This window comes from Anolis carolinensis, chromosome 4 (genome assembly GCF_035594765.1).
Source record: "Anolis carolinensis isolate JA03-04 chromosome 4, rAnoCar3.1.pri, whole genome shotgun sequence".
NCBI classification, from domain to species: Eukaryota; Metazoa; Chordata; class Lepidosauria; order Squamata; family Dactyloidae; genus Anolis; species Anolis carolinensis.
Genome location: NC_085844.1, coordinates 182,254,901 through 182,318,684, shown reverse-complemented (window position 1 = coordinate 182,318,684; position 63,784 = coordinate 182,254,901). Strand labels below are relative to the sequence as shown.

At 40.1% G+C, this 63,784-nt stretch overlaps 1 protein-coding gene across 1 annotated transcript; it reads right to left on the bottom strand.

The window, feature by feature from the left end:
* Nucleotides 1-3,659: 3,659 nt before the first annotated feature.
* dmbx1 (diencephalon/mesencephalon homeobox 1) lies at nucleotides 3,660-39,780 on the bottom strand. Its single transcript, XM_003220222.4, has 5 exons — nucleotides 39,527-39,780; nucleotides 15,885-16,051; nucleotides 13,788-13,966; nucleotides 11,719-12,073; nucleotides 3,660-10,302 (listed from the first exon to the last, which is right to left on the bottom strand). The coding sequence occupies exons 2-5, from the start codon at nucleotides 16,036-16,038 to the stop codon at nucleotides 9,902-9,904; spliced, it is 1,089 nt and encodes a 362-aa protein (XP_003220270.1). The 5' UTR covers nucleotides 16,039-16,051; nucleotides 39,527-39,780; the 3' UTR covers nucleotides 3,660-9,901.
* Between the last annotated feature and the right edge of the window lie 24,004 nt (nucleotides 39,781-63,784).

Here is a 63,784-nt window from a genome sequence, read left to right as displayed (position 1 = left end):
TTGGGCCTTCTCAGTACCTTCATTGTTTGTTCCATTGAAAATTATAGGGTTTGCTATTATCCACATATAATTCCCATGGATATGGGATAGATCTATCAACTATCTGTTGGTCTATTCGTTAATTCCTCTATCTGTCTAACTGTGTATCCATTTATCTCGCTCTCTACAACTTTTAGTAAAACTACTAGACACATTCCAACATCTCCCCTGTGCTTTAAAAAGTAGCCTTTGAAAGCCTTTGCACACTTCATCCTAATAACCTTGAACTGGATAGAAAATGGACAAAACTTTGAAAGGCAGCTCAAAAAGATCAATTGGGGAACTACTTACTCTCACATTGTGGGCCTGGAAATCCTCACCATCCTTGACATTCCACCACTGAGACTCTTCTCTCATGGCAGCAAATATGTGACAGATCTGAGGAAGCCTTTACTTGAAACCACGCAACAAGAAGAAATGTTCAATTAAACTCAGTGAAACTTCTGAGTTGATCTATCTCAACTATACAGTGAATTAAGGATGAGGTATTGACAAGATGTGTAGCATACAACCTGTGCCTTTTTAGAACCCCAGCAAATATCTATTAGCAGAAATCTTCTGTGAGTGCATTGGGGCAGATGTGAAGAGAAGTATCAAAGTCCTCCCCTTGCCCCTATCCTACCCCTAGCAGGAGCCCAGTAGCAAATCATGCATAGAATAAAGTAAACCTTAATCTACTCAGTGTAATGGGGAAATTGCGGGTTAGTCTACACTGGTTGATAAATCTGGGGGCAGTCAGGAGCTTGCCAAGCTTGCCACAGTGGCAGATTGTCATTCAACTAGTCCAGTTGGGCTGAGACCACATTGCTCCACTGAACTCACCTTCCATGCCATTGTTACCACTCCCAGCCAGCCAAGGAAGCACCTGACTGTTGCAGATGCTCAATACATCAAAACTGGTGCTAAAATGACCTGGAAGGAGATGGAGGCTGATCTCCAAACCTTTCTCCTGGTTGTCTCTGTTGATATCAGAACAGAGTGCCCACATAACCAGGAGCTCATACAAATCTGTTCAAACAGTGTAATCTGTTCCTTTTTCTCTGTTGGGGAAAGGAAAAAGATTGGAGCATCTCCCAACTTTGTTCGAAGCAGGACAAAGCTGGTTTAACTTGAGTTGGTTATAACCAACTGGACATGCAAAATAACCAGGGTGAATCTGGTTATTCAAGATTTTCCCTCAGTCTTACAAGCGAGGTCCTCTTTTATTTTATTTTAATTGTGGCATTACTATGAGATTGATTTTATCTGATTCTTATTTTTGTGACTCATGTCCTTGATAAGAGCTTAATGGCTCTGATGCAAATCAAGGTGAAAAAAATGATGTATCAGGGATGGCAATCAAAAATAAATTTGTGGCATGCTGCCTACTAATAATTTCTAAAGAAATAATGCAACATTTTAGGAATAATGGCATTATTCTGAACTGCACCAACAACTTAGCCATTGTAGGAAAACATCAGCAGTAAATGCATCCTCCTGAGGTTTATGTAGTGCTATGTTTATGTGACTTTACATACCAAGTTAGTCAGGAGAAATTGAATAAAAGCAACTCACGTCTAGGAAATGAGAGAAGATTATGAAAAGCAGATTTAATACAGCACCAGTTTTTTGATGTTTGTGGCACACTTCATCACGTTGCTGAGGATGCCCAATTACACAGTTTCTTGAGTAATTTCAAGCTGAGACTACACTGGAGAGCATTAATGCTGATTCCTCCCCACTCTTTTCCTTACCAGGAATATCTTATGCTTACCTGTATGGGAATCCTCCCATCTGCTTTTAATTCCCAATTTTTTCTTCTCATTTCTCACAATTTGGCTCTAATTAAGGTGGCTTTCACCTCACTCTACCTAATATCTTCTTCCCTGGCCTATATAGCAAGTTCTGATTTTGGGACATATTTTGATGTCTTGCTATTGCATCTGCAACATGCAATGGACATGTACATATGAGGAACACAATTGAAATGTGATATACAATGTGACACATAAAGTACAATATTGCTGTATGTATAGTAATGAATGTATGTTTCTGCTGCTGTCAGTACAAAATATTCATTGACTGTGGTAAATAATTTGCCCCAGGTTCATAGAGAGATTTACATTTGTCTGTGTCACTAATGGGACTCTATCCTTTGTATGATAAAAATTAAAATTTCAGACTGGGTGATGGCAGTAGCATCACTAATGTTGATATCATCCAGTGAAGTAACTCATGGTGTCACCCTCATAGGGTTCTTCCTCTATCAGATCATAATACAGTAAGTTAACATATCAAAAAATGTGACTAAATCAGCGACTATTTTTTAAAAAAACCCACACAAAAGCAGCAGTTCATGCTTATAATGCATGCAGACAAAACCACATGATTTGAAGCATCATTGTAATTGGATACTAATGATAGCTCTGATCAGAGTGCATGAGCATTAGAAGGTTCAAAAAGTAAATTAACATAGAGCTTTAGCCTTGTGGGTATATTGGTGTAGTACATTTCTACTGGGCATATTAAAAATGTTTTGCTGGTTATATCTAACTATAGGGGTGGTTTTTATATAAAGTAATACATTTCTTCTAAAGCACTGCACAAACAAATTCTAGACAACATTTTGGTGTCCTCCCTCCAAAGGTGTCTTCTGGTGCAGTTCACACCCCCTGTGCCCTCCTAGTGACACCAGTGCATGATGGTACTAATGGTGCGTTTCCAGCTGTGGCTGTGCTGAGGAAAAGGGTCAAGGACTTGAATACAATCTCATAGCTATTATGTAATCAAAGATACCAACAACTTACCAGGACAATCACAATAGCTATTGTACCTTTCCATGGTAATCTAATGGCAGAGACGGTCTGCCCTATTCTTCTGGTTAGCTGTGTAAGTGTGGTGTTCCACTGCTCTGTGATTTTTAAAACATTTTAAAGCACCTTTGTAGTTCCAGTGAAATTTAGTATTGTTGTTTAAATCTTTAATTACTGGGAGGGAGAGAGGAGGACAGGTGGTGTCACTTCTGTGTTGGTATCCAGCATAGAATCTGATTGGCCATATTGCATGGGATAAATGCAGGATCTGTGGCTATTGATGAGTTTTCCTGTCAATTACTTTACTTAGATGATCCCTTTTTGTCCAAGTATGATGGCCTTCCAAGTGTAGTGTCCTGGCGGTGGATACGTAGGTGACTGTGGAGCCCTATTTCTGACCCTGTTAGAATGAGAGGGGACGGGATTGTCATGGGGAGGTGGCAGATCAGCAACACTTTGCCCAAAGAGTCATATGATAGGAACCGTCATCAAAGGTGATGGTCCTGAGTCCCCTGATGGATGAGAGGGGCGGGGTAGAAGTGATGTAATAAATAAATGCCAATTTCATGCAATACAGTCCTGACTGTCCTCACCCCATTCCATGTTTCTGATCTGGCTTCTCCTAGATCTGCTGCTTATTAAAAAGCAAATGCCCACAATTGAATAATGTCACATTTCATTTGGCTCTGAATTAAGAGATGATTTCTTCCTGTTTTGATCAGAAAATACCATCCAGCTGCACTTCTGAACACTTTCTCCATTCAAGAAGGCGAACAACCCATTTTTTTCCTGCAGTCTGAACCTTATCCTAATGAACAATATCCAAACCAATTTTCTTGCATTTTTATTATCCGAATATGAAAACAGGCAATATTACATAAAGCAAGACGGACACAAGTTGTATACATAGCATCATGCTGCAGCCTGCTTCAAATGAACACAACTGGATTTCTTTTGTAAACTATCAGAATAAATAAATATTACACAAGTTTGCATTGCCAGGTAGTGAATCCAACAGCACAAAATTGTTACATTACAGCTTTTTTTAAAAAAATCATATGGTACATAGCTTTGATGTTTGACCTTTTCAAAATGCTTTGTTCCTTTATCCTGATATGGCAGACATGCATGTTTTTGGGTAGGAAATGCCTTCATCAAGTGGGCTTAGTGACATAAAATGATTCAACACAGCTGATTTGAATGTTTTTTATTAAACCCTCAAGCTATTTCTAGATTGGTCACACCTTCTCCTTAATAGTAAGCAAGGTTTCAAAAGACAAAGAGGATCTTTACAATTTGATAGTAAGTGCACTGCTCATAAAATATACCCCAAGTTATAACCTCCTCCTACAAAGGGTTTCATTGTCGCCTTTTATAGCCCATGTGGCAGAAACCTTTCTATTAGTCCCAACAAGGTACACTATCATGGTTGGACCTACCATTGGGCAGAATGAAGCACTACATTCTAGTTGATGTAAAAGGGCAGCAGAGTGTTACTTTATCCATTTCTTTGTATAGAGTTTTAGTGCTAGGTTGGGGAAGAGGTGCTTGTGGGATGGTGTCTTTCAGATGCTAAAATAATGTGTCTGGCTTTTGGTATTGTGCGTTTAGACTTGAAGGGTGGGTACCGTATGTTGCTCTGCCTTATGCAACAAAATGTCTTGATCTAGCCCCTTAACTATACTTCCATCACCTCCATTGAAATTGCATGATTACAGGTAACTAACTAAATAGGAGCATTACACTAGTGGTACTCTAAGTGGTGACCACAGACAAGGATATTCAAAAGGCCATGCTCTCCAGGATATGGGTCTGTGGTTGCCACCTATACTGTGAATCTCAATTCCACTGACTAATTTAGACTAATTTAGAAATCTATGAACTTCTTTTCCTGTTTAGTGCCTGTATGCTTTATTTTTTTTAAAAAAAAAACTCTTGGTGTTGGAGGAAATATATTCCCCAGCAAATTATGTTCATGGCTACTTTGATCTCCATAGGAAATGCACTCATCTTAAACATTACAGAATGTCTGCTCAGACTTCTTTTTCACACAGTCAAAACAAGATGGCTCATTTTCAATGAGTTTTGAATCTACTTTTCTGAGTGCATGTTCGGGCTATTTTGTTCTTCAAGCTACAACATGGTATTCGTATGGTTAAAGTCTATTCTTATTACAAATTACACTCTTTGAGAAGAGCATATTGTGGCTTCCCTTTTCAAAACAAAAAAGTGTTGAAAATATTAAGCATCTCTTGGCATGTGTTAATTCCCTGTTAACATTATTTACACCTTCATCCTTGAAAGTTAGATTATATAGCTCTCAAAACAGCAGTCAAGGTAAGTACAGTTGCTTCTATGCAAAGTCACCTCAAAATGAACAACAGATAGGGTGTTTGTTTTTTTTTTGGTAGAAAAATATTTTCCCCACATTAGAAAAAATCTAGCAGGGAGAAGGGTTCTAGTCTAATCTGCTCCTTGATGTCTGGCATTCTACATAAGCAGACTTTTAAAAAATGGGACAGGGAAGAGTGGGGGCTTAGTCTGATGCTCTATGAACATTCTTGTCATCTCACTCTCCCCACTGTAGTTCCAATGTAAAGGTTTTTTTCCTAAACCCAACTGCAGCTAAGGGAGCAATAGTTTGAGGTTTTGCTTGTGTATGTGCTTGGGTTGCCATTTATAAGTTCCTGGATTCTCTTCTTCTCTCCTCAGATCAAGGGAGAGAAGCCACAGAATGAGACAACGGCCTCAAATAATGTGTGTATATCCACTTCCCTCTCTCTAAGTTCTAGATTTGAATGGGATATTCTTTGCTATTGCAACAAATGCTGAACTTCTGAATATCAACAGAGACTGTCCCATGTGATATCACCCTTGTAAATATTTTAAAGGTATCAGATCCCATCTGATCTTGGAAACTTCAAACTAGTCAGATGTAGTTAGTACTTGGGTGGGAGACTGCAAAAAATACCAGGTGCTATAGGCTATATTTCACAGGTAGGAACTGACAAAAATATCTCTGAGTATTCTTCGCTTAAAACACTGTGATGTATATGGGGTTACCATAAGTTGACAGGCAACTAAAAGTCACATACACACACAGAGCATCAATAGCCCCATCCCTTGTGTTATGACAGAATTTAGGATGGCTTAGACCTGGCAACCGTAATTGGTGTCAGTTTGTGGAAGGAAAGTTTCACTTCTTCTGCTCATTCACTGTATTTAACTCCTGAACATTTGAATAAAGTTTTCCACTGTTATAAAGTGTCGTTGTTTTGCATATATATGGCAGTCTCCCAGCTATATATCTGTATGAAAAAAGGAGATTGCAAATGTACACTTGGGTGGGAGTGTGTTCATGTGTGGAAAAGATGTGAGGGTTCTCTCATGAGTGTACAAAAAATGAATCTGTAGAGTGTCTAGTTTGTTACCTTTTGCAAGTGTGGTAGGATGTGGAAAATTTGAACACAGGAGACTTCCCGTATTCCGATTGGAAATCATGGGGACAACATGAAAGCATGCCAGAAAGGTATGCTTTGTGGTATGTGATGGGCAAGTGGGTGGTATGGGCGATGAGGGCACTGGGTAACAGATTTGCCCCACAGTTTGACCCACTGCCTTATGGTCCCCCGTCCCACCACTGTCCCCTGCATCAAGGATCTCAATGTGATGAGGTCCTTAGTCTGACTTGTGTTCCCTTTGATTTTAAATCAACCATCATAACCCTGTCTTGTGTCTTTTCCAAATCCTACCATAATATAGAAATTTCTTTCATGTTATCAAAGTTCTCCTGTTCATGTTCAGTAACTCTGAACTGATGCCGTGATTACTGTAAACTGTCTTTCAGAAGCCTCCTTAAAATAGTGCACTTCTTCGTAATATCCAATCTTAGTACAGCCAGTTTCCATTCTAAGTTCACACTACTTTTTGTTACAAAACTTTAAGATCTAAGATCTGGTAGAGTTCTCAGATACTGAGACTTGAAATCCAAACTGATGTGTTGTGACACTTAAAAACAGAAATATAAGATGACACAGTGGATGAAATAGAAAGCTCATTTTCAGATAACTACCCAAATACATGCAGTTTTTTTTAGGCAATGATATTTCATGAAATTTGAAATAATATTAGCAATAAAATAAGTATATAAATAATTTCGCATGTACTTATTTCATTTGATAGTTAAACCAGCTGCAGAACTTGGCTCTTTTTATAATTAATAAAGCCATTTTGACACATATACTGGGATGTTTGTGTGTAGATGTGTGCGCGCATGAGTACACTCACAAATGTTAGACACTTTCCTCATTTTCAAAGATAGTGACACTGTATTTTAAATTATGCCCTAGCTGTTCATGCCAGAGGGGGTGGGAAAGTAAACAAAAAGAAGCCACACTTGTTTAATTCTTTAGGAATGCCTACTTCAGTGATTGGGATAAATTTTGTTCCTCTATGGACATACAACAACTCTGGGAAGAAGCTACTGAGGATAACTGAGAATATTTTGAAAATAAGTAAATCAGCCTACTATTAAGTGAAGGGATGAAGGTTGTGTGAGTTCATGACTCTGAGTTTTTTTATTTCTTTCTGTGACTCAATGACTGGAAATACACATAATCTAAGTGGCATGATTTTTTAAAAAGAGTCCCAAATGCAAATCAATGTAAAATCCTATCTTTGTATATTTTAGTTTCATCTAAATTATCTAAATGTTTATCGCTATGACCACATTAATTTGAAGGTAGTTGTTTAAATCATCTGGGTTTTTTTTCTATCACAATGTAAATTTAGGAAGCAGTACAAATGGGAATGAGCCCCACTGAATAGAACTGGAGCCCTTTCACTCTACAGAAATTATAACGTTATGATTCTGCTTTAATTGCAGTGGTTCCATCCTATGGGATCCTGGGATTTGAGTGCTCTGACTGATAATTCTTAGTGCCCCTCCTTAAATCACCAGTCTCAGGATGGCATAGGATGTAGCCATGGGAGTTAAAGTGCTTCCAGCCATTGAAGGAATTGTTCCCATCTCTCTTTAAAGTCCAGTAATAATAGGCATAATAATAACTTGAGATTTACTTATTTATTTTACACAAAAAAACAACAACCCTACACATATGCATACCAATTGTTCAGTTGTTAAGATCGTCCCACTATCCAGTCATGGGTATTAAAATAAATCTGGAAAAATCTTGTAATGAAATTGAACTAAGATCTTTCCTCTTGAATTAATGCAGTTAAATATTAGGGGAAAATTTGTGCAAACGCCCAAAGTCTTAAAGATGACATCAGTTATATGGCATTAATCTACATGAAATATGACCTCAAAGTATCTCAAAGTGAAATTGAAGACCACTTTGATCCACTTAATTTAAGTTTTTTAATTACATGTCCAAGTCATAAGCATTCAATTTAATTTGTTCTACTCAGTACCATTAAAGATACAAGTTGAGTATCCCTTATCCAGAATTCCGAAATCCTCCAAAATTGCCCACATGGCTGGTTGATATACTGACATCTTTGCTTTTTATGTTCCAAGTAAACCAACTTTGTTGCACAAAATTATTTAAAATATTGTATAAAATTACCTTTAGACAATTTTATAAGGTGTATACAAAACGGACCAAAACTTGCGGACTAAAAGGTCCCAGGTTCAAATCCCGGGAACGGAATGAGCGCCCACTGTTAGCCCCAGCTCCTGCCACCCTAGCAGTTCGAAAACATGCAAATGTGAGTAGACCAATAGGTACTGCTCCAGCGGGAAGGTAACGGCGCTCCATGCAGTCATGCCAGCCAAATGACCTGGAGATGTCTATGGACAGTGCCGGCTCTTCGTCTTAGAAATGGAGATGAGCACCAACCCCCAGAGTTGGTCACGACTGGACTTAATGTCAGGGGAAACCTTTATCTATACAAAATGTAAATGCATTTTGAGTTTAGACAGGCTTTATTTCCAAAATATTTTGATGTATATGTTTCATATATGCAAATACGGGTATTTCAAAATCTGGGGAAAATCTGAAAACCAAAAGACTTCTAGTCCCAAGTATTTCAGACAAAGGATGCTCAATTTATACTTAGGAGTCCTCATCATTTGAAGGGGGAAAAATATGTGGGTACTACATTTTGTATAGATAAAAGTATAATGGGAAGTAGAATGATAAACATGTTATCCATTATTGTCTCAAATGCTTTAACGCACACACACACAAATCACAAAGAGCAAACTTTGTACATTTCAGTGAACCAAAAGAAAAACTGGATTAAAAAAAATATCTTTGGGATGTGTGAAAAATAAATTCTAGAGCTTTCCTTTCTCCCATACCTTTCATTTGAATAAATGTTTTGAAGATGGATACTTTGCTATCAGAAGATGGGACTAATTACAGAGGAACTGAATGTTAATGGTGTCTTAAAATGTGTGCACAAAGGGTGGTAGAAGAAAATGCCACTGAGACTACAGAATATTTTTATGTTAAACCGAACCTGGATCTTAGACCACATGAGATCAACAGACAAACATATTCGTTTCTTTTCTTTAGTTTTGATTACAGTGTTGGTTATATCTACTATATAAGAATGATTATAAAAGAAATGAAAAGGGAAGTGCTTCACAATTCTGCATAAGGCAACACTGACATTAAAACACAAGTGAAGGAACATCGCCAATATCATATAAACTATGTACATCAGGGCATTCTTTCCTCTTCTCCCCAGAGAAACAAAACAATTAACATTTATCATAGCATCATCGAAAGAATCTTTCCAAATATTACATATTTGACTCACAGTTTTGAAGACAATTTCACATTTAAAATATCTGTCCTTTCAGTAGTATCTTTTTAATAGGTCAGTGGGAACAGGCAGTAGCAATGCCCAGTGCAGAAACCAGAATTACATCAATGTTTCCCCATGAAAGGACACATCCTAATGAGGGAGAACATGGAGAGCTGTGTGTTGCATGTCAAAGACCAGCCCATTCAAGTAGCAAAGACATAGTGTGTTTCCTTGTAGTAAGCTGAGGTCTGGCCTCTTACCATGGTTCTTCTTTTTCTTTGCCTGCCTGAAGCTCAGTTTGGTAAAGTATCCAGCCCCAGAGAGGCAGCGTGTTGCTTGGCACGCAGACGTAGGTTCTCAATACTGGTTGTTTTACTGTTCAGGCTTGGGAGAGAAGAGGAGGCTTGGAGGATAGGGGAAGACCACATCTGCTGGGCATGGGAGAGTGACTGGTAGTAAGACTGACAGTGCAGTGAGCTTAGGGGTGCCATGTTGACATTCATGCCCAAGTATGGCACGGTAGAAGGACTCCCCATTTCAAAGGATGAATAATGGACCAAGTTGTTTGTGGCTGCCATGTGCTGGCGAAACTGCTCTTGCAGGCGGAAGAGGCTGAGGGGTGAGGAGGAATAGGAGTGGCTCTGAGACAGGCTGCTGCTGGAAGATGGCGTGGCTGCGGCACTGATGGGGGAATCTGCATTTTTAAGCACAGCAAAATCAAATCAACTGAAAAACAGTAACACCTTCTCTTTAACAGGAAATACGTTGAGGTTCAAATTTCAAAAGCAGACAAACAAAAACATATGTCCAGGTTGCCGCAAACTCAGGGCACAAACTTCATGGTATATAGTGGGACCAAATTATAGTAATAAAGGCATAAAATAAATACATTAATTTTAAAAGATAGGCTTGAAGGCAAGATTGGAGAGCCATACATGTGGCAAATAGCTATATCACCATAGTTATATCTCCCAATTCTGCCATTCCAAATCCACCTTTTAAACAATGCAGCTTCTGAAACATAACCATTCCCATGTTGTTGGAGAAACATGGGAGGAATCCATGAAAACAGATCCAATTGTTTTCCTGGAACTGGATGCAGAATTTCATTAGCAGGGCTCCCCAAGATGTCTGTAGCAGTGCATCCAGCCACAAGAAAATAACTGCATGCATATTTCAATTGACATGGAAATGGCTGAATTCCAGAGTCATGAAAACGATGACCTATCTGCATTTTAGGATTATCCGGGTACTCACTAGTGAGGTCAACATCATGATCTTTGCTCTACCATTCATTAAGCTAGATTTGGGCCTTCAGCTACAAGCTCCCTTTAAACAGAGGACTGTGTTCATTAAAGTAGGACAGATTAGCACTTTAGCTGTTACCAAGTTGTATACACATTTTACATTCTTTTCTAGCTGTTACCCAGGATAAAATAATATTCCTATACCACTGTTACCTCAAACTATGCAAAATTAGCCTGTTGGCAGTTTAAGCAGTTGTTTTGGTGTCTTCTCTCTCTACCACCCCTTGTTTGCCTGCAGAAGTATTATACATAAGTATGGGTAAGTGTGATGCAGCAATTTGAACATTGGATTATGACTGGAGACCAGGGTTCAAAATGCACTGGGTGACTTTGCGTAAGTCACATTCCTACAGTCTCAGAGGAAAGCAATGGCAGACCTCTTCTGGATAAATCTTGACAAGAAAACCCTTTGATAAAGTTGCCTTGGGGTTGCCATAGGTCAGAAATGACTTGAAGGTACACTTCAACAACAATGATGGAAAGATTGAAAGATGAGAGAGCAAAACCTCATGATTACTTTTCTCCCATCCTAGATGTTTTATTTTCCTTTTTAGACAGTCCACAAGACATGGGCTTTACAAATAGTACAAGATAGAACCTGCTTCATTAACCAAATTCCTCAGGCATTCATTTGTGCATAGTGTGACTAGAGGGAACATGCTTATTTGATCCTTGACTGAGCTAATTTGAAAGGGAGGTCATTTTATGTTGAAAGAAATGTGTTATGTGGAGGATCTGTTTACATCAAAACTCTTGTTGACTAACCCAGAGACAAGCTAAAAGAGCAAGAAGTTCTCCCTCACCTGCTTTTGGGCTTGCCCTCTTGCTATTCAGGGTTTTGCTTTCTGCTCCAGGGCTCTTCTCAGCTTTGTTCTCCTCCACTGATATCTTGAATTCCTCCTCTCTGTCTGTTTGGTCCTCAGCTGCTGACTCGCTGGCTGACTGCTCTGACAGAGTCAGGTTGAGTTCTGTATTTACCTCACTTGGCAAATTCAGAGATTTGTCTTCATCAGGAGTTGGAGTCTGTGCTTCTGAGACGGGGGTCTCTGCTTTGCCCTCACTGTGGCTGGCTTCAGAGTCTTTCTGTTTCTGTAGCTGCTCCTTTTGCAGACTGCGCTGCTTCTTCCGGAACTTAGCTCTTCGGTTTTTAAACCAAACCTTTATTTGGAAAAGGAGGAAGTAAAACAATGTATTTTAGACTGCTTTTTAAAATAAGGATACATTTGAAACTATGATTCAATGACATCTAACATTGGACACAGTAATCATCATGTCTTCATTCATAGAAGCTGTCAATATGGGTGACTAAACTGTTCTGTTAGAGAACCATCCTATGAAAAATTCACGTTTATTTAGCTGAGGCCTTGAAAACACCTTGAATCAAAAACTGGTGCTGTGTTCACTCTTGGACTGAAATCAGGATTGGTCTTCTAATTTGCACACCAATTACTTTTAGAGCAATGTTTCTAAGAACTATGCAAAAGTCTCGGTATGAATACCCAGAGGACCATCACTTGTTCACATTTCATGAAGAACAATCACAATAATAAAGCAATGACAAAATTGGGCTGCAAAGTAATCCCCTTGTGTACCTGCAATGTACTTCACATCATTAAGAAAAACATTTTAAAGGGAAGTTTGAATAAGAATTTTAAAGACTTACAGTGAACAAAACATGTAGCAACAACAAGAAAAATAACAACAACCCTTTATTTACAACCTGCCCTCTCTCCCCAAGGGGGCTGCAATACAATTGTGAGGGAAAATGAATGAAAAAATGAAAAAATTACAAACTAAAACAAATTGCATAAATAAAAAGCCAACTTTTAATTAATTAATTTCAATATTCTGAATTCAACATGGAATTCAAGACAGCTTATAAAACCTTAAAACAAGATTAGCTAAGTGGGTTGTTGAACATTTTCCGGGCTGTATGGCCATGTTCCAGAAGTATCCTTTCCTGACGTTTCGCCCACATCTATGGCAGGCATCCTCAGATTAGCTAACAACAACTTGATAATGAAAAAGTGAAAACCCAATGAAACTAAAATCTCATTAAAATATACAATAAAAGTATAAAACAGGTCAAAAATGAAGGAATATAATAATAAATACAGCCCAAACATTCCATAAAAGGCTTCTTGTTGCCAAGTAATAATACAAACCTATTTGAATATTTCCCCATGTTGTATAACAAGGTGAAATTAAAAGTTGAAACTACACATTGAAGAAAAAATTCTCAGCCAGAATCCTTTATGATAGTTATGAATGCGTTACCTGGAGTTATACATATGTGACTGTTTCGTATGTATAATCCCTGGGTTAAGAGACCATGAAAATCCCATGATCTGCACCTTCCAGGAAACTGCTATTGTGATCAATGGAGGATTACAGTAGGGGGCCTTCTTCTATTTGTCACACTAGAAATTGCTCATTGGTGGTATGAAAACGACAGCCAGCAGATTTCCAAGTGACAGACCCTTGTTGATTGCAGTGGCTGCTTCATGGTAGGTAGAAACTGAAGGAGTCAAACTGGAATTCAATTCATTGCACTGGAGCAATCATATTTATGTATTCCTAAAGACCACATAGGATTCTAGCTATAGCTTTCAAATAAGAAGAAACTACATGAAAATTAAGCGTCGATATATATGCAATATTTTACACATGGTGGGAATGTTTTGTTCAGTTGGTTTCTTTGTCGATCACAGTTAAAATAAATGAAATGAATAACTATACCATTCTGACATTTTTTGTTATCAGGGTAAGAAGAAAACTGTCTTCAAAAATCTTTTCCAACATACTTTACAATACATTATTTTGTCTTCAATATTCAGACTGCTAACATGTAAAGTGCTAACAGTGCAGGTACCTGTACTCTTGCTTCTGGCAGATTGGTACACATTGCCAGTCTTTCCCTCATGACCACATCTGGATAGTGGGTCTTCTGGAAAGTCTTCTCCAGGGCTTCCAGCTGCTGGGCTGTGAAAGCTGTGCGGCTTCTCCTCTGTTTGCGGTGCTGGGAGCCATAACGGGCCTCCAAAATGATGTCTTGAAACGTACAGCCGTTGGAAGAGAAGAGAAGTGGCCAATTTAATTAGTGTAATTTTTGAGCATCAAATAAATAAAAACAACTGGGCAGGATTTAAAAATGGTAAAGTAATAACAGAGGATGCTATTGTACAGATTGAGTTAACTATGGGTAAGCTTTAACTTTGAAATAAGACAGCACTCCTGTTTGCAAAACCGATTTACTGAGTACCCCTGGAAACTGAGATAAAACTTTTTAAGCTCCAGTTTTTGAGAACAGTATAAATTAAAGGTGTATAGAGAACATTCAAGAGTTCATTTGATATTTGTGTACTATTATTATGTTAAAATTTGCAATTTAAGGAATGTAAAGCTGGCTATAGTATTCATTTTGTTTATTGACACAAGGTTCACATCTTAGACCTTATTCCTGATGTGTTGCATAAAATGCTTCCTGAATGATAAATAATCTAATAAGAAGTTTAGAGAGCCTGTCTTTGCAAAAATAATGTTTTAAAAAGACCCAAATCAGATTGGAGTCAGTTATTTCTTTGAGCTAGAGGTGATGATCCCCAAAAATGCATTTTTCCAATCTGATTATTTTATATATCAGTTTAAAGCATGGGGGATACATTGTTAGACTTTATGTGGTTAATAAAGCTGTAGATAACAGCAGACCCTGTTGAAATAAAATACTTCCAGCTGAAGGATTTCATAGTCAAATTGGAGGACTTAGTCAATGCCTATAGAATACAGATTTTGCTAGAGAAATGAAACTAGAGACACTGGTCCCACAGATACACGGGGTAATCTACACTAAACTTCATCCAGAGGGGGGAAAACTTCATGCAATATCACAAGATGACTATATAATCTACTGAGCAGGAGTAGTTAGAATACATTATAATGATGATATCTATTCAGAATGGAAAACAATTCATGATCTTGCACTGGGTCTCATAATCGTTCCTGTTATCCTCATTTTACAGGTGGAAGTGTGAATCACAGAGACAGTAAAGTCACTCGATCTGAGTGCCAAAGCCTGTAGCCCTTGTCAGGGGGAAGGAATGTGGATGGTAGAACATCATACTGTAAAACATCAATTGTGTTGTATGCAATGTATCTGTGTCGAGGGTAGTAGCACACTGGCAAATGTTAATTTTTTTTTACCGTGTCAGGAGCGACTTGAGAAACTGCAAGTCGCTTCTCGTGCAAGAGAATTGGTCATCTGCAAGGACGTAGCCCAGGGGATGCCCAGATGTTTTAATGTTTTTACCATCCTTGTGAGAGGCTTCTCTCATGTCCCCGTATGGAGCTGGAGCTGACAGAGGGAGCTCATCCACACTCTCCCCAGGTTGGATTCGATGTGAGTGTAAATGTTGATGTGGAGATACTAATCCTGACAGTCCTATGGCAACACCCCAAAGAATCCAAAATGCAGATAGCTTTAGTCCATGTCAACAAACCACTTCTTGTAGTTTTTACTTCCATAGGAAATTGTCTTTGGCAAAGCCAATGGATCGTACTTTGACATCCAGCCTCCTTGAGGGAAAGCTCACTATGACATACTATGGCATCCTAATCCCTTTTCTCTGCCCTGTTACACTGAAGACTGCAGTTAAACGTAAAGGAAGAAGGAAACTTGAATGAGAGACAGATGACAATTCTGACTAATCCAAAAATCTCAACATTTGCACCCTCCAAGTTCTAGCTCTACTACACAATGCATATGTTCATTGTTTTGAAGAGTACAATCCAAACAGTACCATTTAGGTCAAATAAGAAAACTGAATTGTTGCAGGTTTTCCAGTTTTAATCTGTGCTTATCCACAGGGAGATTTTTTTAAAGTGGCAACTCATAACTTAGCTGTCAGTTTGGCAACATTCAGAACACAAATCTGTGCACCCTCCTAGTGCAAAATCCATAAGTTGTTCTTACCAGCCAGTCTCTCTGCCAGCGTGAGGGCATGCACCGATGGTCTGTAGTCTGGGGCATGCTGAGCTTGCTGTGCTGCTTGCTGGTGAAGGTTGTACATGGCGCTCAAGGAATTCATAGCATGGAGAGAATAGCCATTTACTCCATAATGCTGCATGGTGACACAAGACCTGCAGCAATGGAAAGATGAGGAGAGGGCTATTACTGTTTCCAGTTAGCACCACACCTTTCATATGAAGTAAATAAGAAAGTTTACAGACCTTAAATTTTATTTCACATAGAATTCAGTCACATTAACTTTTTCCCTCTTTCAGCTCAAGGAATCTTTTAATTTGTATCCCTGTTCTGCCATAAATTAGGTGACTTTGCACCAATCACAACATATTTGCCTAACCTTGACTATGGAGGAACAAATCCATCTATTTTAATTTCTTCTTAATTTCTCTGTTTTTCCTCATCTTAAATTCAATTTACCATGAATTTTGTGGACTTCTCAAACAAGCTGGGTTGATCTTTGACTTTTTGGAATTTTTAAATTTTGCCTAAAATTAGTATTTATTGTTGCACTCTCTGTGTGGTTTAATCTAACAAACACACTTTTGCAAGCACTTCTAATATAAGAGCTTTTACTTATAAAGATGTTGTTTTGGATCACTTTCTCCTGTGAAATGCTTTCTTGATCTGAACTGTGTCTAAGGGTGAAAAAATAAAAAAAGAGAAAAGCACACTCTTAAAACATTTCAGTTTGTTTCAGTTTGTGTATTAGTCCAGAAGTGTGAAATTAGGTAGGTTGCATTAAATGCAAACCAAATTAATTTTCTCCCTCAGTGACATCTGGCTCACCTACCAAGCATTTAATCAAGAACTCTTTGGGAAAAAAATGAGATTAATAAAAACAACTTGGAAAATTTGTGTTTTTGCACTACAACTCCCAGATTCCCTTAGTCAGAATGTTGATGGGATTTATATTTATAATGGGGACACAGCCTGGGAATTCATCAGCCTAAATCTAATTGTTTGTTCCAACTATGAAAAGAACAATGGATAAATGACTGAATAATATGTCAGTGCCTAAGTGAATTCCACTGATTTAATACTATTCAAACTAGAAATAGTATTAAATCAGTGTTTTTAGCATGTGATTTTACAACCATGATTTCAAATCCCTACTTCTAGCCAGGCAATTCAGTGGGTTATTTTTCTCAGTCTAACTCTCCTTATTGGGCTTTTATGATGATAACATCAAGGTGGTTGAAGCCTTGAACTCAATGCAGAAAAGATGAGATATGAAAAGAAAGTTAGAATAAACAAAGAAGTGGAAACTGCAACAAATATTATTTGAATGGAACACTTCTCTTAGCCCTTCTCTAGGATCCTCCACTCCATGTGCTCTTCTTTCTTTTGTCTCATCACAATTTACTTTTTTGAAATAGTCTGGTCACTATAGCTTGGATTTTATGACCTTTTCTAATAAAGAGAAATTTCAGTTTTTAGAACACAATGGTAGTGCTATGCACTGGCACCAACAATTTGAAAAACGGCATTTTCTACATGTGCAATTTATTTTTTAATTATACACCAACAGACTGAAATTTTTTGACAGTTTTCTGTCTGATCATATGGCAACAGTAGGCTTGGTTACCTTGATTACAAGCATTTGAGTGAGCTCTTATATATTAAGTAGAGTTCAGCACCTTGGATAGTTCTTTTAAAACACTCCACCCAACATGGGAGCTTTCAGCTGCCACCTAAGTTTGCTCCTCAGTCAATGGTGAGATATGTGATCACAAAACTGTTTCGTTGATAATTATAAAAGTAACTGATTGTTTTTTATATCTCCATTATTACTAAAATTACATAAAACTATATTGTGATTTTCTTGCAAAACACAAATAGTTTTTCTGGAAATGCTCTCCCATTTAAGTTTTTCTATAATTAAACCAGACTTGGATTCTCCATGTGTATATATGCTTTCAGACCGCTTTTCAATTTATGGACACCCCATGATTTTCATAGGGAAACAAATACTCAGAGGTGTTTTGCCAGTTCTTTCCTCTGAAATATAGCACCTAATATTTGTTGGCAGTCTCCCATGCAAGTATGAACTGGGACTGCCCCTGCTTAGCTTCCAAGATCAAATAGGATCTGGTACCTTTCTAGTGTTTCAGATAGGGGATACGATCTGAAGATTGTCCTCTGACAGTCCTTCAAATAATGGACTGTCCTCAATTTAAAAAATAGCATCACATGGTTTCCAGGTTATTAGGATGGCAAATCTATTCCAAATTTTAAAAGGCACATCATAATTTAAATCTGGATTTTAAAGGAACTTTCCAAGGTGTTGATTTCTATCCCCGAAATAACTTCCAACAACTCGGATTTGCTCAGAGCAGATTCTCCGCATCTTTGATGTGGGAGACATCAGCTGGCACTACAGGAAAGGGTTTTATCAAGCACACATCAGTACATACATGTATCCTGATAAATAGACCACAATAGAGACATCATATATTTCAACTCTCTACAGATATTTAAGAAATGCATTTTAAAGCTCACAAAGTCCCTTCTCTTAATAGCACTTCTTCTGAGAAGGAAAATGCCAGATTTCTACTGCTTTTTGGGGTGGCATGGCAGCTAAGATAATCATATTCAGACACAGTTGACTTCCCATTTACTTCCCTGTACATTCCAAGTAGAATAAATTAAATATTTAAAAGACAGTGTGCAGCAATTTTCCTTGGTAAGTGGTAGAGGCCATTTGTCAAGCTGCAGCAGTGTTTTGCAAGCTGTCGAATTGTGCTTACATTGGTTAAAATAATCTTTATATTTCATTAAGCAACCAAATAAGCTGATCTTCCCCACTGGCTGTATAGATGGCTTTAATTTTCAAAATCTGCAAATGCATCTTTTATGTTATTTGGTGGCTGGAGGGCATTGGTAACGCTGCAGCCAATTGGAGAATAAGCAGTGGAGTTTGATGAGGTGGCATATGATATAAATTAACATTGTGCAATGAAAAGAGCACATCTTAAGTTGTCCTTGATATAATAGGGGATTGACCTATACCCTCTCCTATTAATAATGGTTGTAGCTCCTGCATCCCCTTTGCTGCAGTTTTCTAGGGAGTGAGGAAAGTTGGTGAAAGGGAAATTAGCAGAAAACAAAAACACTTTAGCATTTAAATTCCTATGAGATTATGATCAGCACTGTGCTGTTAGAGGGATACCCAGCAACTGGGAGATGAATGTAGTCTTGTGCTTAACACCTTGGTCCTAAACAAGCCATAGTTGATGGTGGAGATGGCTGTAAACTCCAAACATGAGAAATATAGAATACAGAATTGATTAAATGAAGTCTTCTCAATGTAAAGGGTATGAGAGCCTCATATAAATATGAACATCAGTATTTAAAAAAATAACATAAAACTCTTTTTTTCCATTTTATATTGAAGTTATTTTAGCTGTTATTATTTATTCTTACAATTAAAAGGCTATTTCTGCATTGTGAATTTTTATCAGTTTTATTCCCTTTTAATTGTGATGACTCCATTCTCAGAAGATCAGTGGTTTTTACTTGGTGTAGCTCTTGGCCTATGTAGCTAGAGACTTTTAGTCTGCTCTCCAAACAGTAGTTTACAAAGTAATCTTAAATGCCCATCTGCACTACAGTAGTAAATCGATTCAGTCTTTCCTCTCTCAGTGTATTTTGGGAATTGCAGTCCAGGTAATTAAATTAAACTGAATTAAATCAAAGACTACTGAGATTGATATTAATTCTTTAGTGTGTAGTCCCCTCCCCATATCTTACTAGTGGTAGTGGTGGTGACTAGAAGGAACTCTATGGCCAGAAGAAGCGGAGCTCTGGTGCATTAGTTCCTCCTAACATAAGTACTTGTCATTTTACTACCATTCAAAACACACACAAAATCCAAATATGATAAACATTTCAAACAAGACTTCACAAAGATGTAAAGAAACATTTCAGAAAATGAAACTTAACACTTTTTATAGGGCGAAGATTCACCTGTTAGAGTTGTAAGAATTAGTGGAAGTCCTACCACATCAAAGAAACAAACTGATTTAGAATCCTAGTTAGTCAACTAACATGAAATCATAATGTCCATTTGGATGTGAAACTAGCATTACAAGTTGATCATCCCTTATCTGGAATTCCAAAATTTGAACTATTCTAATATCTGGAAATGTCCACATAGGTGACAGAGATAGTGACACTTTTGCTTTCTGATAGTTGAGTGTACATAAACTTTGTTTCACACACAAAATTATTTAAAATATTGCATAAAATTATCTTTAGACTATATGTATGACATGTAGACGAAACATAACTTTTTTTGGTTAGTTCTGGATCCAAACTCCAAGATTTCCCATTATGCACATATATATAAATATAGGCATTTCAAAATCTTGAACAATCCGAAATCCAAAACACCTCTGGTTCTGAGGATTTGGGTAAGGGACACTCAGCCTGTACTTTAATTAAATCAGAATGTAAATACCAAATAAGGGCAGAGAAGGAGGACAAATGAACACAAGGTCTCAGCTTTCTTTCCAGGTGTTGTCTATACATGTGAAAAATATCTGCTTCAATTTACTATTTCCTTGTTCATAGTGACCATGTTTTGCCCATAATGGAAATGAATACACAGCTATCCTCATTAAATATATACACATTATTGGGGCATTGGCCATCCTATTAAGTAAAGACGCTGGTATCTAAAGGCTGTGAAAGATGTGCAAATACTGATATGCAAACAAAAAAATTAAAAGCAACTGTACCAGCACCTTCAAACAATAACGGCAATTACCTACTGATAAAATGAAAATGAGTAGCACTTCATGGTGGGAAGGTTCACGGGACCTCCCATCTCCCTGTGCCAATTTTTAGCCTATGATGTCAATGCATCTGGGAACCACAAAACAAATGTAAAAGGATCACTATGTTTCTCTGTCTCCCTTGTCAATTGTCCCACCATAACTGCTCCTACTCATCATAATACCCCTACTTCCAAGACCACTTTCTGTAGTCCTAACACATCTCTGGACCTCTTTCTATGGTACATGAGAGAACAAAATAAATCCCCACCATCACTGTGAGATGGGAGCACTGAATGAGATTTTGTAGAATAATACTGTAAGGGTAGAAATTACATTCAAGATTGTGTACACTTTAAGTGTAGCACAAATATATGGGTGATCCCATAGTTGCACAACTGATTGTGCCTTGGACACCACAGTCTTGAGTTCACTTGTTATGCAACCAAGACAAAAATGAAAGAGAAGCCAGTGTATCTGCTTGCAGAGTAATGGAATGAAATACAGTGTCGCTTATACAGTCTCTGAAAAAGTGGAGTTGCTTCTTTAATGATTTTTACACTAGCATAATACTCCACCATGGTGTGGGCCTGTGTTTGTGACCACTGCAGGGAGCCCATTTCTTCTTTTATGTAAAATTGGGCCAGAAGATTGTGTATGTATTCAAGGTTCAGTCACCTATGTGGGTCAGGCAGGTTGTCCACAAATTTCTGCTAGCTAACCTCAGGATGAATCCTTGTACTCTTTCCTCTGTTTTGGGGGTCTCATCTTGATTGAACTGTCTAATCTGTTAGAAAGGTGTGAATTCTTCATTACCACATGGATGACCTTCAGGTCCCTTCCAAATCTGCAATATTATCAACATATCTACCATCAATATTATTAATAGAGAGCAGCGGTGGATAACCTGCTTTTCAAGTGTTTCATGTGGCTCTCAGACTAATTCCAACATTTTCTACAAGCAGACAGTTTAGCCATCTGCCAAGAAACATTTGCCTTCCTTCTGGCTAGCTGTCAATTCAAAGAAGTGAGATAGAAAGAAAGATTAGGAGAGTTATAGCAGTTTTATACCACTTTAACTGCTATGACTCTATTCTACAGAATCCTGGAATTTGCAGTCTGGGAGGGACTTAGTATTCCTTGAGAGCCTTAGCGGACTCCCCTGAACTAGAGCATTAGAGCTATCTAGCAAAGGATTCTAAATATCTGACAAAACTCAAAATACTATAATTATGTAGGAAGTTACCATGATAATTTAAAATAGCATTGAATTGCTATAATTGGGTTTTTTTGTTTTGTTTTTTTTTAGAAATAAGGGATGTTGGGAAATATGTGAAAACCCTATCACCCCCAAATCATCAGAATGTGGTTTTGCAAAAGCACCCTATAAGAGAAGGAAATTCTTGATAGAAAACAAGTTTTCTCCTGTCTGAGATTCAAGATAAACAGTTTCTTTCATCTCATAATGTATTATTCCACCCACAAATACCTTTTAAAAGTATTACATCCAGATACATTGTTGTTTATATATGCATATGGTGGATGCATATATAAGCAACCTATGTGGGGGATAAATAATTTCTGCAACATCTTTTTTCTCATCCCCCTCTATATAGTTTTTAAAATCCTTCAGGTCCAAAGGCTATAAATTTCCTTTAAAATAAATGGGTTGTAAATAGGCTTGCTCAAATAATTCGATTTCCCCGTTACCCATTATTAATTCGTTATTTTCGTTTCTTTTGAAGCAATATACGGCCTTGATTGTCCACACGTCTGGATATCGTGGTTTCGAATCGCGAGAGGCCGTTTTTTCTTATTTCGTGGTTTTTTTCGTTAGGAAAAAAAAGCTTTTGCAAATCACCCAAACTCCCACCATTCAGGCCCTTTCCTTTTGCCCCTCAGCAAAAGGGGCGTCACGGGCTCAGCCAATGGGAGGGGGCGAGGGGGAAGAGGCCGAGGAGGAGGAGGAAGACGGAGGGGGGAAATGGCCGCCGCCGCCTCGCCTCAGCTCAGGCCTGGTGTCTCTCTGTGAGGCGGGAAGGCGGCGGATGGAGCCGGGAATGGAGAGACCGAGAGAGACAGAGGGGCCCGGCGGTGAGGAGGAAGAGGCCCGGGATGCGAGGGGGTGTGGGCCAGGCCCGTCCTCGGCTGCTCCCGGGGAGGGAGGGAGGGAGGACTACGACTCCCAGGGGCCCAGATTCGCACCCTCCCTCCCCCCAATACAGGTCTCCATACCACGCTACATGAACTTGAATGGATACTGTGGTTGTGTTGTCGAAAGCTTTCATGGCCGGGATGTGCCAGAAGCATTCTCTCCTGATGTTTCACCCACATCTGTGGCAGACATACTCAGAGGTTTTGACGTCTGTGCGAAGCTAGGCAAGTGGGGTTTATATATCTGTGGAAGGTCCAGGGTGGGAGAAAGAACTCTTGTCTGTGGGAGGCAAGTGTGAATGTTGCAATTGGTCACCTTGATTAGCATTGAATAGCCTTGCAGCTTCAAAGCCTGGCTGCTTCCTACCTGGGGGAATCCTTTGTTGGGAGGTATTAGCTGGCCCTGATTGTTTCCTAACTGGAATTCCCATTTTCTGGGTGTTGTTCTTTTACTGTCCTGATTTTAGCTTTTCTGTAGCTAAAAATGCATATAAAATTGATTCTATAGGGAGGATAAATGATTGGATTTCAACTCCTACAGCTTGGCTTTCTCTGCCAATAATGGTACCATACCAAACTAAACCTGCCAAGATTCTGTAGCAGTGATCCATCTTGGATATTGTAAGGGATTTATTATTATTATTATTATTATTATTATTATTATTATTATTATTATTATTGTTATTAATATTAGACCTTGCTCCCAGGAAGGTGCCTTCGCTGTGGCTCCCAACTTATCTATCTATCTACCTTTCCACATATTCTCCACATTGTGTGTATGTGTATGTATATTATATACATGAGCCCCGATGGCGAAGTGTGTTAAAGCACTGAGCTGCTGAACTTGCAGACCGAAAGGTCCCAGGTTCAAATCCCGGGAGCAGAGTGAGTGCCCGCTGTTAGCTCCAGCTTCTGCCAACCTAGCAGCTTGAAAACATGCCAATGTGAGTGTATGTGGCAATGTGAGTTACCTTCCTCTGGCGGGAAGGTAATGGCACTCCATGTAGTCATGCCGGCCACATGACCTTGGAGGTGTCTATGGACAACACTGGCTCTTGGGCTTAGAAATGGAGATGAGCACCAACCCCCAGAGTCAGACATGACTGAACTTAACGTCAAGGGATACCTTTACCTTTACCTATACATACACACACATACACACACACACACACACACACACACACACATATGCAGGGACTATATATATAAATACAGTATATATCACACACACACCAATTTAACAAAGTTTCAGCCACAAAAACAAAGTTTCTGAAGTAGAACAATGACTTTCACAGTAAAGACAACGCAATTTAACAGGAAATAAGACTTTCAAACCAGGAACAGATTTCTGCAATTATTAAAAAATGGTTTATTATAAAAGCTATGAAAATTCGCCAAAAATCAGAGGATAAGGGAAACGTTCCAAATTTTGGTGAGCTATCAGTGTTAAATGGGTTCTACCACTGTACCAAGTTTGAAGAAGATCACTCAAAAAATGAGGGTGGGAGAGTCCTGTAAAGTCCTCTCCCTCTGTGCTGTTTTTGGGAATTGCGCATGCGCGTCCGCCATTAACGAATTAATTTTGAAGATAATGAATTTTCGTTAATTTCGATTTTTTTGGGGGGCAAAATTCGGAAATACCTTCAGAAACGAAACGCTGCCCCCCTCTAGTTTTGAAACGAGTTTAGAATAAAATTTTTCGTGGATCGATCAAGCCTAGTTGTAAACTCTAAATCAAAGTTATTCCTGAAATGAACACAATACCTATTGAAAAATCCTTTCTTTTTATATGTGAAAAAACCTGTTGACTCTGTTCATAATAAATCACCCATAAGATTTCCTTGAAAACACCCAAATAAAGTTGCAATTGAAAACTAGCTTGAAATTTTATATATTTACTGCCCTTTTGCTAGAACTCTAAATGCTCTCCAGCATAAAAATGCTATGAATGAGATGTAGATAATGTATATTCATGTACCTATTTTATTAACCCTAGGATCCTAATTTTTGCTGATATTGTATTCTGGTGGTTTTCGTTACTTGATACCTTAATTCTGGAACTCTTCAGAAAAATGCTTTTATTTATGTTTTTATTTATGCAGAAAATGTTGGAATTAGTCTGAGAGCCACATGCAGCAGTTGTAGGGCAGGTTATCCACCGCTGCTCTCTATTAATGATATTGATGGTAGATACACTGATAATATTGCAGATGTGGAAGATACCTGCGTGTAATTTCTCAGATGTGATGTATGTTTCACCTCTCAAACATTTCTGCTTGGGTCAATGTACAAAAGCTTGAAAAAGTCAAGAAACATTATTTTTAGAGTAGCAGTCTCTCACTACAATGGCATTGAAATGCTGGTGGTATTTTATACTCAAATTATGTAGCTGTCTATTGCTGCTGGAACACAGACATCCAAATCAGTGAACCAATGGTTCTGATGTCAGCAAAACAGGTCTGTTTGAGGTTTTAGTCCAAGCCTTTAAGGAATTGTGGATTGAGCATTCCACCAATACTGGAGCAGAAACCCTCCACCACTGGACTGAACGATATATAAAAGATTCAAGATGATGTTCATTTTCTATGACTTTTGATACCATTCACCACAATATCTTTTGTTTTATATCTGTTTTTAACACTTTTTCCTGCAATATTGTTTTTATGATGGTTTTACTGATATTGTTGATTTATTGTTGTAAATTTATGTGTTTTGATTCATTTTTATATTGTGATGTTGGGCAAGGCCCCATGTGAGCCGCCCCGAGTCCCTACGGGGAGATGGGGTGGGATACAAGAAAATTATTATTATTATTATTATTATTATTATTATTATTATTATTATTATCTTTTTGGATTAACTTTACTCAGGTGGGTCTTGGAGGCACTGCTCTTTCCTGGAGAGGTGATGCTGGGGAATTCCTGCTTGACTCCTCAGCCACTGGCTTGTGAGTCCCTCAGGATTATATCTTGCCCCCATGCTAGTTAACATGAAACTGCTGGGAAAGATTGTCGGAAGTTTTGGGTCAGGTGTTACTAGTATGTTGAAGATACCCTATTCCAAGGAAGCTGTTCCTATGCTAAACCAGTGCCCAGCATGAGGTCAAGCAAACTAAAAGTTAATCCAAACAAGACAGAGGTGATCCTGGTCAGCTGAAAGATGGGAAATAGTTATTCAACCTGTGTTAGGCTGGGTTGCATTCCCCCTGAAAATGTAGATTCGCAGTTCAGGGTTACTCCTGAATTCAGCTCTGAGCCTGGAGGCCCAGATTTCAGCAGTGACCCAGAGTGCATTTGTACTGTCAAAGCTACTGCACCAATTGTACCTGTTCCTGCAGAAGTCAGATCTGGCCACAGTAGTACATGCCTTGGTTATATTCAGTTTGGATTATTGTACTGTGTTCAACATGAGACTACCTTTAAAAAGTGCTTGGAAATTTCAGTTGGTCTCAAAAGCAGCAGCCATATTGCTAACTGGAGCTTGTTACATGGAGCACACAACTCTTTTGTAACTTTAGCTCTGTTGGTTAGGTCACTGGGCCATTTCCTGGAACAAATAAAAGTGCTGGTGATAACTTGTAAAGCCCAGTATGCCTTGGGAGCAGGCTATTTGAAGGACTGTATCTCCCTTTATGTAATATCTGAGCCGTAATGTCTTCTGGAGAGGCCCTTTCCACCAACTTTGGGTAATAGAGATCAAGGCTGCATTCCTGCATTACTCCAGAACAGCTCTGTGTCCCATTTGGCTGTGATAGAGCTGATCCACCTCTACACTGATGTAAGTGGTCAGTGTAGATGGGGCTCTTGTCAAAAAGCTAGACCATTTTATGCTGTCCAGCTTTTAGAAACTAACCAGGGTGGTATTTTAATGTGGTGCTGTGCTGTTTTAAGGTTTGTACATACTCTTTTAACAAATTCTTAATGTTTAAGAATTGTAACTTTATAAATTGTTTAATTTTTTATAAATAATTTGTATATGTCTATTTTTATTGAATATTTTGCACACTGCATAGGAGTTCCATATCTGATGAACCAGACTGCAAAAGGTGAGTAACAACTTTGGATGGAGTTAGTAGTTCTAAGAGAAGCAGTTCTAATTCACATCTCAATAGACAGTTGGGGGCATGCTACCAATGCCATAGGAGGCACGTTACCTACACTATAGTTTATTAGCATGATATTTCCTTTATACAATCTGGCAGTTATTTCACATAATTCTGAACAGGTTAGTACAGAAGTGTCTTGTATAAAAGAAATGTGGGAAAATGTTGTCTTATTTTATAAAGGATACAATGTCAATGCACAGGGCACATTTTAGGATATTGCTCCTTTTTAATTCATCTGCCAGTTGCCATATGTTGCCTGTACTATGCAAGTATATCACAGGCAATGAGGTGGAAATTTTCTGGGGAATTGTTTTATCAAAAGAAAATTTGGTCCTAGAGATAAAAATAATAGGGAAAAAATAATTCCTATAGACATGAGACATTACTCACATATGTGAGGCACTTTTCTCGAGTTTTTAGAATTGGAAGCTAGTCCCAGTGAAAAAAAGAAACAAAATTGTGGATAAGGTATAAAAAGACATAATGATTTTTTTTAATGATTGTAGAAGCCTTTAAAGGATGAAACTATTTCTGCATTAACAACAAAGCTAAATATTAATTAATTTTTACTACTATATACAGTAGAGTTCCGCTTATCCAACCTCCGCTTATCCAACGTTCTGTATTATCCAACACAGTGTGCCTTTAGTAGCCAGTGTTTTTGTAGTCGATGTTCTCAATACATTGCAATGTTTTGGTGCTAAATTCGTAAATACGGTAATACATAATGTACATAATGTTATGGTGTATTGAACTGCTTTTTCTGTCGATTTGTTGTAAAACATTATGTTTTGTGCTTAATTTATAAAATCATAATGTAATTTGACATTTAATAGGCTTTTCTTTAATCGTTCCTTATTATCCAACATGTTCACTTATCCAACATTCTGCCAGCCCGTTTATGTTGGATAAGCGAGACTCTACTGTAATTTTTTTTAAATGATTGATATATTCCTTTTATTTTTATTGTTTTTTTAAAAAGCACTTATTATTCATATTTGAACCAGAATATCTAGAGTTTTTACAGTTATAAAACTGTGAACTATTCCCTTTAAAAAAAAATAACAAGAATAAAACCTAAAAACTAACAGGTTTTTCTAACAGAAGGAGAATTCTTTGAAAAGAAGTTCTTAATCAGAAAACAAATATTAATACTATTTGTGCTTCTTTGCCCTCATACCGTATGTGTTAGCAACCTAGCCCATTACAGTGGACAGCATTTGCTGGTAAAGCACAAAGTAAGCAACACAAAGAACAACTAAATGAGTGATAAATTGCTAAAGTTTTGCCATGCATGGTTAGGATTTTTTCAGCACAGCTTTGAGGATCTAACTTCAGGCAACTCATCTGGAACTTTGCTTCAGCAGTCACATTCATGTGGATGCATTTCCTTGTTTGTCTTTGATCAATTTGATCCTGACCCTCACAGAACTTGCCGAATTGCTATAGCCAGAAGTCGTCATTTCAGCTTGGACACTTCTGAATGTGTTTCTCTGGCTTTTGTTATGATATGTTTGCTGTTTATGAGAGATTGATTACTCTAGGGACAAAACCCATTACAGTTATCCACAGGCTACAGAGACCAATACTATGTTAAAAAAAGAGGAGGAGGGAGAGAAAAATGCTCCTAGATTCTCCTGCCAGAGTCCACGTTTCCTGACCCAAAAGGATCCTTCTCTTGTAGTCTGTGATATTGTCCCTTGAGGGCAGAGCTAATAGGTATGAGGACCTAATATTGTGACAGATAAGTACAACAGTCAGCAAAGTGGACAGGAGCTTGCTCTGTCAGCAGTAACTGCTTGTACTGTGAAGACACACATAATATTAGTTGCATTGTGTGACTACATTTATACATGCAAACTCACATTAGAAGGGAAACACAAGCAACAATAATGCTATGTAATGTAAAAGAGAAAACTGATAAATTATACACTTAAGAATAAGCAAATACCTCTTGTATATAGAAGGATGTACTTCCCTATTTAATAGATGATGGAATTACTTCTATAAATGCACTTAGCATTTAGCATATTGTTATATTGTTATCCAGCCATTTAGAATGGTTTAATATTTGTTTTCCTGCTTATTTATCTATACAATTAACAGATTGTGTAATTTGTGGTGGTGTCTAGCAGTGGATCAGTAGTAACATGGAGACCTGTTTTTTCTTTTTCTTTTTGGAGTATTTTTATATTACTCTGAGGGTAAGCCACTTTCATTAATGAGAGGCAGTCAGATTGATATTGTTCATATGCTGAAACATTCATGCCTGTACCATGGGAATGGACACATCTTGTCTGAATAATCAGGATGAGTTTCCCCAACTGCCTTGCTCACAGACTGTTGCACTCAAAAGAAAGTCATTTTTCTGCCCTCTGGCTCTGTTCTAGCCCAGCAGAGACTTTTAAAAATAAGAATCTGCTGCCTTGAAGGTGCTCCAACCCTCTTTAATTGGATACCTATTGCCTATAGGTTGCCTATATGAGGTTTCTTACTACTGACATTTTGGGGAGACTCTCTAGGCAAGGGAAGAATGTGTAATGAATTTAATTTACTGAGTTTATTTTACAGATAAGAAGCTATTAGACTAGATATGAGTAAGACACCATTCTTGTCATCCCTCACTCCCACTGCTGAAACACATCAAAAAGTAATATCCAAAAAAAGAAAAGAAAGTAGATTGGGCAAGTCTCTGAGGAAGGTAAAGGCAAAGACAAACCCCTCTGAACAAATCTTACTAAAGAAACTCCATGATAAGGTTGCCTGAGGATTGCCATGAGTTGGAAACAAAGCAGACAACAAAAAGTTATATTCAAGGGTTTATGTATTTTATTGTGTGTGTGTTCAGCCTTTCCTCCAATAAGCTCAATGCAGTGCTTATAGCTCTCTTCCTCCTTTTCCACTTTTTCCTCACAACTATCTAAAATAGTCGATATCTCATTATCTACAATCAGCAAAAAATCACAGCTATTTTCTGCTGTAAGGTATTTCAAGTTGTTTGATGTAATTGTTATCATTTCCATTGTAAACATATATAAATGACCGATATTATAATCAACCAAGCCAGAAGTTGATTACAGATATTGATAATAAGATGGCCCTGCAAAGATTGTTAAACTATAAATCCTATCAGCTCTTATCATTGGCTATGAACCTAGGGCTGATAGGACACACAGTACGATCATATCTGAAGGACCACATTATTTCCAACTCTGATCTATGCCTTCTCCAATCTGACCCCCTCCATAGGTGTTGGCTGCTAACTACCACTATTCCCAGATATTGTGGAACAATGGTCAGTACAAGCATAATAGAGTTGTTATCCATTGCCTATGGAATGTTTCCCCCCTTGTTTATAGCTTATTTCGAACATTTAAGTTTTCAATGTGAAAGGAGTTCTTGCCATCTGGGGATATTATGATACTATCAAGGTTTATGAGAAAGAAACAGGAATGTCCATTCTTTTATTGAAAAGGTTATGAATTTGCTAACAGAAGCACACTTCAAATGGTGACCGTCCACTATTTCTCAAGTCAATACTTGAAAAAGTCTTGCTGCACCAAACATCAATTCCTGCCTTCCTCTTCCTTTGATCCTTCACTTCCCTACAAACCCACCTGCTGAAGCAAGCTGTTTTTACCCTGTAGCCTTGAAAAAGATGTTTACCATAATATAATGTGTGTGTTTGTGCTTTTAAGTCACTTGTTGATACTATAATAAGAAAGAACAAAAGCCTATATTTCAAATCAATTTCTGTCCCTTTTTTTCTGCTTTCCCCATTACAACTTGTTCTTAGTAGAGACTCATGTTCCAATGGAAGTAGTGTAGTAAATCTGTTCCATATTTCTTTAACGCTTCTAGTCAAGATGTTGCAGTCTAGTACCCCAACAGATTCAGCACCTTGGACAGTATCTTTAGATTTTGGACAAAAGCTTAGTGAAAGATTCACTTCTCCACAAACACCATATCTATTTGAACCCATTGCTTTCCTCTACCTTCACCACCTGTTACCAATGCAAAAGGGTTTACAGATTTAAACACTTCTGTACACACTAGCAAAGCTGTAAAATCCTGTCTGACTTAGTTAAGAATAGCCAGGCAGGTAAAGACATAAACTCTTAATTTAGTATGTTTTAACAACCTGTAGTGCAATCAATCCCTTTTCTATGTCTGCCTAGAAGAAGCAAGCTCGAGCCATATATCTGACTATCTTTTAACTTTTAAATTGTGAATTGTGTCAAATGGCTAATTTCAACATTAATATTTTGTGCAGCTATTCTTGTGATTTGGACTCAGACCACGGAGACCATCTTTGGAAACCCACTGAGTCAACCTTGAGCAAGTCACATTCTCTCAGCCTGAATAGAAGGCAAAAGTGAAACCTTGCCAAGAAAACTCCATAATAGGACATTATTGATAGATTTGAAGACACATAACAACTGAAAGATATATTAAACAAAAAAATTAACACTGCCGTCTCTTCCAACCCTGAGTTTTAAAGCAACTTGAGCCATTAATTTCCAGACTTATACTGATTCCCCTTAATTTTGGCCAAGCTGACTAAAGAAAAAGCACACAACTCCCTTCCCATATTTTACTAATTCCTCTGGTTCAAGTAACAGTCGTTCAAATTGCCACCCACACCCCTTCATTTGCTGTGAGCAAAGAGGAAAGAGCTGGGCTTGCCTTTGGGGAAGCCAGGGGCTGCTTTCAGACAAAACTGTTATCCATTAACATCCAATTATCACTTGGTCCAAGCCATTAATTATAAATCAGCTTCCTAATTGGGATAATTAGCTCTCTGCTGCTTAATGTAGTGTGACTGATGCCTTTGGAAAGAATGTAATCACTCCATTTGTTTAGCTTTAGGAGAACAATATCAAATTCATATGCTTTCATTTCAGACTTATCCCATCTCTCCCCCCCCCCCCTTTCCCCTTGACATTAAGAGGTTATTTGGTGGGGCCAATTATTTGTTTGGGAGTCAGTCCACTGATGGGTCTATGTCAGTTTCCTAGAGAAGAACTAAATAACCCCATGGGAGAGAGATTTGCTATCAAAATCTAAAAGCAAGAGCAATTGAACAGCTTGAATTCAGTCCCCAGCTCTCACTATAGCTGTACAGGAAGTGAAAAGGTATAGTTGGTTCCAATGCAATATCTACTTGCCCTTTGATTGCTTAACTTAGACACTGTTATATCTTATTTTGTCTCTTCCTGGTATCGTTCTAAACTTCACCTGTATTAGTGATTTGCCTTGAGTCCCAGGTATAAGAGAAATGGTCTTAAAATAGATTGAGAAAAAGAATATGGTATTTTACTTCATTTTTCTTACTTTTACATTCTTATATTTTACTTGATTTTATTTTCTTGGTGTCTGAGTAAGTCTAAAACAGGGTGGTGGTGGACGAGAGTGCCGCTCTCTTCTTCCCTCCATTTGGAACTCTTCATTTCGCAATTTTTGAGCCTTTGGACTTCAGAAGCAAGGACGCAGCGAACAATCTCCAGAAAGGAAAGACAGAATTTGTCCTCCCCCGCAAAACTCTGAAAAACTAATAAGAGAGACTCTTTACTCTCTTCGGATTTGCGCAGAAGATTCTCCGGGTGAGTTGCTAACTACAGAAAGCGTTTCCCTCCCAAGTCTGTTTAAATGCCGATTTCTGTACCCTTAACCGCCCCTCCTTATCTATCACGTTGTTGGCTATAGAGTTTGCAGTACGAAGTGTCAAACTTAATAACCAAACTGTCGTCCAGGCGCCTACTTTTGGTTGTGAAGCCAGGTGAAAATCTGCCTCTACCTCCTCGGGCTTTTCCGCCATCTCTTTCGAAGGGTGGCATTTGGCAGCCCCGTTTCCTCGTCTGTGCTTGAAGGAGTAAATAGAGGGTGGAAATAGAGGGAGGGAAACACCACCCCCTTCCAGCTTGATGTTTCATTAATGAGGGGCGCTCAGAAAGCCGTATATAGCTGCGGGACATGATTAGATATTTATTACTGTCATTTACATGGAAAATTTGAAGAGTCAACCAAGTGGAACTGAAAGGGGGGCGGAGGGGCGAAACACACGCATCCAACAGAAGCCGAAGCGAATCCCAGGAAGGCGCCCCGGTGTTGTTATCCCAGCAGCTGTGCTGAAGTGACAAGGAACAGCGGGGAGTTCCGGGAACAAAACAGGGAGGACAACTAAAGCGGAACGAAAGCGCCCTATGGATAAAATAGTGTGGACTGAGGCGCTGCCCAACTGGCGATCAAAGCCATGGAAAGGGACCCGTGTGTATGTCTAAGTACAGGAAGCCTCGCCCCCCCCCCCCCAAAAAAAATCATGCCTTTCTCACTTTTCAAAATCATATTCAAAAAATCCCAAACTTTAAAAACTTTCTCATGCTTATTCCTAGGCTTCCACACTACACTTAACTTGTCCCCTTTGACTTTAATGCGACTTTTCGATATACAGTTGCGAAACAGGGACAGATAGTTCATGTAAAACCTGCAAAAGAAAAGGCGAAGAAAGAAAGGAGGAAGCTAAAAGTGTGTGTATTGTTTTGAAAGGCGGTGGAAGATTGGGGAATTTGTCCTCGACAGGGTTCTGGTTTTCTTGCTGCCTTCCAGACTCGTTCAAGGAAAAGGAGCTTCGCTTGGAAAGGAAGGGGCCTCCCGCCCTCCATCAAGTAGCCATCAAAAAAACCTTCCCAGGATGGGAAGGAGGTGACTTATATTTTGGACTTTGCCTTTGCAAGGAGAATAACAACCCTGCGTTTCCTACCAAGTGAGAACATCATCTTTTGTAATACTACAGAATATTGCAGAATCCATCAAAGGCCTAAAACCGACAATTTCGGGTCCAGGGTGGCAATCCTTATGGCGATATGGGTAGGGGAATTGTTTCAATCTGGGGGCCCTTTCACACAGCTGAATAAAATCCCACATTATCTGCTTTGAACTGGAATATATGGCAGTGTGGACTCAGATATCCCAGTTCAAAGCAGATTTTGTGGGATTTTTCTGCCTTGATATTCTGGATTATATGGCTGTGTGGAAGGGCCCTGGGAGTTTCTTTCTCGGTGAGGAATGGGGTATCACTTCGTCTAAACAGATGGAAAGAATGGCTTTTAAAAATTAGGCTCCCGTTGAGACTGTGGAAAGAGCAAACGCGAACAATGTAACCAGTTAACGATACAGACGCTCACGTTTTCAAGAACAGCCAGGTCTACTATTTGTCTAGGCAACTACACCGAGGAGTTTGGCGACACACCATTTTGTTTTGAAAGTTGACCTGTCCCCAAAGCGCAACAGTTTTCAGAATTAAATTTACTTTCTACTTGAAGAAATAAATGTATAAATCCAACCTTCTATTAATCTAGAAAACAAATCTAATTGAAAAACCACTCCACGTTGGGAATTGGAAGGTTTTTTTTTTCCAGGATAGTATAATCAAATGGGCCAATTTGATTAAATTATCCTGAAAAAAAAGCGTTCAATTCATGAGTAAACCAGTTTTTTTCTGGCTCCAGGATCCAGATGATAATATCGTAGTCTGTGGCTGGATCTACATCGCCAAACTATGCAGTTTGGACTGCATTATTTAGCAGTGTAGACCCAGCGTGTGCTGGAATTCTACTCTCACAATTCTACTTTGTTTTGAAGGTCTAAAAGTACCAAAAAGGAATGCAAAAGCCCACCACTGTCTTGGGTTCAATTCTTCATTGATCAATACATTCACAAGAGAGAGTAAAAGGAAATTCTACAGTCCTGTAAGGTAAAGGTAAAGGTTTCCCCTGACGTTGTCCGACTCTGGGGGTTGGTGCTCATCTCCATTTCTAAGCCGAAGAGCCGGCGTTGTCCATAGACACCTCCAAGGTCATGTGGCCGGCGTGACTGCATGGGGTATTGATCTACTCGCATTTGCATGTTTTCGAACTGCTAGGTTGGCAGGAGCTGGGGCTAACAGCGGGTGCTCATTCCGCTCCCGGGATTTGAACCTGGGACCTTTTGGCCCGCAAGTTCACCAGCTCAGCGCTTTAACACACTGTGCTACAGGGGTCCTGTAGACTTTAGTAATACTTGGTTCACTCAGGAACTTTGGGGAGCTCATCCTAAGCCTCGGGAGACTTTTCTTTTTCTGGGTTGCTGTGAGTTTTCCGGGCTCTATGGCCATGTTCCAGAAGCACTCTCTCCTGAAGTTTCGCCTACATGTATGGCAGGAATCGTCAGAGGTTGTGAGGTACATTGGAAACTAAGCAAGGGAGGTTTATATATCTGTGGAAGGTCCAGGGTGGGAGAAAGAACTCTTGTCTGCTGGAGGCAAGTGTGAATGTTGCAATTAGTCTCCTTGATTAGCATTGAAAAGCCTTGCAGCTTCAAGGCCTGGCTGTTTCCTGCCTGGGGAATCCTTTGTTGAGATGTGTTAGCTGGCCCTGATTGGTTGGCCCTTTTCTTTTTAATTGACCAATTGAGGAATGGAGCGGAAATAAATATATTGGAAGGACTGTAAAGTTTGCTTTTTCTCTGTCTTGTGCATTCGTTACATTTGAGGAGTGACTTAACTCAGTGTGTGTGTGGGGGGGGGGGGGAATCAGAATTTTGAGAACTAGTAGAAAATAAAATAATCCCAAGGGTTTACTCTCAGGTAAACACATTCAATAAATCGGATTGCTGCGAGACGGGCGTCCGAGGGCTTGGACTGAAATGTAGTTCGTAGTTGAAGCTCATCCGCCTTAAGGATGCCGGGATACTTTCCTTAATGTAGCAGATGGCAAATATACTCTGTTCACAGGATCCTTTGGGGTCTACAGAACTGCAAACTAAGCACCCACAAACACACTGAATACACCAACGCAGTCTGAACCGACTTGAACTGCATTATTTATTGCAGTCGAATGCAATTCAAGTGGCATTATATGTAGAACCAGCCGAAGTAAACCTATTTTTCCATCTTGATTTGACGGAAAGCTAACTCCCTTCCGCGATGCATCTGAAATGTATTTCCCAAACTTTATCGTGGCTTTGCTGTAACTATTTGGGAACAGAGGGAAAGAAACGAAAAGTCAGCCTAAAACTACTTGCAGAGCCGCAGGTGGTGATGAGGAAACCAGAACGCCTTTGCATTTCAAAGTCAACTCCATTTGTTTTCAAACACACCCTCCTGAAGGTTTGAAAAATTATGTTTTGATCCGAAGTAGCCCTGAAACCCCTGCACAGTGGGGCTCCTATGGGAGTGAAGCAGAGCGATCCTATACGCAATTACCCGAAAACCTGTTGCTCTCATTGTCACCTACGCCCAATGGCTGCAGTTTTGTCCAGAAGGAAATCTTGTAGAAACTCCGCCCTTGGGGACAGTTAATACTCCGAATGAAGTCCCAATGTTGACCATGATATTAGCTTCCGATGCAGGCCTATATCCCATTGGTCGCCCAACCAGAGTGGACCCTACTTCACCTTTATCATTCATTCAGGGAATGTATTATTTCACAGTTAAGGTAAATACTTGAACTTCGGTCGAGTATTTCGAAATCATGCGTCCTGATCAAGTGCCCGTTCGGTTGACTTCAAGGGGATCCAGAAGCAAAACCTACCGACAGTGCGGAAAAGAAAGCCCCATTCCTTTCAACTTGCCGCAAGTGCCTTTCTTCCCTCCCTAGATTCAATACAGGTACATAGATTTTCTTGCAATACCCACCAGATTTTGAGGTCTTGGTCGAGCCAATAGAATTGCTGGGTTGCTTTTTCTAGGAAGGGACTAATTACCTAAAAAGTTGAGGCCGTTTGATGTCTCTCGCCCAAAGACTATTATTTCCTTGGCTCCATAGTATTTCCTGTTAGGAGCGACTTGAGAAACTGCAAGTCGCTTCTGGTGTGAGAGAATTGGCCGTCTGCAACGACGTTAGCCAGGGGATGCCCGGATGTTTTACCATCCTGTGGGAGGCTTCTTTCATGTGCCTGCATTGGAAGCTGGAGCTGACAGACGGGAGTTCACCCTGCTCCCCGGATTCGAACCGCCTGACCTTTCGATTGCGCCACTGGGGGCGCCACTAGTATAACTGAGAGGCGCGGTTATGTTGGAACATGCCCTTTACCCGAGTTGAACGTCCCATAGGCAACAACGGTGCGATACCTAAAATCGAGCCATAAAAGTCTTTTTTTTTAAATCATTTTTCCAATTACAATCCCAGAAAGCTGGCTTAATTTGGGCGTAAACTCGCCAGGTTTTCAAAATTGCTACGAGTGACAGTCTCAATAACACTCAGGTTTGACAACCAGTATGTAGCTATTCACAAACAGATGTTTTGATTTGCGTTACCTGTAATTCTCCCTACCATCCACACACTGTTCACAGTCATAAACTACATGGCGCACAGGTTTCTCCTTTTATAGAGACGCCCCACTGTAAATATAAAAGAAAAACCTTCCTTACTCAAAAAGCTATAGGTATGGGACACGGCCTATAAGGGACATACATTTGGGAATAAATCCCGGGCTGGATTTTGCGGGACTCGCTTCCCAGACTTCCTTGGGATACACTTGGAAATTTTGGAGGTAACTCTCACCATGAGAGCAGTTCAACAGTGGAACTCTCTGCCTCGGAGTGTGGTGGAAGCTCCTTCCTTGGAGGCTTTTAAACAGAAGCTGGCTGGTCATCTGTCATGCTTTTCCTGCATGACAACATAGGGTCAGACTGGGTGGCACACATGGTCTCTTCCAACTCTATGATTCTAAGGCTCTCCAAGATTTAAAGGCGATTCACCCTCAAGGCCATTTAGTCGAGCCTTACACCTCTGCATCACTGTGCAGTTTGACTCCACTTTTCTTTTCACTACTAATTCAGTGTACTTTATTCGCCTATAGTTGAATAAACACTGGACAGAGTTCAGTAGCACTGAGGAATGATCAGACCTCTCCTTCACACACCTCTCTTCCCAATTCGTGTCGTGGGTGCCTTTCAAAGAAAACCCCACCCCAAAGGAAAATGGTAAATAAGAAAAGGTGGGCCCAGGTTTTTCTCTCAAAAAGCCTATCTTTCAGACTCCTGTTGGAACTGTCCTATTAACCACCTGGTTTTTTCTGTACACTGTTTCAAGAAGTCGGCACTTCGGGCTGCAATTCTGAACCTGGCACTGAAAGGCACGCTTCAGATACCCTGCACAAGAAACTGGCATGTTTGCTTTCCAATGAGGATGGGCAACTAAAGAACATCCCAGGATGAGCCTAAAAAAGTACAAAGGCGGAAAAAAATGCTTCTTGGAAGGTATTAAATTCTCTACCTCACAAGGCAAGCCTGGAAATGTTTAAAAGCTCCTAAGCATCAATCGCTGCATAGTTAGAAGCAGGTGTCTCCCATCCCTTCCTGCTTTCTTTTAAAAATTCCAAAACAGCTACAGAACTACTGCCTCTTCCCATCCTTATAGATAGTTTCACTCCACTTTAACTGCCATGGCTCAATACTATGGAATCCTGGGAGCTGTAGTTTCACAAGGTGGCGGAGGGTCCTTCTTTGGAGGCTTTTAAACAGAGGCTGGATGGCCATCTGTCGGGGTGCTTTGAATGCGATTTCCTGCTTCTTGGAAGGGGGTTGGACTGGAGGGCCCATGAGGTTCTTTGCAACTCTATGATTCTCTGCCAAAGAGATCCCAGAATACCATGCTAGTTAAAGCGGTGTAAGATTGCATTAATTCTACAACGTAGATGCGCCCTTGTTTTCTTTTTCCCTGTGATCCGAACTCCACAATTTCTCTTTCCTTCCTTCGGCTTCTTGTGGAATATCCCCCACCAGTCCCTTTTGGCTGGAAACCTCTTCCCAGTGCCTTCAGCTGCCAGGGACCCCCGTTTCCTTCTCCCCCTCGGGCTCCTTGGGCTGTTTAGCTTATTAAAACATCATTATGTAAATAGGGGTGAAATTTACAATCTACCCCGGGGCCAGCGATCTGGGACGCTCAGGAGGGCAATCGGAACAGACGGAGGACGGGAGAATTTAAAGAGACTTTTAAAAAACGGAAACCCTCCCCAACCCCGGGACCAAACTTGGACCTCCTCCTTCCACAGCAAGGAGTTCAAAGGCGGGCGGCGGATAAGTTAGAAGAGCGTATCAGGAATATTAAAACCATTTGTGGAACCGCGCTGCCGCCTCTCCAGAGGGGGGGAAAATATAAACACAAACTCGCTTGGTTCTTGTTACTCCTTGGAACCATCTGCTAGGCATTTAGTTTTGAAAAACAGTTTCACAGTGTAGACCAGGCATGGTGTTTTGGACTTCAACTCCCACCATTCCTCACAGCCTCAGGCCCCTTCCTTTTCCCCCTCAGCCGCTTAAGCGGCTGAGGGGGAAAAGGAAAGGGCCTGAGGCTGTGAGGAATGGTGGGAGTTGAAGTCCAAAACACCCGGAGGGAGGGCCCAGGTTTTCCCATGCCTGGTGTAGGTGCACCTACAGCGAAAACACTTGCTTCAATACCGGTTTGAAATTGTATTAAACCGTCAATGTAGATAGGGTCCCTGGCTGCCTTTGGAAACTGCCAACTCTGAAGGCTGGAAACTCCCTTTATGGATGAGGTGACAGCTCCACTTACCTCTCCGCCGAGTGTCTTCCTCCTCCGAGGGCGACCCTTTCCTCTGTCAGGCGAGGAGGGAGCGGACCTTTCCAGCTTTTTCGTGCTCCTTCTCGTCCTTTTGGCCAGGGATAGAAGGAAAGCGGGGCTCTCTTGGGCCGCAGAAGGAGCCTGAGAAGGAGAGCTTTCGCCTGGCGCCGGCCCCCACTTCTCCCTTCTCCCCTCTCTTCTCCGGCTCCCGCCAAGCTGCCATCGACTGCGGGAGGCGGGCCCAGGAAGGATTTTTAAAAGGCGCTGCACACATCCTCCGACGCGCGCCCAATGGCCCACCGCCGCGTCAATCAAAAAAGGGGGCCTTGCTCAGCTCTGCCCGCCTCTTTCTCCTGAGCCCCTCGCACTCTACCTCCCTTCACTTCTAAGAGCATCTTATTAAGGAGAAGCGGAGGCCTTGTTATTGTTTTCTCTCCCTTTACTCCATGACCAGTCAGGTGGAGAAGGTCTAATTGAATCCCCGGAGAAGAGGAGTGAGGCAAGGCAATGGGAAGGGGAGCAGGAGGAGAACCTGAGGGGACACCCGTGTTTGGAAATGTCTCTTCAAGGATGAGAAGCCCTATTAGTCCTCCTCCTCCATTGTCATTATTATTTGGAAATAAATGCTGCATTTCATTCAGTTCGTACAGGCCCCTTATACGAGTCTACACTGACCATATAACGCAATTTCAAGCTGCAATTGATTGCACTGTAGACGGGGTCACAAATAGGCCACGCTCTGGGCGCCCAAGGCTCTCTTTCAAGGTTTTTCTACTGGAGACTTTGGTCTGCTTTCAATTGACGCACTTCCTGTCACGTGAGGTCACAGTTTAAACCCTCTGTCAGAAGTTTAAAACTTTCTAGGTAGGTGTAGTCGAAGGCCTTCATGGCCGGAATTACTGGGTTGCTGTGAGTTTTCCGGGCTGTATGGCCATGTTCCAGAATGTCCTGACGTTTCGCCCACATCTATGGCAGGCATCCTCAGACATCCATACAGACCGAAAAACTCACAGCAACCCAGTTGTGAGATCTGTTGGAAACTAGGCATGAGAGGTTTATTATATATTTGTGGAATGTCCGGGGTGGGAGAAAGAACTCTTGGCTGTTGGAGGCAAGTGTGGATGTTGTAAATAATCGCCTTGATTGGCATTAGAAAAGCCTTGTAGGTAAAATCTGCTGTTTCTGCTAAGACTGGCGCATCCCTTTCACATCCCCGGCATCCTTTATCTGGAACTCCAAATCGAAATCACTCCAAAAATTGTCCAAATTGGTATCTTGCATCTTTAATTTCTGATGGTACGGTATGTGTATAAGTATTCCAAGCATTTTGGATAAGTGATAGTCAAAATTAATAATAATATAAGTACAAGATTGCAAAAGGCTTAGGCTTTTTTAAAAAAACTTTTTAAACCATTGCTTGCTATAACTTTCACTAGGTCGGTGCGACTTCAGTTTTGTTCTTTTTGAAAGTGAAGAGGATGCTATCCCAAATATATACAGTATCCTAAAGGCATCACTTGCACATTAGTCCACTTCTTTCACTCACGTCTATGGCAGGCATCCTAAGAGGTCGTGATGTCTGTTGGAAACTAAGCAAGTGAGGCTTATATATCTCTGGAATGTCCAGAGTGCGAGAACTCTTGTCTGTTGGAGGCAAGTGTGAATGTTGTAATTAATCACCTTGATTAGCATTGAATGGCCTTTCAGCTTCCAAGTCTGGCTGCTTCCTGCCCTGGGGAATCCTTTGCTGGGAGGTGTTAGCTGGCCCTGATTGTTTCATGTCTGGAATTTCCCCTTTTTAGTGTTGTTCTTTATTTACTGTCCTGATTTTAGAATGTTTAAATACTGGTAGCCAGGTTTTGTTCATTTTCATGGTTTCCTCCTTTCTGTTGAAATTGTGTATTTCAGTGACTTCTCTGTGTAGCCTGACATGGTGGTTGCGAGAGTGGTCCAGCATTTCTGTGTTCTCAAATAACATGCTGTGTCCAGGTTGGTTCATCAAGCGCTCTGCTATGGCTGACTCCTCTGGTTGAGTTAGTCTGCGAGCCTTTCATGTTCCTTGATTCGTGTTTGGGCGATGCTGCGTTTGGTGGTCCCTATGTAAACTTGTCCACAGCTGCATCTTTGTTCAGAAGAGTTTGTCATCGCCTTCCTCTGTGTCTGAGAGAGCGCGACTTCCCCAAAAGTCATCAAGTAGATCCCTCAAAGTAAAACGGAGTCCCTCCGGGGAGATAGGGCGGTCTACAAATAAAGTGTATTTATATTTATTTTAATCTGTCTACGTTTGCACCGCCAGCCCCCTTCCGAACCATAAGCTTATTGAAATGCGAATATAGAAAGCTATTTAAGGGTGGGTTTTAGGAGTCCTAGTAGGAGGCCTCTCACAGAGACAGAAGGTGACCCCTTGCCGCGGTGTGCGGGAAGGCGTTAGGCTGGGATTAAGATTGGATTCTTCCATAATCCGAGGGATTAAAAGGAGGGGGAGTAGGGGTGGCACAATGAAGAGGGACTTCTTTTTTAAAAAATCATTTCCTCTAATTTCTGTCTCTCTCTCACACTCTTTCCTATATAAACCTAGCAGTTCTCCTTGCTTTTCTCTCTCCCTCTGCAGGCAGCCGAGGGGGCACCTCTGTTTCTTCTTCTTTCTTTTTTTCTTTTTCCTTCTCCTTTTCCTTTTGGCAGAGTTGACTAACTGCAGCGTCGGTTTTATTTGCTTTTCGGCTTTGTCATGCCTCTGCAGCCGAAAAGGGGCAAGTTGTTGAAAGCCTTTGCAGGGATTGCTCCGAGATGCCAGGGTCCTCCTTGCCTTTCGCTTCTCTCCCATCCCAGAAGGATTTAGGGTGGGATTGGGGAGGACAAGACGCCATTTCAGGTTCCAAAACACCCTGTTTTAAAATGACTGCGGATAAGAGGATTAAAACAATAATACCCTTCTCTTCTTGAGGGGTTTTCTCCCCCCCCCCTCCTCTAGAAAAGATTTCTTCTCCCAGAGCAAAACCGTTTAGGCAGGAATTAAGGGAACAAGGAAGACTGAAAGTTGCGGGGATGGAGCGGCGGGAGGGGGGGGCGAGAGGAAAAGGAAGAGGGGCTCCCCAGAAGAAGCTGCTGCACTTTTTGAACCATCCCCGCAGGTTTTCTATAAACAATATTAATTTTCTAAAAATAAGTTCCCATCCAAAAAGGTATAGGAGATGTTGAACTTAACGGGATACCTAACGGAGAGGGAATCTGGATTTGATTCAGATTCAGGTCGGGGACAAATGCGTTTTCTCAAAAGTCGGTTTTAAATGCTAAAATAAAATAAAATCCAGCTTCAAATGGAGAAAATAAATCGAATACGTCTCTTTCAATACGATGATGATGGGTTTTTTCTTTCTTTCCCCTGAATACTTTCTCTTTTTTTCTCGCCCAAACTTCGCCTACCTGGCGCTCAGGTGTGTGAGCCAGAGCCTCATATTTACAGCAAATATTACACATTTGGGTTGATTTTCCTAGTGTGGTGAATCTGAGTAGCTGAAAACCTTGACGGTACTTTGAAGACCTATTCTGGCTTCACTTGGTTTTTCACAATGAGGACATAGGCTGTGAGTTTTCCGGGCTGTATGGCCATGTTCTAGAAGCATTCTTTCTTGACATTCGCCCACATCTGTGGCAGGCATCTTCAGACGTTGTGAGGTCTATTGGAAACTAAGCAAGGGAGGTTTATATATCCGTGGAAGGTCCAGGGTAGGAGAAAGAATTCTTTTCTGTTGGAGGCAAGTGTGAATACTGCAATTAATCATTTTGATTAGCATTGAATAGCCTTGCAGCTTCAAGGCCTGGCTGCTTCCTGCCAGGGAGAATCCTTTATTGGGTGGTGTTAGCCGGCCCTAATTGTTTTCTGTCTGGAATTCCCCTGTCTTCAGAGTGTTGTATTTTATTTGCTGTCCTGATTTTAGAGTTTAAAAATACCGATAGCCAAATTTTGTTCATTTTCATGGTCTCTTCCTTTTTGTTGAAATTGTCCACATGCTTGTGGATTTCAGTGGCTTCTCTGTGTATTCTGACCTGGTGGTTGTTAGAGAGGTCCAGCATTTTTGTGTTCTCAAACAATAAGCTGTTTCCAGGTTGGTTCATCAAGTGCTCTGCTTTGGCTCTCAGTGGTTCTGGGCATGAAAGCCTTTGACAACACATCACAGGAGAGCATAAATCCACTTTAAATCCGGTTTCTGCCTTCTGCAGAATTCTGGGGTTTGTAGTTCGGTGAGGCGCAGGACCTATCTGGCTGAGCTGTTTAAAGCGGATTTAAAGTGGATCCAAGCTCTAGTGTGATGAGGTCCACAATGAGGACATAGTTTTCCAAATGGAAAGTGGTCAGGACAAGGGTTTGCTTGAGGAGCCTTCCTCTGGGCAGGTTTCTCCCTGTTGTCCTCTATTGGTGCCTCTTCAAAACCCAAGGCACTGCTGGTAACAACTGACCCCCAGCTGGCCAGGGCTCCCCACTTCTTGGAGTTTATACTACATGTTTAGGTTAGCTTTACGTCTTTCTTTTGTTGTTATCCACCGACATTCCCTTTTCTGCCCAGGGGCTTCCGAGAACAGCAGTTTTTAGATGATTTGGGCAGTCTTTCCCAAACTGGAGCTCACTGAGAGTAGAAGGTGATGGAAGGCTGAGTCTTAGAAGACTGAAAAGGAAGCGCCAAAGGGCTTCCCACCTGCCCCCTCGTTTTGCAAAAGTTATATTAATCCCCATTCTTTATGCCTTTGTTTTTACTAATGCCTTCAGCCAACATGTTCTTTGATGTCCCTCTGTGTGGATGGAAACCTGTGGCCTCGAAAGCGCACCACATCAATGTCGTCCAGGGTTTGGGTTTAGGCAGCAAAGTGTATTTGCCTCTGTGCATGGAAGGCATGCAATAAGGGAAAGGGCTGGAGTGAGCCAAAGAAAAACGCCCTTGGAAACAAATTGCCCTGAATATTCGCCATCATAATACAGATACAGTAGAGTCTCACTTATCCAAGACTCGCTTATCCAACGTTCTGGATTATCCAACGCATTTTTGTAGTCAATGTTTTCAATATATCATATTTTGGTGCTAAATTTGTAAATACAGTAATTACTACATAGCATTACTGTGTATTGAACTACTTTTTCTGTCAAATTTGTTGTATAACATGATGTTTTGGTGCTTAATTTGTAAAATCATAACCTAATTTGATGTTTAGTAGGCTTTTCCTTAATCTCTCCTTATTATCCAACATATTCGCTTATCCAACGTTCTGCCGCCCGTTTACGTTGGATAAGCGAGACTCTACTGTAATATTATTCAAATGGCATCCTGTGCTAAACACTAAAAACAAAAAGGGCAGTTTGGTTTTAACATTAAATTCTAGTCAGAAAGGGGTTTAGACCAGTCATGGGCAAACTTCGGCCCTCCATGTGTTTTGGACTTCAACTCCTAGAATTCCTAACAGCCAAAACACCTGGAGGGCCGAAGTTTGCCCATGACTGGTTTAGACGCAAAAATGCAGAGTTTTTTATTTTTTCCCCTTAAAAGCCATGTTTTTCCCTGAACCTTAGTAAAATCGTTGTTTCCTGTCTCCCGGGTTCCTTTTTCATTATCATATGGGACTTGGAATAAAATTAGTTGGGCCAAATACGCCTTTCTTCTCAGTGCAACAAACTTCGTGTTAATGGTTTATATGTGTAATAAACACACTATACACATACAAAATGGAAGTAAACACATGGCATTAAAAAAAAGATTCCAACGGGAAACGTTTTTAGTACTGATCTGATCAAGTTTTAAAATCAGGTCCTTTTCCGATTCATCTTGCTACCTGTTGTCTGGAAATAAATGTAGACCCATTTCATGCTCCTTTCCATACCACTTCCCCCTCACGTTCCCATTATTGGAACGATTTAATCTCAGCTTGGTTTTTTTTTTAAAGGCTCGTTTGAGACACTCCTTCCCAATAACAAAACCTTTCATATTCAAGAGCTGATGCATTCAAGGTTTGGAGGCGAACAGGAATCTATTACAGGTTTGAATACTGAGTAGAATTAAGCTATCGTTTCCAAGGCAAATTTACATTTTCCCTTCAGATTCCCGTTTTCTGCGGAATAAACCTTTTCCATTTCGGTTTCCTCCAACAGTTAGCTGTACTTTTGGGAAATAATACTCGAGAAATGATGCAACAAGGGCTGCATTTCATGGGTTGGGGATATTTCTTAGCTTCAGAACAGGCTCCGCTAAAGAAGTGTCTCACTGGTGAAGTTCTGAATCGTTAAAAACCTGATTGGTTTTGTATATTTTTTTTCTTATTAGAAAGAGAAACAAATTCTGTGGGTCACACAGTTTTGGATAGAGGTGGACTATTTCTTCGTCTACCCTACAAGGCAGATTTCTAAGACGGAAAATAAAAGGAGGGAAAATCCTGTCCCTCTCTGATCAGATAGTTCCTTCTGATGTGCAAAGTCACCTCATATTCTAATGATAACAAGCTCTTAAAACAGCTACTTAACCAAATCAAGACTACGCCATTTCTCTCATTCCTTCCTTGGGGGAAATAGAAGACGGTGGTTTTTTTAAATACAAAAAAATGGCTTGAAATCTGCCCCCCTCCCCACATTGTCCATTACTTTGTCCCCGGTGCCAACCGCATTCGTGTGAGACTGAAAGGGGATTAACTTGTGAACTTTTAAAAATCAGAACTTAAATGAGAGGCGAATCTAGGCCACCGCTCATTGTGGGAACCGTTTCTTAAGCAATTAAAGCGAGAAGAAATTCCTCTCAGCCTTTTTCCTTAAAGCTGCTTTCTGAAGGATTTAAGGAGGACTAATGTCCAGTCCATCAAGGCAGCTTTAAACTGCACAGTGATATAGAAAATCTCCGCTTGCTGTTATTTAAAGGGGCACTATCACCATTTCCATAAGACCCTTGACATTGTTTCTTTAATCTTGTTTATAAACTTAAACAGATTTTTTTCAAAAAAAAAGTTTTTTTCCTCCCCTCTCCCTACCTACCCCCACCCGAACCCCACTTCCATGAATTCATTGAAAACATATTTGAAGCGCCCTTTCAAAAGAAAATCTGAGCAGGCTCGAGGTTTAAGGATTTGTCCCCCCTGATGCCCAGATCTGAAGGGCTGGAGGGACTCCAGGTTTGAGGCCTCCTCCCGACCCACCCTTTCTGAGAAGTTAGGAGCAAAGTCAAAGTAGTTCTTTCTTTTTAGGGGGAGGGGAGGGGAGGGGGAGGTCCTGTCTGTCTGGTTTTCTACCTTTCTCTCGGCGGAAATCAAACCTTTCTTGTTACTACGATGGAGGGCCCTTCCGCAGTCATAAAACCAGAATATCAAGGCAGAAAATCGCACAGTATCAGCTTTGAACTGAGTTATCTGAGTCCACACTGTCAAAGCAGATATTGTGGGATTTTCTGCCTTGATATTCTGGGTTATATGTCTGTGTGGAAGGGCCCGGGAGACATTTCGCTTCAAATACCCACAAAACAGTAATGATTTATTTTGTATGTATGTGTGTGTGTCTCTGTTATATATATACACACACATACACAAAATACATCATGTACTATAATCATACACACACACATATATAGTATATCTACACACACAATGACATATACATACATATTATGTATGTGTGTATCTTTTGCAGGTTAACGTTTAAAATATCCTAAAGGCACCACATCTTGTCTGATCTTGGATGCTAAGCAGGGCCAACCCTGATTACTAGTTGAATGGGAAGCCGTCTATCACTCACAGGTGCTACAGGCTATATTAAAGGAAGGAACCTTAGGAAAATCCTTTGAAATTCATAGGGTCGCTAGAAAAGTCGACAGGCGGCTTGAAGGCACAAGCGCATTTTGCAGGCGAGTTGGAAGACTGTGTGGATCTGACGGCTTCGTTTCTCTTTGCAATTCTGGCGGAGAGAAAATCACATTCAAATATAAAATTGTGTTATCGAAGGCTTTCATGGCCAGAATCACTAGGTTGCTGTGAGTTTTCCGGGCTGTATAGCCATGTTCCAGAAGCATTCTCTCCTGACGTTTCGCCCAAATCTATGGCATCCTCAGAGGTTGTGAGATCTGTTGGAAAGGAGGCAAGTGGGGTTTATGTATCTGTGGAATGTCCAGGGTGGGAGAAAGACTCTTGTTTATTTGAGGCAAGTGTGAATGTTGCATTTGATCACTTGTATTAGCATTGAATAGCCTTGCACCTTCAAAGCTTGGCTGCTTCCTGCCTGGAGGAACAGACAGACAAGAGCTGTTTCTCTCACTCTGGTCTTTCCACAGATAAATAAACCCCACTTGAATAGTTTCCAACAAATCTCACAACCTCCGAGGATGCCTGCCTTAGATGTGTGTGAAAGGTCAGGAGAGAATGCTTCTGGAACATGGTCATACAAGCCGGAAATCTCACAGCAACCCAAATATATAATTCCCTAGCTGTCGCCTTTCCTAAGCTGATAGACCCGTTCAACCGAGGCTGCGTCTAGACTGTAGGTTTAATACAGTTTGATGCCACTGTTGCTGCCATGGCTCAATGCTATGGAATCCAGGGATTTGTAGTTTGGTGAGGCACCAGCATTCTTTGGCACGGAAGGCTAAAGACCCTGCAAAAATACAACTCCCAGGGTTCCATCCCATTGAGCTATGGCAGTTAAAGTGGCGCCATCCTGCAGTGCAGATGCACCCATCCGAACGGGTTTTCTTGGAAGCGGCTCGTAGGCGTTTCGGATTGCGGGGCAGGATCCTGACCAAGGCCAGAGAGAAGAGCCGAAGCTGAAGCCGAGCTCCACATTTGCAGCCGTCCAACGCAGGCTGGGTCCATCCCTCCTTCCCTCCAGTCCAGAGGCTACGACGCTGCTCGCTTCATCCCAGGAAGCGAGGCGCATTGCATCCCATTTCCCCTCAAGTCCTTCCAAAGAATGAAAGGGGAGGGGGAGACCCCGAACAGGAATACCTTCCACTCGGCTAAAGCTTGGGTGCTTACAGCTAATTAATAGCCCTAATGATATTTTGCCAACTCGAGGAATACATTAGGTTCGCCACCCCCCTCCCCAAAAAGGGCAGGGGAGGGAGGTCTTGAGCCTCTTTGCCTCTATTCAAGGGTACTTCAACATCTGCTCATTTAAGGGCAATTAATCATTTTGATATATGGTTTAAAATTGACTGCTTCCAAGGGACTTCCCCCGCCCCCTTTTGACAAGAATAACAAAGCAATTTGCCAGAAGCCATCTTCTGGACATGTTATTAGCACAGGCTTCATCTTAAAGAGGTCTCCCTCCCCCTGCCCCCTCCTGCAAGGTACCTGCCTTAAAGGGACCCCGTCTCTTCTCTGGTTTGTTCCTTTTACTCCTCTTCGGACTCAATCCCACCCCCACCCCACCCCCTTTTTATTCATGACACGAGCAACTGATCACCTTCTTTTTAACAGAGCGTGGGCACCTTGGATGCTGTGTCATGTGTTTTATGATTTATATTGCCAATGCAAGGTGATCCCAGGGTCATGACGTAGAGAGGATGTGGGTTCTTCCATGCTTCTTTTTGGTGGAAGTGTTGTGGGGTGTTGGTGTTTCCCTGCTTCACCACCACTACATAAAGACCAGAAGATTGATAAGGAGGGGTCTCTTTCTATTATAGAATCATAGAATCATAGAATAGTAGAGTTGGAAGAGACTTCATGGGCCATCCAGTCCAGCCCCCTGCCAAGAAGCAGGAAATCGCATTCAAAGCACCTCCGACAGATGGCCATCCAGTTCCTGCTTAAAAGCCTCCAAAGAAGGAGCCTCCACCACACTCCGGGGCAGAGAGTTCACCAACATTTAATCTCACCAACATTTGTAAAAGAAACAATGTTTGCCCCAGGCATGGCTCATGGCTTCTTTGTCACTGGGACAGTGAATCCATCCCTGGTTTTAGGGCAAACTTAAAAAAAAATCAAGCACCTTGGATAGCTTCTTTAAAGTCTGGACTAAAACTCAGAGTGGATTCAGTTCCCCACCTGTGTGAAAGCCAGCTACGGCTGGCAGCTACAACTGTACTCCATTGGATTTTAAAAACTCTAAAATCAGAACAGCAAATAAAGAATAACACTCAGAAAACAGAGGAATTCCAGACATGAATCAATTGGAGCCAGGTAACACCTCCCAACAAAGGATTCCTCCAGGCAGTAAGCAGCCAGATCTGCTTAAAGCTGAAAGGCTATTCAATGCGAATCAAGGTGGCCAATTGCAACATTCACACCTGCTTCAAATAGACAAGAGTTCTTTCTCCACCCTGAACATTCTACATATATATAAACCCCACTTGTCTAGTTTCTAACATACCTCATTAGCTCTGAGGATTCCTGCTATAGATGCAGCCGAAACACCAGGAAAGAATGCTTTTGGAACATGGCCATACAGCCTGGAAAACTCACAGCAATCTATTTGATTTCATTGCTATAGTGTGTAATGAGAGACATTTTCAAGTCATTTTGTACTCATGGTGACACTATCATGAGGTTTTCAGAAGCTAGTGTAAAAACAAAAACAGAATAAATGAAAAATAAACTATGTTTAACATGGAATTTGAGATCTGTGGCCTATCAGGTGAAATTCATTGTGCAATGTGGCCATCCATGTTTAAAAGAAAAGGTTTACTGTCAGGGCATGTGCACATGGGCTCTTTCCTGCTTCATGACTGTGTTCATTCAATGCACCTTGAGCTGAATCCATACAATCCTCTTCAATCCTGTAGCAAGGGGGGGGGGCAGATAGGACAGGCAGAATTGTCCAAGTTAGCATATAAAGAACATTATTTTGGTTTCTCCCAGGCTCCACTGTCCCTACATTGCAGGGTGACCCCATCCTCCTAGTTATCTTGTGGAAGATGCAAAGACACCATCAGTTTGCTTTTAGGGCTGTACTGAGAATGTGGTTGTTTCTACAAGTCCGGACTTTTTACATAAAACGAGGAGGAGGAGGAGGAGACATGTACATACAACTTTGTTTTTCAAATGTCAAGTTTTTATCTCCTGAAAAATATACCTATATTTTCACCACACGTCACATGGGCCTTCACCAGAAAGCACAGCTCACTAAAGATTTATTCCAAGTACTGCGAAGATGGATGTATACATCTTTCTGAAAAGCAAATCTTTCTATTCTAATAGATAGTGGGGGGAGGAGCTACAAGACTGTGGGATCTTCTATATGTTTTGTTTTTAAGAAAATATCCTTCCCTTGGAAAGGTAGCCTGTCAAGTTGAGTGTTCTTAAAAAGCCCCCTTTTTGCATGAGAGAGGTCTCATTTGATAATGCATTTGCTCACCTGTATTTTCTAATGCAGGAAAACAGTATATGCAATAATATATTTGTAAAAGGCAGGAAGGCAGAGATTGCCTCTTCAGGCTGTTTGTACTAAATTTTGGGGTATGTTATCTTCTGTGGGAAGAGTTCATAATCCAAATAATGAGAGCAATGGAGCCCCGGATGGCCTAGTGGACTAAAGCCTCGTGACTTGAAGGTTGGGTTGCTGACCTGAAAGCTGCCAGGTTCAAATCCCACCCGGGAAGAGTGCGGATGAGCTCCCTCTATCAGCTCCAGCTCCATGCGAGGACATGAGAGAAGCCTCCCACAAGGATGGTAAAAACATCAAAACATCTGGGCATCCCCTGGGTAACTCCTTGCAGACGGCCAATTCTCTCACTCCAGAAGTGACTCAAGTTGCTCCTGACATGAAAAAAAATATGAAAGTAATAAATACCCAAGAAAGCTTTCAAAATTCAAGGAATGGCATAGCATAGCATGACCTTTTGGAAAGTCAGGACTTATAGGGCTTTGATGCTGGGCACACAAGTGAGGTCCAGGGGCTGCTTGTAATTTGTGAGCTGTACTTTTGCTGATGGGATTATGAGCCACATCGAAGGAACCAGATATACTTCATATGGACTGCATGTGGAAATTCTTTTTACAGCTATCAAGGAAAAACATTGTTATCATGCATAGGTATATAAAAGCAATCCCCTCTGGAGGACCTGCTTTGGTCTGTACTCTCTGATCTGGAGTCACAGAATCATAGAGTTGGAAGAGACCTCATAGGCCATCCAGTCCAACCCCCTGTCGAGAAGCAGGAAATCATATTCCAAGCACCCCGACAGATGGACATCCAGCCTCTGTTTAAAAGCCTCCAAAGAAGGAGCCTCCACCACACTCCGGGGAAGAGAATTCCACTGCCCAAGAGCTCTCACAGTGAAGAAGTTCTTCCTCATGTTCAGGTGGAAACTCCATTCCTGTAGATTGAAGCAATTGTTCCGCGTCCTAGTCTCCAAGGCAGCAGAAAACAAGCTTGCTCCCTCCTCCCTATGATTTCCCTTCACATATTGATACAAGGCTATCATGTCTTCTCTTAGCTCTCTCTTCTGCAGGCTAAACATACCCATCTCTTTCAGCCGCTCCTCCTAGGGCTTGTTCTCCTGACCCTTGATCATTTTAGTCGCCCTCCTCTGGACACCTTCCACCTTGTCAACATCTTCTTTCAATTGCAGAGCCCAGAATTGGATACAGTGTGATTCCAGGTGTGGTCTGACCAAGGCAGAACAGAGGGGTAGCATGACTTCCCTGGATATAGACACTAGACTCCTATTTATGCAGGCCAAAATCCCATTGGCTTTTTTAGCCACCACATCACATTGTTGGATCATGTTTAACTAAGACCAAATTCAGACCAAATATACTTTGAAGTACAGACATAACATTGTCAGACTAGTAAAGTGCAAGTATTTTAATGTGTATGTGTATAGGAAAACTGGCATAAAAGTGCGCAAAGACACCACTCAAAGGCATTTCAAGGACAGAATGCCTATTATGAGCAAAGTAAATAGTCTGAAGGATGCTCACAAAAAGGAGAAGAGCTTTTGACTGTCAAAAAATATCACAAGAAGAAACTTGTACTGAATTAACATGAATGTGGACAAAGGAGCATGTCTCAAGGTGTAAACCTGATGGACATACACATTCATAATATTGTATTTATAATGTCATATTTAGTTAAAAGTCTTTATTTCTGTTTTTTAAAATATATTTTGGAGTCCCTCCCTTCAATGTATCAGATGTGTTTGTATATTTTATTTTACAACTAATTACTGTTCTGTGAAGCAGGATCTAGAACATTGATTCCCTTTGCTCAAATGCCTTCCCAGAAACAGTTTCTAGGAAAAATGCAGCTTCCAATAAATTAACAAATGCCTCAGATACCTTATCAGGAGATATATTTGTCATATTTTCTTCACCCCCTTTCTCTCTCAGCTGCATATAACTCTAACTCTAGAACTAATAGAGTATAAAACATATTTTACAAGAGTTTTACCTACAGGTGACTTGCTCGTTATTACTGGATGTGGGCAAAATCAATACATCCATAACTAGAAGATCATTTATTTTGTTTTTTGAAGCATTTTTCAGCAGTGGGGCTGCTGCTAAGCCTGCAAAGCTACGATGAAGAATTATGGCTCTGTAGCTTAGTCTCCCTCCCTGCTTCTGAGCTATTTATGGAATTAAATATGTGTGAATTTTCAGACCCAGTCTACTGCACCACTTAGCTGCCTTGGTGTTATTATAGGGGCAGACAGTTCTTTCAACATTGCATTTTTAAAGGGGTAGGATAATCGTTGTGCCATAAATAGCTATGGCTATGTGTGGTGTATGGGTTGATTTCATTTCATGGAAAAGCCCATGGGCACAATCACTTGGAAGTTCTCCTGCACAACACAGGGATGTTTATCATTGACTATTTATTTCATCCTTGCTTGTAATAAAGAATTCAAACGTTTTTTCCTCTTGAGGGACAAAACAAATATTTCCCCCCAATATTCTTCCCATATCAAACATTTGTGCAGGAATTATATTGCAGAGAAATACATGGTTTTTGTGCAAAATCAGTTTTCCTGCAGAGAAAGAGTTTTGGATAGAAAACGTGTTTTTATCTAAAGAAAAATACTCTGGGACATCATACCAAGATAAAAGTTTGCAAATTCCTGCCAATCTATTACTCTTTCCAACAGGATTTTTCAGCTGTTGGGAAACTTGTTTTTCAATCTAAGAATGTATAATCAGAAATATTCTTTCAATTCTGAAAGCAATTGAGAATTACATCTTTGTGTGGAGGTACTCATGTCAAACCAATAGAAGAAAGCACATTGGTATCAGACATGGAACTTGCTATCTGAAAATAGTCTACATGTTCATTTTAAATGCATAGAGCTTACCTGTGCTTATCGGAAGTAGGAGTGTTTGAGGAAACAATTCTAGCAGAGATTTTAATACAGACTCCTTCCTGTCTGCATTGCCCAGAATGAATGCAGATGGGACATACTTTATGGTCTGGAATCTTTATAAGATGGCTGCAGACACTTCTGATATAATATGGAAGTTTGAAATCTGGGTGTAAAAAACAAATCCTGTTGCCTAAACATGCTTTTGTCAGTTGATGAAGTGAGTGTCACAATACATTTGTGTACATTGGGGAGGAAGTTACAAAAGGGAAAGATTTTGTCCTTCTGAAAACAAAAATGGACTAAAATGGCATGTCTTGATAGGAAAAGGAAGGTGTGTCTATGGATGTGGACATGAGGAGTATATCTTTAAAATACAGGATGAACCTCTTTTCTTGAAATGAAAGACAATTTGAACAATTTGAAGTGAGGTTACACATTGATATCTTTTGATCAAGGTACCTGAGTGTGTGTATGTGGAGAAGAAGCAGTCAGTGGGGTGTTCTTGAAAAAGACTGACATGTTGAAGGAAAGAGAGAAGAACAAAAAAACTGATCATTGGAAGTACACCAATAATGAAATTCCAGAAATTCTCAAAGAAGAGAAATGAACACGTCTTATAAGAATTTTTTCCAAAGAAAGATAGAGCTTCAAAATGTTGACGAGATGATTTATTTTAAGTATAGTTGCACAATTTGATGTTTGCTGCCATGTCTGCTTCCATAGAAGACTTCTTGAGAACACCATGGTTTGATTTCACACCATGGAAAAGCACAAGGGCACAACCCATGGCATGCTACTTTGAGTTAGTCAGACATTCAGGGTAGTTTCATGGGGCTTTCTTCCAGGTGTATTTGAGCAGTATTGTGTCCTGTCAGACATTCATTTGGAATATGTTATTCTTATTATTCCACAAAATGGTGAACTTGACAAAAGAGAGTGAGCTGTTAAATGTTTTGTAGCTTATATAATCATTTTATGGATGTCACTGGAAAGGATCTTGTGCAGCAGTCCTCCTTGGTTGGAAACATTGTTTTTTCATTGTTTGGCCTTTGAAAATGATCAGTCCTGGTTGAGGAGGGATAGTCGCTTCTGTTCAGCTGAGTATTTCACTGAGGATCACTTTTATGGGCTCGAATAGGGACTGAAAAATGCTCTATTTGTTTTAAGACATTCTTTTAAAAAGAAGATATTCATATTTTCCACTCCCTTATGCATACTTAACACTGGGGCTAATCACATGGCACTTCTATACCACAAATGCATCTCTTGGGGAACAAGTGGGGATGATGTGGGTGTGGATTCATTTGAAATAAATACTGCAACAGAGCTATCAAAAAATAATGCTCGGAGGAACACTATGGATCAAGAAAAAAGTTAAAAAGTAAATATATAAAAGGTTAAAGACTAATATACAAAAGCAGTACTTGGCAAATGTTAACTTCTGGAGAAAAGCATAGAAGAAAATTGCAGAAATAGCATGCTGTATATTCATCATTCATATCTGGGTAGGTAGTGGTGTGTGTGTGTATGTATAGTTCCATAAGAGCATTATTATGGCATAATGTATTTATGTCTCTCAATTGTTAAAAAATAACAATGTGATGGTATGAAAAAAGTGCATTACCATTCAGTTGTCTTCAGAGTACAGGAGAAGTAGTTTCAAAACAGAATGGTTCCAAACTACTGTTAAGTTTGATAACATTACTGTGAAAGAGTTTGTATGTGTCGGGGAAAGTAAGAGTACTATTGTGAGGTTGTTAGACTCTAGCAAGAATCAAGAATTTCCCAAAGTAGAGACTTCACTAGGATGCTCACATTCTCTTCAGATAACAATGTCCACATCAGCAGAAGAAAACAGACAGTTGAAACAGTGTCTTTCAGAGACAACAAAAGTGGCACTATAGCCAAGTGTGACAGTACTGAACAATCTTGAAAACTTTATGATGAGACAATAAGAAGAAGCAAGATATAATGTTAGAAGTTGAGATCTCCCTTCTCGAGCCAGGCTCAACTTGCTACTGGAGAAAAGAAAAGGATAAGTATTAATATTATTGTGTTTAGTGATAGGAGTCATGTTGAAAGGACATTCAGGGGCTGGTATGCTCAGTTGTGAAATTCCAGAAGTACACAATGTAGCTAATATGAGAATGGAATTTGAAAAGCATAAAGTTGTGAAACATGTTTGATGTAAGTAACAGAAATGGGCCATTTCTAGCCAGATAATTTATGTCATTTCAAGTAATTTCATATGTACAGCATCCCTAAAGCGTAGATCCATACAATGCAGTCCAATATAATTAAACTGAACTATATGGGTCTATACCAGTGGTTCCCAACCATTTGTTCTCCAGTTGTTTTGGATTTCAACTCCCTGAAATTCCACTAAATTTACCAGTTGTTAGGCATTGTGGGGACCAAGGTTTGGAAACCACTGGGCTACACTGACCATATACTGCAGTTCCAAACCTCATTATACAACAGTGTAAGGGCCCTTCCACACAGGCCCATTACCCGCAATAGGTCAGTTTGACCTGAGGCATCCAAACAATGCCTTAGGTAAACCCAGTTTACTCTGGATTAATCTGACACCTGGAAAAATCCAGACCTTAATGTAAGGCCTGGATCTTTCCAGGTGTGGGTCTGTGGGGATTGACTGTATTCTGCGATCCTGGCGGGGGGGGGGGGGATGTCAACCCCCGTTGCCAACTCAGTTCTTCAGACTTTCAGATCCTAAAGGAGTGGGATGGCAGCCCCACCCTCCCCTCCCAGTTCTACATTTTGTCTCAAAAATGTATTGGAGGGGCCTGGATGCATGTTTCAATGAACACTTTTTCTTTGTGTCTTCTCTTGTCTATGAGCCTTTTTGATACATACAGTTTTTGCTCTTGCTTTTCTGTGTTTTTAACAGCTTTTTGTTCACATCCTTCTTTCTAAACAAAATCTAAAATGCCACAAAGACTTATACAGGATAAAAGCGCTATTCTCTTTTGAAATCACAACGAATCTGCTCTCTGGGATTTGATAAGTCTTTCAGCTATCGCTGGGGTGGATACAAAGCTTAATCAATCAGAGATAATCTTTAAAGAGACAAAATACAAGTATTATGGAGTATTTTGGGGAAGACAAATCAACAGACAAAAGCAAAGGCCAGTTGAAAATGCTTTAGGCATTTGGCAATATTCAGATTATAGGAGGAAAAACTAAACAAACACCAAAACTGTTGACTCCACTCTGCTACTTTAGCAGTATAATCCTATATATATTTGCTCAGAAGAAAGCCTCCTTGACACTAGTGGCACATATACCAGGTAACAGAGTCTTTAATCTGGTGCCCTTCTGGTATGCCAAACAGCAAGCCCTAGTCCTTGCTCCACTTGTTGTGCAACTTGTTTGAAGGCATTAGACTGAGGAAAACTAGAGTAGACAATGTACAGTCTTAATATCAGTTCTTAGCACACTCATCTATTGTCTCTCACCCCAAATCAATATCCACGGTGAGAATCATGTGCTTTTCTAGATGTTATTGAACTACAGTTCTCAAATGCCTTTTCAAGATAGATAATATTTAAGAGTAGTTTCGTGGGACATTGATTCTGATAGAACTAAAGACTCTTCACACTACACAGTTATTGTACTTTGGTCCCAGTTGAATTTCTATGATTCCATCCTATAAAGTCATAGGATTTGTTTTTTATTGTTGCTGTGTGCCCCCGAATTTTTTCAGGTTAAAAAACTGGTTTACTCATGAATTTTACTGGTTAACTAAATCCCCATGGAACAGGAACAAAGACAAGAAGTTGTGCCATTGTTAGACCTTGGACTTTATATGAACAAGATGGCTTCTGAAGACTAAGAGAAAGCTTAGTTAGTGCAAAATCCACAGACTCTGTTGCCAGGATATGTATTTTGTGTGGATAAGAAGAGGCCAGGGGCGGTTCAACCGCGAGGCCATTTAGGCACTTGCCTGTGGCACCATAATCCCAGGGGCACAGTTGAGGTGCCACTGCGTGTGTGCCATAAACACCCTCCCCCCCTCCTTGGTTACTGGATTGGCTACTGAGGTTCTAATATATGTATTTTCAAGTATTGTGTGCTATTGCTTTAAAGAATCATAAAGAGGCTTGGATCATAGGCAAAGGAGAAACCCAAAGAGGGTTTCCTAAGTACAAGACCCGGTGAAAAAACAAAAACTGAGCAGAAACAAGATCTATGCCATAAAGCTGTTAACATTTTTGCGGAGCCAAAAGTCCATAAATGTTGGGTGAGCTGCCACATCAATCCTTTCCTTAAAAACAAAAAAAGGAACAGTTTTATTTTATCAGAATATGGCTTGGAGTCTTCTGCCTCTGTCCTCTATTTCATGGCTCTCTGGTCCCCTTCTCTGGACAAAAATGATTACTTTTTATATATAGTATACATTAAAACAGCAGAGAGATACATTTGCCCTTGTCCTTTTGTTCCACAGACTTGCTGCTGTTAGGGGAATGTGGTACAGTGGAAGACTATATGGCAAATTTATGACATAGATATGTTTGTGAATTACAGTGTTTCAACTCCTGAATCAAATCTAATAGGAAACTATTAGCTTACTTCTTTGGTGTGTATCTTATGTCTGAATTTCACTGTAATGTCTTTGCAATGATAGATTATGTTACATTCATGCAGAACCTGGCACATTTAAATTTAATATATGTATTTAAAGTATATATACAGGCCTATATTAACATACAAAGGTGCATGTGCTTTTCAATGTAAAATACATTGTATCTGTGGTTTCATTTATTCAATCTGCCAAGGTATCCTCTCTATACATTTTTTAGATCCTCCCGCAGAGTTATATGGTGGTATTAGGTCAGAATTCCTTCATTTCAATAACATTTGGTATTGTTCATGGTTTTGAATGCCCATGCAAAGTCTGGGAATGCATCCCTTACATCTATACAGGCAGTCTCCAAGTTATGAACAACGTAAGTTCTCTAGGTAAGTATAACTTTATATATACAGTAGAGTCTCACTTATCCAACATAAACGGGCTTGCAGAATGGTGGATAAGCGAATATGTTGGATAATAAGGAGGGATTAAGTAAAAGCCTATTAAACATCAAATTAGGTTATGATTTTACAAATTAAGCACCAAAACATCATGTTATATAACAAATTTGACAGAAAAAGCAGTTCAATACACAGTAATGTTATGTTGTAATTACTGTATTTACGAATTTAGCACCAAAATATCATGATGTATTGAAAACATTGACTACAAAAATGCATTGGATAATCCAGAATGTTGGATAAGTGAGACTCTACTGTATGTGTGTATGTATGTGTGTATGTATACTATAAGCATAGGAAAGGGTTCACATCCCTGTGATATTTGTTTTGCTGTCTGTGTCCCTGTTCAGAAGATTTGATTTCACTTTCTGTCACTGTGATTAGATTTTGAAAAAATTGGCTTGTTATGGAAACAAGGATTGGTGAGAAAGCTTCAGTTGAGATACTTTTCCCTCATGATAACTCATACAGGAATACATTTCCTTCCAAGAGGTAGATTCCTCTCACTTCCTGTTGTTTTATCCCTGTTCTTAACTAGTAGTTGTTTGTCAATTGAATGTTTGTAACTTGGGGACTGCCTGTACTATATAATATAAAGCTATCTCAGCTACCCATGTGGACAATTGTGAAATATTTCATATTTTTGAATTCCAGATAAGGGATGCTCAACTTGTATTATATTCCCCATGTTTTTGTTTATAGAAACAAAGCTACAAATGTAACTATCCAAATTTTGATGATATTGTTTATTACTGTGTAGACAACAATCTCTTAAAACAAAGGTGGACAGAGTACAGGCCTTAAAAATCTACTTTGCATTCGACTGAAAGCCTGAAACCCATTAACCAGAGCCTGATGCAAAAGCATATAATTATATATGAAGAATTCATAATCCAGAAATTTGTTGTGAATATCAGAAGTGAACAGAGGACAGTTCCACTAGAAAGTCCATGTCTGATCACCCCAAATGTCCTTCATCTCAATAGTGTCATTTAAGGGTGACAGTCATAGAACTGCTCCTATTGTTTTAAAAAAACTGATAGTCAGAAATTCTTGTTAACCTTCTGTGTATCTCCCAAAGATCCACCATTAGATCAAGATCCATCTTCTTCTCATCTTTGTTGTAGAAGAACCATTATATAGGTTTACTTGGTTACAAATTTAAAAATACATTCATTAGATAGTATTTGTCACCACTCTTTTGATAAAACTTTGGCATCAGAACTCTCTGATGGCTCAGGAAACCTGATCCATTTGTGCTTACAGAGGCTCAAAAAATGAAAGTTGCAAAATATGACAGCTGTTGATACAAGTAGATCAGGAACTCACACCATTAATCCAAGCAGAATAATTACCAGAACCAGCAGTCATCACACCGTGATTATATATATATATATATATATATATATATATATATATATATATATATATCTCACATATTGCACAAAGCATTTACTTCTTTGAGGGAAGAACATGGCTGAAGGCCACTGTCCTCATTGGCTTATTGAAACTACAATCTTCTGTTCTGCCACCCAGCATTCCTTTTTTTTTTTTTTTTAAATAATCCTATATTCACACCATGTCTAGTGAAGTTTGTGTCAGTGGATTTAAACTTTGGCTTTGTGAGACCAAGGAAGCCCAGTTCTTTCGCCTCTGTACCCCGTCTCCCTGCTTCTCCCCCCCCCCCCATCCTTCCCTCTCTGGGCTGCTAAAAATGAACAAGGAAACTCTTTGTATGCTCCTAATCCTGAAGCAACACAGCTTTAGCAACATCCAGGGATAAAAGCACCATCAAACCACAACTTTATGGGGGCAAATCTCTTTTAATCCTTCGCTTTAGCTAAACAAAGCTTCTCGCCCTAATCCGCTATCGCTTCAAGAAAAAAAAGTGAGCTCAGATTTTGTTTTTAGTAAGAAGATGATCCAAAGGACTAATTTTGAGAGAGACTAACCAAGTCTGACAGCCTTTAAAATAGGCAACGGGAAAATAGATGCAAACTTCCCTCTCAATTCAAGGTTTTCAATGCAATAATAAGAAATATATCTAGGGTTTAACTGCTTTCCCCTTAAGCTCACTTTTATTGTATTAAATTCTCTGGACAACTCAGATTCAAATCACACAGGCCTAAATGTCATTTGATCTTTAAAAGGGGAGGAAAATGTGTGCACATTATTCCCAGGAAAGCTGCACAAGTAAAATCAATTATCATAAACAAGGATTGTATTAGGCACAGAGGCAGTATTGTAGAACACATAGATACACATGCACATTGCGCACCAAAATGGCAAGGGCAGAATTCTGAAGCTTCTCAGATTCGCAGAAGTATGTGATTGCATTATAAATAATTATTTATTAATAGACTCACTGCCTTGTAAAATCTTACAGTGTGCAAGGCTGAACCGAGTTCATAAACAGTCCCAAAGTATTCTCTTTTAGTGTAATCAAACTTTGGACTATTATGTGGGTGCCCCAAACAAAACAAAAATTCCACTCAGACATCAAAGCTGCAGTCCTATGCACAGCTATCTAATCATTGGGGATTGCTTCTCAGTAGCTACTGCAAGTGATTTGCCCTGAGTGTTAACTTGTTTTGCTGCAATTTTGTCAGCAGAAATACAGTGGAGATGGCTATAAAGCGACACTGAATCATAATAATTTGTGCATGTTTTTTAGTAGCAACCCTGAACAGCTCAGGACTTGGGTACAGAAGAATGATCCAGACTAAAGGCAGATTTAAGATAAACCACAAAGGCTCTATTTGTAGTGTCCAAGAGAAGAACTTACACCATTCAGTGCTTTCCAAGGGGAGGACCTTCAGGTTATGCAATTCCCTTTGTTAAAAGAGCTGATTGTCTCCCACAGCTATGTTAGAGACACCAGTTACAATCTATCAAATTTGTATGGGTTTTCATGGTTTAATTTCTCTTCTACTGTTTTTTTTCATTGCTTTGATTGAATTTCAGCAGACATTTGTACTATTAATTTTATTTGTTATTAATGGTTAACAATCTGTACTGTAATTAGGATTTTTTTAAATCTGGGGTTAAAGGATATGTAATTGCTCTGCTAAAAAAGTCAATGTAAAACTATGTAAATGTTTTGTGGAGTCCACCTTAGCCAGCAGCTGAGTCAGAAGAACAAGGTTCATTCAGCTTCAGATTGGGATCAGTGCTACTAGTTGCAGCTACCTCAATATGAACATGTTTATAAGAGAAACCCAAGTATATTTCAGACTTTTCAGACCTTTAGGCCTATTCACAATGAATACCTTTTGACCCAGAATGAGCAAGTAGTGGCTTCTCAAATTGTCTCTAGAGCAGTGGTTCTCAACCTGTGGGTTCTCCAGGTGTTTTGGCCTACAACTCCCAGAAATCCCTGCCAGTTTACCAGCTGTTAGGATTTCTGGGAGTTGAAGACCAAAATATTTGGGGACCCACAGGTTAAGAACCACTGCCCTAGAACTTCTCATATTGTTCCTTCTCAAGTAACAAAAGGCTCTTGGCTGCTTCTGGCATGGCTTGCCCATAGGAGTTAGCAACTGGTGGTGAGAGCTTGGACATCTGCTAAAGCTTTCTTTGGGAAAGGGTGAGGAGACCTTTGCTTCTGCCTCACTTTCTGCAGTTATCAACCAAGAGTTAGAAGTACTGTAATGGCTCTTCAGTCCTTGCTAAACACAAAATACAACATTTCTAACCAAGTAGTTACTGACCAAGGGTTTGAGTTACTAATGCAGCACAATATAAGAAGAAGAAATACTCAAGGAACAATGTGATCTTCTGCATCCATCTGGTTAACCTACCTATTATTATTTTTAAAGTCCATTATGTATAACTCCTCTGTTTAGCTTTAATGCTGTCTGCTATCACGCATAGCTGATCACAGTGAACCAATTAGCTGGCATGGTTGATGACAGGTTCTCCCCCTTTAATCTGCTCCTGTTTTATTGTCAAAGCGGGCGATGGGGATTCCCCTAGACGCTGATCCCAGAAACACCTCAACTGCAGTTGTTAATCTGGTTAAAATATTTACAAATCTCTTTCTTCTCTTCCCATTCCAGTCGAATAGGCAGGGGTGGATTGAAACCACACAGGCCCATCACTGTGTTAGAGGTGCCCAGGATTATTCTCATGTTGTATAGGCACAATAGATGACAGATAAAAAGGAGCTTCCCAGACATCCTGGCTTGCCAAGTAGCCGTATTAGGTTGCTTAAAAAAAAAATCAGCAAAATTGGTTCCCATCTCTGTGCACAAGTGTAGAAGAAATTCAAAACATGTAGCTGTGACTTACTGAATTTGAATTTGCAGAAGAAATTGGGCACCCAACTGGAGATGCTCATAAGATATCAGTTTTTAAGTAACATAATTGTACATATATTTAGCTATGTAGCAGCATTTCTGTATAGAATAATAGTTATTGTGCTGCTGCTCAGTTGCATAGTCGTTTCTGACTCTTTGTGACCTCATGGACCAGTCCACGCCAGAGCTCCCTGTCGGCCATCACCGCCCCCAGTTCCTTCAAGGTCAAGCCAGTCACTTCAAGGATACCGTACAGCCATCTCACCCTTGGTCGGCCTCTCTTCCTTTTTCCTTTCATTTTCCCCAGCATCATGATGTTTTCTAAGCTTTCCTGTCTTTTCATGATGTGGCCAAAATACTTCAATTTTGCCTCTAATATCCTCCCCTCCAGTGAGCAGCCAGGCATTATTTCCTGGATGATGGACTGGTTAAATCTTCTTGCGGTCCAAGGCACTCTCAGGATTTTCCTCCAGCACCAGAGTTCAAAAGCATCTATCTTCCTTCACTCAGCCTTCCTTATGGTCCAGCTCTCACAGCCATAGGTTACTATGGGGAATACCATTGCTTTGACTATGTGGACTTTTGTTGCCAGTGTGATGTCTCTGCTCTTCACTATTTTGTCAAGGTTGGCCATTGCTCTCCTC

Bases quoted from the DNA above. Each gene is read 5' to 3' on its own strand.
- dmbx1 (XM_003220222.4), bottom strand. From the start codon at position 16,038: ATGCAGCATTATGGAGTAAATGGCTATTCTCTCCATGCTATGAATTCC. The intron at 13,967-15,884 runs GTAAGAACAACT...GTACGTTTCAAG, and splicing joins GCTGGCAGAGAGACTGGCTG to ACATCATTTTGGAGGCCCGT. The intron at 10,303-11,718 runs GTGAGGGAGAAC...TTAAAAATGCAG, and splicing joins GAGGGCAAGCCCAAAAGCAG to ATTCCCCCATCAGTGCCGCA.